General features: G+C 38.8%; 7 protein-coding genes and 2 pseudogenes across 7 annotated transcripts; all 9 read right to left on the bottom strand.

Annotated features, from left to right (window-relative positions):
- Positions 1-9729: 9729 nt before the first annotated feature.
- On the bottom strand, positions 9730-11022 carry LOC142965433 (ladderlectin-like). The gene has a single exon (XM_076106362.1). It carries the CDS (start codon positions 10229-10231, stop codon positions 9752-9754), a length of 480 nt encoding a protein of 159 aa, XP_075962477.1. The 5' UTR covers positions 10232-11022; the 3' UTR covers positions 9730-9751.
- A 3348-nt stretch (positions 11023-14370) lies between these two features.
- LOC142964902 (ladderlectin-like) lies at positions 14371-14839 on the bottom strand (annotated as a pseudogene).
- Positions 14840-19448: 4609 nt separating this feature from the next.
- LOC142965231 (ladderlectin-like) lies at positions 19449-19928 on the bottom strand. The gene has a single exon (XM_076106033.1). It carries the CDS (start codon positions 19926-19928, stop codon positions 19449-19451), a length of 480 nt encoding a protein of 159 aa, XP_075962148.1.
- Positions 19929-22253: 2325 nt separating this feature from the next.
- On the bottom strand, positions 22254-22745 carry LOC142965439 (ladderlectin-like). Its single transcript, XM_076106368.1, has one exon. The coding sequence runs from the start codon at positions 22743-22745 to the stop codon at positions 22254-22256; it is 492 nt and encodes a 163-aa protein (XP_075962483.1).
- Positions 22746-25060: 2315 nt separating this feature from the next.
- Positions 25061-25540, bottom strand: LOC142965230 (lactose-binding lectin l-2-like). The gene has a single exon (XM_076106032.1). The coding sequence runs from the start codon at positions 25538-25540 to the stop codon at positions 25061-25063; it is 480 nt and encodes a 159-aa protein (XP_075962147.1).
- A 2536-nt stretch (positions 25541-28076) lies between these two features.
- LOC142965493 (ladderlectin-like) lies at positions 28077-28578 on the bottom strand. Its single transcript, XM_076106446.1, has one exon. It carries the CDS (start codon positions 28576-28578, stop codon positions 28099-28101), a length of 480 nt encoding a protein of 159 aa, XP_075962561.1. The 3' UTR covers positions 28077-28098.
- Positions 28579-30719: 2141 nt separating this feature from the next.
- LOC142965229 (C-type mannose receptor 2-like) lies at positions 30720-34003 on the bottom strand. Its single transcript, XM_076106031.1, has 2 exons — positions 33523-34003; positions 30720-31228 (listed from the first exon to the last, which is right to left on the bottom strand). The coding sequence occupies exons 1-2, from the start codon at positions 34001-34003 to the stop codon at positions 30720-30722; spliced, it is 990 nt and encodes a 329-aa protein (XP_075962146.1).
- Positions 34004-37147: 3144 nt separating this feature from the next.
- Positions 37148-37636, bottom strand: LOC142965366 (galactose-specific lectin nattectin-like). Its single transcript, XM_076106285.1, has one exon. It carries the CDS (start codon positions 37634-37636, stop codon positions 37148-37150), a length of 489 nt encoding a protein of 162 aa, XP_075962400.1.
- Positions 37637-40728: 3092 nt separating this feature from the next.
- Positions 40729-50693, bottom strand: LOC142965228 (C-type mannose receptor 2-like; annotated as a pseudogene).
- Positions 50694-51775: the final 1082 nt, after the last annotated feature.

Genomic DNA, 51775 nt, shown 5'->3' with positions numbered 1-51775 from the left:
CTACGACCACTACTATTACTACGACTACTGATACTACTACTTCTACTACTTCTTCTTCTAATTACTAATACTTCGACTACAACTTCTACTGCTACTACAAATATCACTACTGCTACAACTAGTACTTATTCAAATGCTACTAATACTTCTACTGCTAATAATACTTCTACTACAACTACAACTTCTACTACTACTACAACAAATATCACTACCGCTGAAATTTATTAAAGCTACAGAAACCGTTCGAATATCAAAATGTTCAGCTCTTTCAGGAGAGGGGTGATATGACTTCATATTTGTAATCTTTCAACTTTTTGAATTATTAAGCTTTTTGCAATTTCTTTTAAATTGGATATCTATTTTCAGCAATGTTTTTGAGATTCATTTCAGCTTTCAGCATTCCAACGCATTTTCAGCAGGAAATGCATTTTCTAGTTCAGAATGATCTTAGCTTAGTGTTGAAATGGTGATGAATGCTTGTGAGACAAATATTACTTTATTGCACTTTACCCCCAAAAAGCCTCAGTGGGACAATATTTAAAAATGCAACAGTTTGTTTGAGTGTTCACTGCTCCAGTCCTGCTGCCTCTGTTACACACACACTACATAAAAACTTTATGCTGCTCAAACTCACAATAGTGTGATTTCTTTACGTGAGTTTGAAGTAAATGATCAGTTGTGTCTACATCATTAGATATCCTCATGCTGGACAGGCAGTGCTCTTATGTTGCAACAGCTGCTTTTCCAATATTAACTATTACACAGAGTCTGGAACAGAGATGAAAAAATCGATTCATTGACAGAACTCTGGCACATTAATTACAGCTCTAGTGTTTCATTATTTATGTTTGTCGCATCATAACAATGCTTATCAACATTATCACAGTATCAAAACAAATAGGCCTGAGCTATAACAGAGAGGCGGAAGACCAAATATTATACACTATCCCTCATTCACTATATTATGATACAGGCAACTCCACTTCTGCTATGTATTAGAAAGAAATGCCACGGACCTTTTTATACAATGTGCCCTTCTTCCTTTCACTAGATACTGAACATGAGCCAGAAAAGACCACAAGCTCACCTGGAGATGTCTAAACATCCTCTGTCTTCTGGCAACTGTGAGGTTTACATCATTAATCTGGGATGTTTCCTTTGTCATATGAAATTAGAGAAATATTTTCCAATATTTTTTACTGTCTTCTTTGAGATGTACATAACATATGCATTGGACTGAGTTCACAGGGTAATCCATTCATTTTGATAATTATATTTTTCAATCCATCCATGAATTGGGCAAACACATGTATCTAATAAGACTTTCTTGACACCTTTAAATACTGTGTTCAACTGTTGCCTGATTAGGTTTATGTTTTTTTATATGTAACGGAACAATGTGAAACAAAAGCATAAATATAAAAAGTTGACACCAGCTCAACTTTAATTAGTATTGTAAGTGTACACTGGCAATGGGTTAGTAATATATCAACTTGCTAATCATTCTAATAAAACCTTCCCTGTTACAATCAGTAATTGGTGGATAAAACACAGATACAGACTCAGAGTGTAGAGTAAATATTGCAGGAAAAAGTGCAATGAGGATAGTAAGAGGTTGAGGAGGAGGAGCGGAGGCAGATAGTAGCAGGACAGGCTGATAAGAGTGAGATTGTGGCTGGTGGAACAGCTCGGGGTTTAAAAAAATGAATAATAAAAAAACATAAAAAATAAAATTTACCGTGGCTTACTGGGTTAAGAGGGTTGTCTGGTAACGCAGGGTCAACTGTTCGATCCTTGACTGGGACGTATCACGTGTCCCTGAGCAAGACACTGAACCCCTAACGGCTCCCCGGTCGCCTGTCATTGGCAGCCCACTGCTCCCTATATACAGGGATGGGTCAAATGCAGAGACAAATTTCCCCTTCCAGGATCAATATTGTATAATAAAAAATAAATGAATTATGGTAGTTGAGGTAGGCAGGGCAGTGCGAAGGAAATTATCTGTGGAGACACAGGGAAACAGGGTAAGGTCAGGTACATCAAACATCAAGAAGAAATAACACTGATTGCACAAATCAGAGCGGCCATGAGCCATGCTCTGGTTGCAACAACGATCTGGCACAAGATGCGTGACGAGCCGGGGTTTAAAGGAGAGGTCACGACCCTATTGCTGGCAGGCGCTCAGGTGAACAGGGATCCAGGTTCACAGCAGGACAAGGGACAACACACACAAACACAGAGAGACCAACAGGGGACACGGCAGGAGAGGGACAGAGAAACACAAGAAAACCATACTGAGGCACTCCCCAAGATCAGAATGATACTAAACAAGTACTCTATTTTATCAAAGGTCTTCTCAGCATCAAGTGATATGATAAGACCTTGTGCTTTATGAATGTTTGTATGTTGAAGGCAACTCAACCTTATTTTATATGCTTAGGAGAGGATGTCTGCTCTGTTGGTGTGATATCAGTGGTCAAATGCACTTGGTCAACACTTTCAGTTGTACACAACTTACTATCTGAACATAAGCCAAAAAAACACATTAAAAATGATTATCATCAAGCAATCCATACTAATCATTGATAGAGTTATATGACAAAGTACCCCGTGACGTGAGTCATAGTTAGTTCAATATATAGTTCAATATATTCTCGCCATATCCAATTATATATTGATATCCAATCATCACAGCCATGTATTATCAGAATCAATTTGACATCCTGACAAGGAACCAAAGAACTGACTAATTGACATTAATGCTGGTCTAGATTCATGAGGACAGTAATAAACAGTAAGACATCTGCATTAAAGTCAGTGTTTTATAGAATAGATCTTATTCGGGTTCCTGCTGTGGCTCCTAATGGATTCAGTAAGCAGTTCAATAACTAGCATGAAAATCAGAAGGGATCCAGCGTCTCACAGACGGGTTGATCTCCCCAACAAGAACTGTGATGATCATATATTTTCTGATCTGGACATCACAGTGGTATTAGAATTGTAACATACAGTACATTTATGCACAAGGACCAGATGCACTGTGTTTAGTGTTTGTAGCGAAACGCTAATTAACACCTGTCCACATATGCCATTAACGAGTACGCTGGCCTTGGGTTGATAAAACATCAGCTTAATCCAGCTAATAAAACCCTCCCCAAGACCATCAGTACTACTGATCAAAGAGCTTCTCAGCATCAAGTGAAATGATCAGACCTTGCACTTTATAAATGTTTATGTTGAATGCCACCCAAGTTTCTCTGTGAGGGGTCTGATCTGCTACACGTGATCATTGACCAGACGTCATTCCAGGGCTAATTTAAGGACATTCAATTCTGTGGTAAAAAAAAAGAAAATACAGTGATTCCTAAACAAACCACTGATCTATGCTGCAGGACTCAGACATTTCTTACTGAGCGATATATAGAATCATTTGTACAGTACAATGTAGAATTATCATCTATCCAAACTAAAATAAAGTCCAATGAGAAATGCATGAGTAGTGTTCGGATAAATATGAACCTGAACACCAAAATGAAAAATAAAAGACAACAGTCACTCAATAGTTGTTGAACTCTGCACCTTCAGGAGAGCAGTTTATATTTATATAGATTTATGGAATCATAACAAATGCTTATAAAGATTATCCTAGTATCAAACAATGGGCCGGAGATAAAACAGAAACTTTATAGACTATCCCTCCATGACACAGGCACTTAGCTCAACGGGCAAGTGATTGATCATAGATCCATAAAGCAGTCGTCATTCCCTTTTATTTTTGCCCTGAGATTTACTTTGGGGAAAAGCTCTAAACTCTCTTGATACCACCAATACGTTCACCATCAAACAATCCCTTGTGTTCATGATTAGAGTTATAAGGAACTGTTGTATCCATATTGTTCACAGTTAGATTCTTATTTTGCTAAATCTATATTTTCTTTGGCTAAATAAGGAAAAAAGTATTCAAAATGTTTATAAATATTTCCTTTTACCCACAATTTAAATGACCTGTGTTAGTGTCAAACATTCATGAAAACGAAGATCAATGAAATTACTTCTGTGCACACTTTTGTATCTTTATTGTTCAGGCTTAATGCATAACAACAGAGCAACAGGTGGAAAGTCACAGTTCAATCAGACATAACCTTTTTAGTTACTAAGGACAAATTGTGCGAGATTCACAAACAAAAGTATATTCATCAGAACATGGACGATCATTCCATCTCAATTCTGGGCCAAAGTTGTTATGAACACAGTGTTCAACTCCTGCAAGGTTGTTTGGTTCCCCTCCATGCCAAAAGACAAAGTAGACGGCAGACCCATCAGACCACATCCATCTGCCTTCTTTCTGAGTGTCGCTGAGTCCGATCCAGGTCCTCCCCTCAGCAGGGTCAAAGTTCTTGATCAGGAAATTGATGAAATTCAGTTTCTCCAGACTGTGGATTGACACCAGATTGGCTCTCTCTGACACGCAGTAGAGCTCTGCATCAGCCCAGGTCATACGTGTGGCGACGTACTTGTAGCAGCGGTTGTTGAAGGTGGACCACGTTGTGGGACAGGTGCTCCGCTGTAGCGTCAATTGAGGGTCATCAGAAGGAGACACAGCACCCAGAGCCAGACTTTGGTTATCAGAAGGAGGCGCAGCACCCAGAGCCAGACTTTGGTTATCAGAAGGAGACACAGCACCCAGATTCAGACCAAACAAGAAGAGGAACAGCAGCATGTTGGTGTCTCTCTGTCACAGGAGCAGGATGAGGGTTGTTGTGTTGGTGGAGTTGATCTGCACCGTTGGATGAGATGGAGACAGGTGACAGGCTGCTTTCTTATAGAGGCTCCAGAGAGGGTGTTCTCACTGTTGGCTCAATATTATTGGTCAGCTGAAGTTGGCGAACACTTTCAGTACACGATCACACAGTAAACATTTGGCTCCAAAGACCACCAGCTCACCCAGAGATGACGCATGAAAACCATCATTTATTACAAAAACTTTCTAAAGCATAATTTATTGTTTTAATTTCCTCACAGATAAAGACCATCTGAGGTAAAAAGCTATGTGTTTTTAAAGCCAGACTAAATTAAGGGTTTTAATAAAACCTTTCTCCAAGCTTTGCCAGAGCGAGCCAGAAGAAGGTTTCTTAGTGTTGGTGATAAGTGATGAGAGTCTTTGAAAAATACTTTTTAATGCAAAGACAAGGACTCAGCTGCTCATAACAGTTTGGTTTGGTTTAAATCCTCAAGATCCTCTTTGACTTCTGTCTTGTAATGAATCAATGATGGTCTAAAATCACAGCTCTCCCCTGTTCATTTAATTCAGAATGATCTTAGCTTAGTGTTGAAATGGTGATGAATGCTTGTGAGACAAATATTACTTTATTGCATTTCACCCCCAAAAAGTTTGTTTGAGTGTTCACTGCTCCAGTCCTGCCTGCTGCCTCTGTTACACACACTACATAAAAACTTTATGCTGCTCAAACTCACAATAGTGTGATTTCTTTACGTGAGTTTGAAGTAAATGATCAGTTGTGTCTACATCATTAGATATCCTCATGCTGGACAGGCAGTGCTCTTGTGTTGCAACAGCTGCTTTTCCAATATTAACTATTGCACAGAGTCTGGAACAGAGATGAAAAAATCGATTCATTGACAGAACTCTGGCACAATAATTACAGCTCTAATGTTTCATTTATTATGTTTGTTGCATCATAACAATGCTTATCAACATTATCACAGTATCAAAACAAATAGGCCTGAGCTATAACAGAGAGGCGGAAGAACAAATATTATACACTATCCCTCATTCACTATATTATGATACAGGCAACTCCACTTCTGCTATGTATTAGAAAGAAATGCCACGGACCTTTTTATACAATGTGCCCTTCTTCCTTTCACTAGATACTGAACATGAGCCAGAAAAGACCACAAGCTCACCTGGAGATGTCTAAACATCCTCTGTCTTCTGGCAACTGTGAGGTTTACATCATTAATCTGGGATGTTTCCTTTGTCATATGAAATTAGAGAAATATTTTCCAATATGTTTTACTGTCTTCTTTGAGATGTATATAACATATGCATTGGACTGAGTTCACAGGGTAATCCATTCATTTTGATAATTATATTTTTCAATCCATCCATGAATTGGGCAAACACATGTATCTAATAAGACTTTCTTGACACCTTTAAATACTGTCTTCAACTGTTGCCTGATTAGGTTTATGTTTTTTTATACGTAACGGAACAATGTGAAACAAAAGCATAAATATAAAAAGTTGACACGAGCTCAACTTTAATTTGTAGTGTAAGTGTACACTGGCAATGGGTTCGTAATATATCAACTTGTTAAATCATTCTAATAAAACCTTCCCTGTTACAATCAGTAATTGGTGGATAAAACACAGATACAGACTCAGAGTGTAGAGTAAATATTGCAGGAAAAAGTGCAATGAGGATAGTAAGAGGTTGAGGAGGAGCAGCGGAGGCTGATAGTAGCAGGACAGGCTGATAAGAGTGAGATTGTGGCTGGTGGAACAGCTCGGGGTTTAAAAAAATAAAAAAAAATAAAAATAAAAATATACCGTGGCTTACTGGGTTAAGAGGGTTGTCTGGTAACGCAGGGTCAACGGTTCGGTCCTTGACTGGGACGTATCACGTGTCCCTGAGCAAGACACTGAACCCCTAACGGCTCCCCGGTCGCCTGTCATTGGCAGCCCACTGCTCCCTATATACAGGGATGGGTCAAATGCAGAGACAAATTTCCCCTTCCGGGATCAATATAGTATAATAAAATTTAAAAAATAAATAAATAAATGAATTATGGTAGTTGAAGTAGGCAGGGCAGTGCGAAGGAAATTATTGTGGCGACACAGGGAAACAGGGTAAGGTCAGGTACATCAAACATCAAGAAGAAATAACACTGATTGCACAAATCAGAGCGGCCATGAGCCATGCTCTGGTTGCAACAACGATCTGGCACAAGATGCGTAACGAGCCGGGGTTTAAAGGAGAGGTCACGACCCTATTGCTGGCAGGTGCTCAGGTGAACAGGGATCCAGGTTCACAGCAGGACAAGGAACAACACACACAAACACAGAGAGACCAACAGGGGACACGGCAGGAGAGGGACAGAGAAACACAAGAAAACCATACTGAGGGACTCCCCAAGATCAGAATGATACTAAACAAGTATTCTATTCCATCAAAGGTCTTCTCAGCATCAAGTGATATGATAAGACCTTGTGCTTTATGAATGTTTGTATGTTGAAGGCAACTCAACCTTATTTTATATGCTTAGGAGAGGATGTCTGCTCTGTTGGTGTGATATCAGTGGTCAAATGCACTTGGTCAACACTTTCAGTTGTACACAACTTACTATCTGAACATAAGACAACAAAAACACATTAAAAATGATTATCATCAAGCAATCCATACTAATCATTGATAGAGTTATATGACAAAGTACCCCGTGACGTGAGTCATAGTTAGTTCAATATATAGTTCAATATATTCTCGCCATATCCAATTATATATTGATATCCAATCATCACAGCCATTTATTATCAGAATCAATGTGACATCCTGACAAGGAACCAAATAACTGACTAATTGACATTAAGGCTGGTCTAGATTCATGAGGACAGTAATAAACAGTAAGACATCTGCATTAAGGTCAGTTTTTCATAGAATAGATCTTATTCGGGTTCCTGCTGTGGCTCCTAATGGATTCAGTAAGCAGTTCAATAACTAGCATGAAAATCAGAAGGGATCCAGCGTCTCACTGACGGGTTGATCTCCCCAACAAGAACTGTGATGATCATATATTTTCTGATCTGGACGTCACAGGGGCATTAGAATTGTAACATACAGTACATTTATGCACAAGGACCAGATGCACTGTGTTTAGTGTTTGTAGCGAAACGCTAATTAACACCTGTCCACAAATGCCATTAACGAGTACGCTGGCCTTGGGTTGATAAAACATCACCTTAATCCAGCTAATAAAACCCTCCCCAAGACCATCAGTACTACTGATCAAAGAGCTTCTCAGCATCAAGTGAAATGATCAGACCTTGCGCTTTATACATTTATCTAATAGACTGGATGGAAAAACAAATGCACTTGGTCAACACTTTCCCTTGTACACAACTACACAGTATCTGAACACAAGCCAAAGAAAGGCAACAAGCTCATCCAGAGGTGTCACATAAAAATGACAATTTATTAATTTCAGTCAAATGTTTACATAGTAAAACGCTGCTTTAGAAAAGACATGTGGCTTCAGCTGTCAGAAGGTTGAGGGGACACGAGGGGAGACGTATTGCTTTGTGACTGACCAATTTTTCATTTACAACCAATAAATAATAACATACCAAACATGGGCATATATTGACACATCAACAATATTACAATAGTACAAAGCCTTCAATGTGTCCTATCTTCCATTATGAACTTTGTGTCTTTCGTTTTAACCTGCAAACAGGTTTTAAACAACATTGCTTTAACACACTAAATACACCTTCCTGTTGGTTTCCTGTCCGCTACAGCATTTAACACCAGAGGAAAGAGAAGAGCGTCATCTCACCCACTTGCTCTTCTGCTGCTCTCAAGTGGCCACAAAACAGAACTACAAGTACTTTTACATTCCAGCTTCAAACCACAAACTTGTCTTCTCAAGAATGAACTGACACATTGTTGATCCTCATATTAAGTTGTGTCATCTCAAAATAGAATACACAGAATGTATGAATATTACTCTTATAATCTTGGATGGTTTGTCTAATACTGTGAACAAAAATAACTCTTGAGAAGCAAAGATCTCAACACTAACATGTATAGCTGCAAAACACATTTACCGTACAATAAACTGACTTCTATAGTCTTCAGAATTTACACTCATTTCATGTAAATTACTTAGATGGCTCAAGTAAGTTATCAGCATGGGTTGCCTTAACCGGGTCCTTAAAACTGGCTACATTTCAATTCAGGGAAGTATTGGTGACAAGAGATAAGAGTCTGTTTTAAGTGTTTTAATGCAGAGACAAGGACACAGCTGCTCATCAGATGGTTGTTTAAAATTGGGTCTTTATCACAACTCTACAGTCTATATGCTGCAGGGTCATGTAACATTCACCTGTGAAGAGTGCATGTGTCCATATTTATTATTATTATCTATTGTAACAAAAACAAAGTCAAATGAGAAAGATGTGTGAGGAATGATTTGATAAAAAATGAATCTGGAATCCAAAATGAAAAGACAAGCAATAACTTGAATGATTTAGTTTGCTCTTTGGACAAAGTCCTTTTATTTTGGCACCTATCGCTTCAATGGAACACCACTAAATTACTACAGTGAGTTAGGTTTTTCATGGATCCAGTGAAATACACATTTTCTTGTGAAGAAATGCAGCGTAGATTTATGAGAGTCTGAGGTGCCGTCTTTACATGGAAGTTAGGTAAGAACTGACTGGACCTTAACAGTTATTGCTTTAAAATTGTAGTGGTTGGTGCTGCATAGAGAGTTGAAATATGTGGCTTTGTTTTTCAATTAGGAGATTATCAAACAGGTATGGAAATATTCTGTTTGATCAACCACAGGAGTTACATGTGTGAATATCCAACATCAAAATGAAGGTTAGTGAAACAAAGTCTACCCAAACACACAAGTGAACATTTGTATCTTTATTGTAGAGGCCAAAATGCATGTCAGCAGAGCAACAAGTGAACAGTGACCAGGTTCAATCAGACATATGTAACATCTCAGTTGCGAGATCCACAAACAGAGGGAAAAGTACGTGAACATGCTGCGTCGTTCCATTTCAGCCCTTTAGGATAGTTGGTCAGGACACAGTGTTCATTTCCTCTGCCGTTGTTTGGCATTCTTTTGCTCCAACAGACAAATTTGGCTGCAGACCCATCAGACCACAGCCATGTTCCTTCTTTGTGGATGTCACTGAGTCCGATCCAGGTCTGCCCCTCAGCAAGGTCAAAGTTCTTGATCAGAAATTTGACAAATTTCTGTTCCTCCAGACTGTGGATTGACACCAGGTTGGCTCCCTGTGACACACAGTGGATCTCTGCATCAACCCAGGTCATGTCTGTGGCGACGTACTTGTAGCAGCGGTTGTTGAAGCTGTACCAGAACATGGGACAGTTGCCATCCTGTAGCAGCGCTTGATGGTCATCAGAAGGCGACACAGCACCCAGAGCCAGAACAAACAAGAAGAGGAACAGCAGCATGTTGGTGTCTCGGTCACAGGAGCAGGATGAGGGTTGTTGTGTTGGAGTTGATTGAGACAGGCTGCTTTCTTATAGAGGCTTCAGAGAGGGTGTTTTCACTGTTGGCACAATATTATTAGTAGCTGAACTTGGCGAACAATTTGAGCAAACACATTATCTCAACATAAGCCAAAATACAACCAAAAGCTCACCTGGAGATGTCACATTAAAGCTATAATTAATATAAATAATTTCTCTAAGTTTTTGTTTTTAATTTCCTCAAGACCCCCTCCAACAGTCAGGGTTTAGGCAAGAAGAGTAGCAGGGGACAGACCCAAACGCAGAGAGACACGGGAGAAGAAGAATATTTGACTGATTTCTATAAACAAACGTCCAAAACAAAACTTGCAGAGCAGGAGAGTCCAAAAATGTGTAAGAATAAAAAAAAAAAATCAAGGAAAACAAGGAACAGGCAAAACACAAAACAGGATAAGATAATTAAAAAACAAAGAGGGATACATCCATGAAAAAACAGTGCAGACAAACCAGGGAACATACCATTAAATACCTCAGCAGAGCAGGTCACACAACAGATGAACCGACACTGACACAAGGGACACACAGGGTTTAAATACACTAGGGAGGTGCAGGTGATTAGACACAGGAGGATTCAATCAGGGGCGGGGCAGACAATCACTTTCTTTCTTTCTTTTTTGAGGTTTATTGGCGGTTGGCAAACAATGAATTGCTGCATTACCGCCACCAACCGGTATGGAGTGTGGATCAGGATGTCTAGTGCTTATTGAAAAATTTAAATTCAAAGAAAAGAAAAAAGAAAATATACGGTTGGATCTCGTGGATATATGCTGCAAAAAAACTCAAAAAGTGAGTGTCATCAAGTATTATTTAAATATCTTAGATTAATTAATATTACCAAGAAAATATGAGCCTGTTGTTTTATTTTAGTTTTTAGTTTTGTTTTCTTTTGTTATGCTTTGTTTTGTTTCATTTATTAATTTCAGTCAAATGTTGACATAGTGAAACGCTGCTTTAGAAAAGACATGTGGCTTCAGCTGTCAGAGGGTTGAGGGGACACGAGGGGAGACGTATTGCTTTGTGACTGACCAATTATTCATTTACAACTGATAAATAACAACATACCAAACATGGGCATATATGTACACATCAACAATATTACAATAGTACAAAGCCTTCAATGTGTCCTATCTTGCATTGTGAACTTTGTGTCTTTTGTTTTAACATGCAAACAGGTTTTAAACAACATTGCTTTAACACACTAAATACCAGTGATGTATAGTAACGAAGTAGAAATACTTCGTTACTATACTTAAGTCGTTTTTTTGGATATCTGTACTTTACTTTACTATAAATAGTAAAGTAAAGTACTGTTCTGTTGACTTTTACTTTTACTTCACTACATTTTGCAAAGAAAACTGATACTTTTACTCCGATACATTTCCCCTGAAACCTTCGTTACTCGCTACAAAATCAAATCTATCTTTAGAAACAAAATGAATCATGAGACCAGCGTCGGGGACTGTGGTGGAACACAGACTGCAAGCAAGCAGGTTTGGCGAATCAGTGGTCCTAGCTTGCAAGTTAAATCATTGGTTAATCACGTTAATGCGCAAAACAAGTGCTCTCAAAGCCGCGGTGTTTTGCTTCCCAGTGATGCTCAGGATGCTAGCTAGCTAGCGACTACATGAGTAGAATTCCACTCTACGATGACTGATTTCCTGACGGAAGCAGAAATGGAAGCACCTGCTACTCCCGCAACGAACTACGGTGGTGACGAAGACCAACACCCGTGGATCGCTAGCGAGTTAGTGAGCTGAGGAAGTGTTGACAGTTGTGAGATTTTGTTGATTTGAGTCATCTTAGCTATAATCATTGCAGCACTAGTTGGCTAACGTTAGCTAACTTAACGTTAGCTAGCCACCACACCATAGGATTGACAGGAGCCGCGAGAGCGCAGCATTAGGGTTAGCATTATGGTTAGCATTAGGGGAATCCTTCCCAGCTGTGCGCAAGCTGTCTGTGAAGCTGAACACACCTCTACCTGCCTCAGCGGCCTGTGAAAGGCTATTTAGCATCACAGGACTAGTCTTCAGCCCAAGAAGAGCGAGACTGAATTCTCGCAATTTTGAAAACCAATTTCTTTTGAAGATGAACAGGACATGTTTCAGTTTCAAGTAATGACTGGGTTGTTACTTTAGTATTGATCATGTTTTGATATTTGAGTCATTTTGTGGATGATCAGATGGAGTCATGATGGTAGCAGTCGCCCAATTGCAGATTCAGCTTGAGCAAAACCTTTGCCTATTGTGTTCAAATCAGGCCCATAGGAGTTTACAAGGCAGGTGTCCTTTCTCACAACACTGACCTGATGCATCAAGTGGATATTTTTTGCTGAACACAATATTATGCATTTGCCCTCTACGTCCTCTAGTCGGAATGAGCATACTTATAAACACACTGTTACTACTCCTTCATGGTGTCATATTGCTTTTCAGAGAATTATGATGATAAGTTCATAGGAGATGCAAAAGTGTACTTATGTACAATATATTATGTTGAACATTGTTGCTCCTGGATGGATCACAGCCAACCCAATTATTGTCAACACAGCTCCATGTCCTTGGTCATGGTGCCACAGCACTTAAAAGAATAAACTTCATAATTCTCAAAATTCTGACCCTTTGATTTTTTATTAACAGCATTTACTTGTACTTTTACTTTCAATACTTAAGTACATTTAATATCAGAAAATTACTTTTGATACTTAAGTACAATAAATATCAGATACTTTAAGACTTTTACTCAAGTAGTATTCTAATAGGTGACTTTTACTTTTACTGGAGTCATTTTCCAGCAAGGTATCTTTACTTTTACTCAAGTATGGCTTTTGGGTACTTTATACACCACTGCTAAATACACCTTCCTGTTGGTTTCCTGTCCGCTACAGCATCTGACTCCAGAGGAAAGAGAAGAGCGACATCTCACCCACTTGCTCTTCTGCTGCTCTCAAGTGGCCACAAAACAGAACTACAAGTACTTTTACATTCCAGCTTCAAACCACAAACTTGTCTTCTCAAGAATGAACTGACACATTGTTGAACCTCATATTAAGTTGTGTCGTCTCAAAATAGAATACACAGAATGTATGAATATTACTCTTATAATCTTGGATGGTTTTGTCTAACACTATGAACAAAAATAACTCTTGAGAAGCAAAGATCTCAACACTAACATGTATAGCTGCAAAAAACATTTACCGTACAATAAACTGACTTATTTAGTCTTCAGAATTTACACTCATTTTAAATAAATTACTTAGATGGCTCAAGTAAGTTATCAGCATGGGTTGCCTTAACCGGGTCCTTAAAACTGGCTACATTTCATTTCATTTCATTTCAGGGAAGTATTGGTGACAAGAGATAAGAGTCTGTTTTAAGTGTTTTAATGCAGAGACGAGGACACAGCTGCTCAGAAGATGGTTGTTTAAAATGTGGTCTTTATCACAACTCTACAGTCTATATGCTGCAGGGTCATGTAACATTCGCCTCTGAAGAGTGCATGAGTATATTATTTATTATTATCTATTGTAACAAAAACAAAGTCCAATGAGAAAGATGTGTGAGGAGTGTTTTGATAAAAAATGAATCAGGAATCCAAAATGAAAATAAAGACAAGCAATAACTCGAAAGAAATTTAGTTTGCTCTTTGGACCAAGTCCTTTTATTTTGGCACCAAGCGTTTCATTGGAACACCACTAAATTACTCTTATTACTACAGTGAGTTAGGTTTTTCATGGATCCAGTGAAATAATACACATTTTCTTGTGAAGAAATGCAGCGTAGATTTATGAGAGTCTGAGGTGCCGTCATTAGATGACAGTTAGGCCAGAACTGACTGGACCTTAACAGTTATTCAGAAAGGTGTGGAAATATTTCGTTTGATCAACCACAGGAGTTACATGTGTGAATATACAACATTTATCAAAATGAAAGTTAGTGAAACAAAGTCTACACAAACACACATATAAGTGAAAATTTGTGTCTTTATTGTAGAGGCCAAAATGCATGTCAGCAGAGCAACAAGAGAGCAGTGACCAGGTTCAATCAGACATATGCAACATCTCAGTTGCGAGATGCACAAACAAAGGGAAAAGTATGTGAACATGTGCCGTCGTTCCATTTCAGCTCATTTGGAAAGTTGGTGACGACACAGTCTTCGTTTCCCTCGTAGTTGTCCGGCTGTCCATTGCTCCAATAGACAAATTTGACGGCAGACCCATCAGACCACATCCATGTTCCTTCTTTCTGAGTGTCGCTGAGTCCGATCCAGGTCCGCGCCTCAGCAGGGTCAAAGTTCTTGATCAGAGATTTGACAAAATTCTCTTCCTCCAGACTGTGGATTGACACCAGGTTGGCTCTCTCTGACACACAGTGGATCTCTGCATCAGCCCAGGCCATGCGTGTGGCAACGTACTTGTAGCAGCGGTTGTTGAAAATGTACCAGAACATGGGACAGTTGGCCCTCTGTAGAGTCAGTTGATGGACACACAGCACCCAGAGCCAGACCAAACAAGAAGAGGAACAGCAGCATGTTGGTGTCTCTCTGTCACAGGAGCAGGATGAGGGTTGTTGTGTTGGTTGGAGTTGATCTGCACCGTTGGATGAGATGGAGACAGGTGACAGGCTGCTTTCTTATAGAGGCTTCAGAGAGGGTGTTCTCACTGTTGGCTCAATATTATTGGTCAGCTGAAGTTGGCGAACACTTTCAGTACACGATCACACAGTAAACATTTGGCTCCAAAGACCACCAGCTCACCCAGAGATGACTCATGAATCCCGTAATTTATTCAAATACTCTCTAAAGTGTAATTTTATTGTTTTAATTTCCTCACAGATAAAGACCATCTGAGGTAAAAAGCTGTGTGTTTTTAAAGCCAGACTAAATTAAGGGTTTTAATAAAACCTTTCTCCAAGCTTTGCCAGAGCGAGCCAGAAGAAGGTTTCTTAGTGTTGGTGATAAGTGATGAGAGTCTTTGAAAAATACTTTTTAATGCAAAGACAAGGACTCAGCTGCTCATAACAGTTTGTTTTGGTTTAAATCCTCAAGATCCTCTTTGACTTCTGTCTTGTAATGAATCAATGATGGTCTAAAATCACGGCTCTCCCCTGTTCATTTAATTCAGAATGATCTTAGCTTAGTGTTGAAATGGTGATGAATGCTTGTGGGACAAATATTACTTTATTGCATTTTACCCCCCAAAGGTTTGTTTGAGTGTTCACTGCTCCAGTCCTGCCTGCTGCCTCTGTTACACACACACACTAAATAAAAACGTTCATTTAATTGTTGGAATGCTTAACAGCATTCCAACAATTAAATGAACGTGCGTCACCGTGATGTCACCGCTAGAGTGAAGAGCAGCTTGAGATTCTTGTGAAAAAAAGATTTGTGTTTTGCCACTGAGTCCACAATCTTCACTCTTCATGCATAATTTCTGGTTTTAAAAGTAGCTAATATTGTCCTTGTCGTAGACAAATGACTGTGGAATCCCACAGATTTCCACATTTGGCACAGAAGCCTGTAATTGAGAGGAAAACCAACTTTCTGGTCAATAGAGACCAATGTTAAATTTTGCTTCAAAAACATCTTCCACAGAACACAGTACCTCATTTCTAGATCGCCAGTTAAGCCACATTTTTTACACTACAGACACGATTTTTACAGGATCTGTTCTTCAACTCATCCTTCCTCTCATTTATTAATATCGGAGCAATAGGAGCTACGGTTATGGGAGTTTTGATGATTTGTTTGAGAGGTGTTTCCCTGTTTTATCTCCATGAAAAGGCTGGAGGCACACAGCTGTTCATGATTGAGCTCATTAGTGATGTTGATAAACACACAGACTCACAGACACACACATGCACTCCTCTCTCTCTATCTCTGTGTCTCTCTCTCTCTCTCTCTCTCTCTCTCTATCTCTGTCTCTCTCTCTCTCTCTCTCTCTCTCTCTCTCTCTCTTTCTCTCTCTCTCTCTCTCTGTGTCTCTCTCTCATACAGTCATTCAGGTTCTTAGAGATCTTTAGAGGAACCCCCCCCCACACACACACACCCCATTTTAAAATAAAAGCCCCACAGAATGAATTCTAACTGAAATGCTTATGATGAAGCCTGACATTTAATAACCTGTTTGTGTTTATCTAACATTATGAGTCCATCTCTTCTCCCCTTCTGCCTCCTCTCTCCCCCACCCTTTCAAAATAAAAGCCTCATGTATTAACTGTATTTAAACGCTAAGCTCAAAATTAGGCTTTTTTGTTGAAATAATGAATGCTCTTACTAATACTGCGACAACTACTACTACTGCTGCTGCTAATATTTCTAGTATCACTACTACTACTACTGCTACTACTACTACTTCTACTGCATCTTTTGCTGTTGCTACTATTACTACTACTACTACTGCTATTACTGATATCATCAATATTATTACTACCACTACTGCTATTACTACCACTACCAGTACTAATACTACTACAGCTATTAGTACGACTGCTACTAGTACTACTACTACTGCTACTTCAAAAACTGACTTTACTATTATTACTACTACTTCTTCTACTACTACTACTGTTATATTAAATACTACGACCACTACTACAGCTATTACTACGACTACTGATACTACTACTTCTACTACTTCTTCTTCTAATTACTAATACTTCGACTACAACTTCTACTGCTACTACAAATATCACTACTGCTACAACTAGTACTTATTCAAATGCTACTAATACTTCTACTGCTAATAATACTTCTACTACAACTACAACTTCTACTACTACTACAACAAATATCACTACCGCTGAAATTTATTGAAGCTACAGAAACCGTTCGAATATCAAAATGTTCAGCTCTTTCAGGAGAGGGGTGATATGACTTCATATTTGTAATCTTTCAACTTTTTGAATTATTAAGCTTTTTGCAATTTCTTTTAAATTGGATATCTATTTTCAGCAATGTTTTTGAGATTCATTTCAGCTTTCAGCATTCCAACGCATTTTCAGCAGGAAATGCATTTTCTAGTTCAGAATAATCTTAGCTTAGTGTTGAAATGGTGATGAATGCTTGTGAGACAAATATTACTTTATTGCACTTTACCCCCCAAAAAGCCTCAGTGGGACAATATTTAAAAATGCAACAGTTTGTTTGAGTGTTCACTGCTCCAGTCCTGCCTGCTGCCTCTGTTACACACACACTACATAAAAACTTTATGCTGCTCAAACTCACAATAGTGTGATTTTTTTACCTGAGTGTGAAGTAAATGATCAGTTGTGTCTACATCATTAGATATCCTCATGCTGGACAGGCAGTGCTCTTGTGTTGCAACAGCTGCTTTTCCAATATTAATTATTGCACAGAGTCTGGAACAGAGATGGAAATAACGATTCATTGACAGAACTCTGGCACAATAATTACAGCTCTAATGTTTCATTTATTATGTTTGTTGCATCATAACAATGCTTATCAACATTATCACAGTATCAAAACAAATAGGCCTGAGCTATAACAGAGAGGCGGAAGAACAAATATAATAGACTATCCCTCATTCACTATATCATGATACAGGCAACTTCACTTCTGCTATGTATTAGAAAGAAATGCCACGGACCTTTTTATACAATGTGCCCTTCTTCCTTTCACTAGATACTGAACATGAGCCAGAAAAGACCACAAGCTCACCTGGAGATGTCTAAACATCCTCTGTCTTCTGGCAACTGTGAGGTTTACATCATTAATCTGGGATGTTTCCTTTGGCATATGAAATTAGAGAAATATTTTCCAATATTTTTTACTGTCTTCTTTGAGATGTACATAACATATGCATTGGACTGAGTTCACAGGGTAATCCATTCATTTTTATAATTATATTTTTCAATCCATCCATGAATTGGGCAAACACATGTATCTAATAAGACTTTCTTGACACCTTTAAATACTGTCTTCAACTGTTGCCTGATTAGGTTCATGTTTTTTTTATGTAACAGAACAATGTGAAACAAAAACAAATATGAAAAGTTGACACCAGCTCAACTTTAATTAGTGTAAGTGTACACTGGCAATGGGTTAGTAATATATCAACTTGCTAATCATTCTAATAAAACCTTCCCTGTTACAATCAGTAATTGGTGGATAAAACACAGATACAGACTCAGAGTGTAGAGTAAATATTGCAGGGACAGAGTGCAATGAGGATAGTAAGAGGTTGAGGTCAGTAACGACACAAACAGAGAGAGACCAACAGGGGACACGGCAGGAGAAGGACAGAGAAACACAAGAAAACCATACTGAGAACCACTGTCCTACATGAGCGCAGAAAACATAATTTCCTGAATATAAGCTTCTGCATTTTCCAAATGCTCTAGCATTATTCAAATGTATTGTAAGCCTCGTACCGAACGGGTTAAGTGTTTTAATGCAGAGACAAGGACACAGCTGCTCATGAGATGGTTATTGTTTAAAATTGAGTCTTTATCACAACTCTAGTCTATATGCTGCAGGGTCATGTAACATTCACCTCTGAAGAGTGCATGTGTCTATATTATTTACAGTAAAATGTAGTATTATCTATTGTAACAAAGTCCAATGAGAAAGATGTGCGAGGAGTGTTCTGATAAATAAATGAATCTGGAATCTAAAACGAAAATAAAGAAGCCATAACACGAATGATTTAGTTTGCTCTTTGGACCAAGTCCTATTATTTTGACACCTAGAACTTCATTGGAAAACCTCTAAATTACTACAGTGAGTTAGATTTTTCATGGACCCAATGAAATACACATTTTCTTGTGAAGAAATGCAGCGTAGATTTATGAGAGTCTGATGTGCCGTCATTAGATGAGTTAGTAAGAACTTATTAAGCAATAACTTAATAGTTATTGCTTTAAAATAGTAGTTGGTGATGCATAGAGAGTTGAAATATGTGGCTTTGTTATTATAATGAGATTATCAAAAAGGTGTGGAAATATTCTCTTTGATCAACCACAGGAGTTACACGTGTGAATATACAACATCAAAATGAAGGTTAGTGAAACAAAGTCTACCAAAACACACAAGTGAACATTTGTGTCTTTATTGTAGAGGCCAAAATGCATGTCAGCAACAAGAGAGCAGTGACCAGGTTCAATCAGACATATGTAACATCTCAGTTGCGAGATGCACAAACAGAGGGAAAAGTATGTGAACATACTGAGTCGTTCCATTTCAGCCCTTTAGGATAGTTGGTGGCGACACAGTCTTCGTTTCCCTTGTAGTTGTCCGGCTGTCCATTGCTCCAATAGACAAAGCTGACAGCAGACCCATCAGACCACATCCATGCTCCTTCTTTCTGAGTGTCACTGAGTCCGATCCAGGTCCGCGCCTCAGCAAGGTCAAAGTTCTTGATCAGAAATTTGACAAAGTTCTGTTCCTCCAGACTGTGGATTGACACCAGGTTGGCTCCCTGTGACACACAGTGGATCTCTGCATCAGCCCAGGTCATGTCTGTGGCGACGTACTTGTAGCAGCGGTTGTTGAAGCTGTACCAGAACATGGGACAGTTGGCCCTCTGTAGAGTCATTCTATGGTCATCAGAAGGAGACACAGCACCCAGAGCCAGACCAAACAAGAAGAGGAACAGCAGCATGTTGGTGTCTCGGTCACAGGAGCAGGATGAGGGTTGTTGTGTTGGAGTTGATTGAGACAGGCTGCTTTCTTATAGAGGCTCCAGAGAGGGTGTTTTCACTGTTGGCACAATATTATTAGTAGCTGAACTTGGCGAACACTTTGAGCAAACACACATTATCTCAACATAAGCCGAAATACGACCAAAAGCTCACCTGGAGATGTCACATTAAAGCTATAATTAATATAAATCATTTCTCTAAGTTTTTGTTTTTAATTTCCTCAAGACCCCCTCCAACAGTCAGGGTTTAGGCAAGAAGAGTAGCAGGGGACGGACCCAAACGCAGAGAGACACGGAAGAAGAAGAATATTTGACTGATTTTAATTAAACAAAAATTGTCCAAAATAAAACTTGCAGAGCCCAAAAATGTTTAACAATAAAAAAAAAAATCCAAGGAAAACAAGGAACAGGCAAAACACAAAACAGGATAAGATAATTAAAAAACAAACAAGAGGGATACATCCATGAAAAAAACAGTGCAGATAGGAGCAAACCAGGGAACATACCATTAAATACCTCAGCAGAGCAGGTCACACAACAGATGAACCGACACTGACACAAGGGACACACAGGGTTTAAATACACTAGGGAGGTGCAGGTGATTAGACACAGGAGGATTCAATCAGGGGCGGGGCAGACAATCACTTTCTTTCTTTCTTTTTCGAGGTTTATTGGCGGTTGGCAAACAATGAATTGCTGCATTACCGCCACCAACCGGTATGGAGTGTGGATCAGGATGTCTAGTGCTGATTGAAAAATTAAAATTCAAAGAAAAGAAAAAAGAAAATATACGGTTGGATCTCGTGGATATATGCTGCAAAAGAACTCAAAAAGTGAGTGTCATCAAGTATTATTTAAATATCTTAGATTCATTAATATTACCAAGAAAATATGAGCCCGTCGTTTTTTTTTAGTTTTTAGTTTTTAGTTTAGTTTAGTTTTATTTATTAATTTCAGTCAAATGTTGACATAGTAAAACGCTGCTTTAGAAAAGACATGTGGCTTCAGCTGTCAGAAGGTTGAGGGGACACGAGGGGAGACGTATTGCTTTGAGACTGACCAATTATTCATTTACAACTGATAAATAATAACATACCAAACATGGGCATATATGTACACATCAACAATATTACAATAGTACAAAGCCTTCAATGTGTCCTATCTTGCATTGTGAACTTTGTGTTTTTTGTTTTAACATGCAAACAGGTTTTAAACAACATTGCTTTAAAAAAAATGTAACTTTGCAGTCGTGACTACGGCTGATAAAACACTAAATACACCTTCCTGTTGGTTTCCTGTCCGCTACAGCATTTAACACCAGAGGAAAGAGAAGAGCGTCATCTCACCCACTTGCTCTTCTGCTGCTCTCAAGTGGCCACAAAACAGAACTACAAGTACTTTTACATTCCAGCTTCAAACCACAAACTTGTCTTCTCAAGAATGAACTGACACATTGTTGACCCTCATATTAAGTTGTGTCATCTCAAAATAGAATACACAGAATGTATGAATATTACTCTTATAATATTGGATGGTTTGTCTAATACTGTGAACAAAAATAACTCTTGAGAAGCAAAGATCTCAACACTAACATGTACAGCTGCAAAACACATTTACCGTACAATAAACTGACTTCTTTAGTCTTCAGAATTTACACTCATTTCATATAAATTACTTAGATGGCTCAAGTAAGTTATCAGCATGGGTTGCCTTAACCGGGTCCTTAAAACTGGATACATTTAGATTCAGGGAAGTATTGGTGACAAGAGATAAGAGTCTGTTTTAAGTGTTTTAATGCAGAGACAAGGACACAGCTGCTCATGAGATGGTTATTGTTTAAAATTGGGTCTTTATCACAACTCTAGTCTATATGCTGCAGGGTCATGTAACATTCACCTCTGAAGAGTGAATGTGTCTACATTATTTATTATTATCTATTGTAACAAAAACAAAGTCAAATGAGAAAGATGTGTGAGGAATGATTTGATAAAAAATGAATCAGGAATCCAAAATGAAAACAAGAAAAACAAAGACAAGCAATAACTCGAAAGAAAGATTAAGTTCGCTCTTTGGACCAAGTCCTTTTATTTTGGCTCCTAGCGCTTCATTGGAAAACCACAGGAGTTACATGTGTTAATATCCAACATCAAAATGAAGGTTAGTGAAACAAAGTCTACACAAACACACACGTGTAAGTGAACATTTGTGTCTTTATTGTAGAGGCCAAAATGCATGTCAGCAGAGCAACAAGTGACCAGGTTCAATCAGACATATGTAACATCTCAGTTACTGAGGACAGTTTGTGCGAAATGCACAAACAAAGGGAAAAGTACGTGAACATGTGCCGTCGTTCCATTTCAGCTCTCTAAGATAGTTGGTGTGGAGACAGTCTTCGTTTCCGTTGTCGTTGTCTGGCATTCCACTGCTCCAAAAGACAAAGTTGACAGCAGACCCATCAGACCACATCCATGTTCCTTCTTTGTGGATGTCACTCAGTCCATACCAGGTCACTCCCTCAGCAGGGTCAAAGTTCTTGATCAGGGATTTGACAAAATTCTGTTCCTTCAGACTGTGGATTGACACCAGGTTGGCTCTCTGTGACACACAGTGGATCTCTGCATCAGCCCAGGTCATGCGTGTGGCAACGTACTTGTAGCAGCGGTTGTTGAAGCTGTACCACAACGTGGGACAGTTGGCCCTCTGTAGAGTCATTCTATGGTCATCAGAAGGAGACACAGCACCCAGAGCCAGAACAAACAAGAAGAGGAACAGAAGCATGTTGGTGTCTCTCTGTCACAGGAGCAGGATGAGGGTTGTTGTGTTGGAGTTGATTGAGACAGGCTGCTTTCTTATAGAGGCTCCAGAGAGGGTGTTTTCACTGTTGGCATGATATTATTGGTCAGCTGAACTTTGCGAACACTTTCAGCAACTATCTGAAGATAAGCCGAAATAAGACCACAAGGACACCTGGAGATGTCACGTACAAATCATAATTTATTCAAATGATTTCTCAAGGTTTTTGTTTTTAATTTCCTCCCCGATAAAGACCATCTGAGGTAAAGAGCTGTACGTGGGTTTAATTAATGGAATGATGACAAACACTTCTTTTATACTCTTTTGCACTTTACGCTCCACAGAGCTTCAGTGGGACAATATTTAAAAGGTGAATACATGTTTGAGTGTTTACTGCTCCTGTCCTTCCAGCTGCCTCTGTTACCCATAAACTTAATATAAACATTATGCTGCTCTATCTCACAACAGTGTGAATTCATTAGTGTGGAGAAAATGTTGAGTTTTGTCGACATGATTAGATTTTCACACTGTTGTTGTGATTGCAACAGTTGTGCTGTTCCCACATTTATCTAATAGACTGGATGGAAAAACAAATGCACTTGGTCAACACTTTCCCTTGTACACATCTACACAGTATCTGAACACAAGCCGAAGAAAGACAACAAGCTCATCCAGAGGTGTCACATAAAAATTGATAATTTATTAATTTCAGTCAAATGTTTACATAGTAAAACGTTGCTTTAGAAAAGACATGTGGCTTCAGCTGTCAGAAGGTTGAGGGGACACGAGGGGAGACGTATTGCTTTGTGACTGACCAATTATTCATTTACAACTGATAAATAACAACATACCAAACATGGGCATATATGTACACATCAACAATATTACAATAGTACAAAGCCTTCAATGTGTCCTATCTTGCATTGTGAACTTTGTGTTTTTTATTTTAACCTGCAAACAGGTTTTAAACAACATTGCTTTAAAAAAAAGTAACTTTACAGTCATGACTACGGCCGATAAAACACTAAATACACCTTCCTGTTGGTTTCCTGTCCGCTACAGCATTTAACACCAGAGGAAAGAGAAGAGCGTCATCTCACCCACTTGCTCTTCTGCTGCTCTCAAGTGGCCAGAAAACAGAACTACAAGTACTTTTACATTCCAGCTTCAAACCACAAACTTGTCTTCTCAAGAATGAACTGACACATTGTTGAACCTCATATTAACTTGTGTTGTCTCAAAATAGAATACACAGAATTCATGAATATTACTCTTATAATCTTGGATGGTTTGTCTAATACTGTGAACAAAAATAACTCTTGAGAAGCAAAGATCTCAACACTAACATGTATAGCTGCAAAAAACATTTACCGTACAATAAACTGACTTCTATAGTCAGAATTTACACTCATTTTAAATAAATTACTTAGATGGCTCAAGTAAGTTATCAGCATGGGTTGCCTTAACCGGGTCCTTAAAACTGGCTACATTTAGATTCAGAGAAGTATTGGTGACAAGAGATAAGAGTCTGTTTTAAGTGTTTTAATGCAGAGACGAGGACACAGCTGCTCATCAGATGGTTATTGTTTAAAATTGGGTCTTTATCACAACTCTACAGTCTATATGCTGCAGGGTCATGTAACATTCGCCTCTGAAGAGTGAATGTATCTATTATTTATTATTATCTATTGTAACAAAAACAGTCAAATGAGAAAGACGTGTGAGGAATGATTTGATAAAAAATTAATCTGGAATCCAAAATGAAAAGACAAGCAATAACTTGAATGATTTTGTTTGCTCTTTGGACAGTCCTTTTATTTTGGCACCTATCGCTTCATTGGAACACCCCAAAATTACTACAGTGAGTTATGTTTTTCATGGATCCAGTGAAATAATTCACATTTTCTTGTGAAGAAATGCAGCGTAGATTTATGAGAGTCTGAGGTGCCGTCATTAGATGGCAGATATGTAAAAACTGACTGGACCTTAACAATTATTGTATTGGTTGGTGATTCATAGAGAGTTGAAATATGTGGATTAAGATGTAATTTTTACTGTATGTGGCTTTGTTTTTTAATTATAACTAGGAGATTATCAAAAAGGTGTGGAAATATTCTGCTTGATCAACCACAGGAGTTACATGTGTGAATATCCAACATCAAAATTAAGGTTAGTGAAACAAAGTCTACACAAACACACACATAAGTGAACATTTGTATCTTTATTGTAGAGGCCAAAATGCATGTCAGCAGAGCAACAAGAGAGCAGTGACCAGGTTCAATCAGACATTATGCAACATCTCAGTTGCGAGATCCACAAACGGAGGGAAAAGTACGTGAACATGGGGCGTCGTTCCATTTCTTCTCTCCGGGATAGTTGGTCTGGACACAGTGTTCGACTCCGTTGTTGTTGTCTGGCTGTCCATTGCTCCAATAAACAAAGTTGGATCTAGACCCATCAGACCACATCCATGTTCCTTCTTTGTGGATGTCACTGAGTCCGATCCAGGTCCACGCCTCAGCAGAGTCAAAGTTCTTGATCAGGGATTTGACAAAATTATTTTCCTCCAGACTGTGGATTGACACCAGGTTGGCTCTCTGTGACACACAGTACATCTCTGCATCAGCCCAGGTCATGTCTGTGGCGACGTACTTGTAGCAGCGGTCGTTGAAGGTGGACCACGTTGTGGGACAGTTGCCATCCTGTAGTATCAATTGAGGGTCATCAGAAGGAGACACAGCACCCAGAGCCAGACCAAACAAGAAGAGGAACAGAAGCATGTTGGTGTCTCGGTCACAGGAGCAGGATGAGGGTTGTTGTGTTGGAGTTGATTGAGACAGGCTGCTTTCTTATAGAGGCTCCAGAGAGGGTGTTTTCACTGTTGGCACAATATTATTATTAGTCAGCTGAACTTGGCGAACACTTTGAGCAAACACACATTATCTCAACATAAGCCGAAATACGACTAAAAGCTCACCTGGAGATGTCACATTAAAGCTATAATTAATATGAATCATTTATCGAAGTTTTTGATTTTAATTTCCTCAAGACCCCCTCCAACAGTCAGGGTTTAGGCAAGAAGAGTAGCAGGGGACAGACCCAAACACAGAGAGACACGGGAGAATAATATTTGACTGATTTTTATAAACAAACATCCAAAACAAAACTTGCAGAGTAGGAGAGTCCAAAAATGTGTAAGAACAAAAAAAAAAAACAAGGAAAACAAGGAACAGGCAAAACACAAAACAGGATAAGATAATTAAAAAACAAACAAGAGGGATACATCCATGAAAAAACAGTGCAGATAGGAGCAAACCAGGGAACATACCATTAAATACCTCAGCAGAGCAGGTCACACAACAGATGAACCGACACTGACACAAGGGACACACAGGGTTTAAATACACTAGGGAGGTGCAGGTGATTAGACACAGGAGGATTCAATCAGGGGCGGGGCAGACAATCACTTTCTTTCTTTCTTTTTTGAGGTTTATTGGCGGTTGGCAAACAATGAATTGCTGCATTACCGCCACCAACCGGTATGGAGTGTGGATCAGGATGTCTAGTACTTATTGAAAAATTAAAATTCAAAGAAAAGAAAAAAGAAAATATACGATATAGTGGATATATGCTGCAAAAAAACTCAAAAAGTGAGTGTCATCAAGTATTATTTAAATATCTTAGATTAATTAATATTACCAAGAAAATATGAGCCCGTCATTTTATTTTAGTTTCTAGTTTTGTTTTCTTTTGTTATGCTTTGTTTTGTTTCATTTATTAATTTCAGTCAAATGTTGACATAGTAAAACGCTGCTTTAGAAAAGACATGTGGCTTCAGCTGTCAGAAGGTTGAGGGGACACGAGGGGAGACGTATTGCTTTGAGACTGACCAATTATTCATTTACAACTGATAAATAATAACAACATACCAAACATGGGCATATATTGACACATCAACAATATTACAATAGTACAAAGCCTTCAATGTGTCCTATCTTCCATTGTGAACTTTGTGTTTTAACATGCAAACAGGTTTTAAACATTGCTTTAAAAAAACGTAACTTTACAGTCATGACTACGGCCGATAAAACACTAAATACACCTTCCTGTTGGTTTCCTGTCCGCTACAGCATTTAACACCAGAGGAAAGAGAAGAGCGTCATCTCACCCACTTGCTCTTCTGCTGCTCTCAAGTGGCCACAAAACAGAACTACAAGTACTTTTACATTCCAGCTTCAAACCACAAACTTGTCTTCTCAAGAATGAACTGACACATTGTTGAACCTCATATTAAGTTGTGTCATCTCAAAATAGAATACACAGAATGTATGAATATTACTCTTATAATCTTGGATGGTTTGTCTAATACTGTGAACAAAATAACTCTTGAGAAGCAAAGATCTCAACACTAACATGTATAGCTGCAAAAAACATTTACCGTACAATAAACTGACTTCTATAGTCTTCAGAATTTACACTCATTTCATATAAATTACTTAGATGGCTCAAGTAAGTTATCAGCATGGGTTGCCTTAACCGGGTCCTTAAAACTGGCTACATTTCAATTCAGGGAAGTATTGGTGACAAGAGATAAGAGTCTGTTTTAAGTGTTTTAATGCAGAGACGACACAGCTGCTCATGAGATGGTTTCTGTTTAAAATTGGGTCTTTATCACAACTCTACAGTCTATATGCTGCAGGGTCATGTAACATTCACCTGTGAAGAGTGCATGTGTCCATATTTATTATTATTATCTATTGTAACAAAAACAAAGTCAAATGAGAAAGATGTGTGAGGAATGATTTGATAAAAAATGAATCTGGAATCCAAAATGAAAAGACAAGCAATAACTTGAATGATTTTGTTTGCTCTTTGGACAAAGTCCTTTTATTTTGGCACCTATCGCTTCAATGGAACACCCCTAAATTACTACAGTGAGTTAGGTTTTTCATGGATCCAGTGAAATACACATTTTCTTGTGAAGAAATGCAGCGTAGATTTATGAGAGTCTGAGGTGCCGTCATTAGATGGAAATTAAGAACTGACTGGACCTTAACAGTTATTGCTTTAAAATTGTAGTGGTTGGTGATGCATAGAGAGTTGAAATATGTGGCTTTGTTTTTCAATTAGGAGATTATCAAAAAGGTATGGAAATATTCTGTTTGACCAACCACAGGAGTTACATGTGTGAATATCCAACATCAAAATGAAGGTTAGTGAAACAAAGTCTACCCAAACACACAAGTGAACATTTGTATCTTCATTCTAGAGGCCAAAATGCATGTCAGCAGAGCAACAAGTGAACAGTGACCAGGTTCAATCAGACATATGTAACATCTCAGTTGCGAGATCCACAAACAGAGGGAAAAGTACGTGAACATGCTGCGTCGTTCCATTTCAGCCCTTTAGGATAGTTGGTCAGGACACAGTGTTCATTTCCTCTGCCGTTGTTTGGCATTCTTTTGCTCCAACAGACAAATTTGGCTGCAGACCCATCAGACCACAGCCATGTTCCTTCTTTGTGGATGTCACTGAGTCCGATCCAGGTCTGCCCCTCAGCAAGGTCAAAGTTCTTGATCAGAAATTTGACAAATTTCTGTTCCTCCAGACTGTGGATTGACACCAGGTTGGCTCCCTGTGACACACAGTGGATCTCTGCATCAACCCAGGTCATGTCTGTGGCGACGTACTTGTAGCAGCGGTTGTTGAAGCTGTACCAGAACATGGGACAGTTGCCATCCTGTAGCAGCGCTTGATGGTCATCAGAAGGAGACACAGCACCCAGAGCCAGAACAAACAAGAAGAGGAACAGCAGCATGTTGGTGTCTCTGTCACAGGAGCAGGATGAGGGTTGTTGTGTTGGAGTTGATTGAGACAGGCTGCTTTCTTATAGAGGCTCCACAGAGGGCGTTTTCACTGTTGGCACAATATTATTATTAGTCAGCTGAACTTGGCGAACAATTTCAGCAACCACATTATCTAAACATAAGCCGAAATACGACCAAAAGCTCACCTGGAGATTATTATGCCAAGTGTATGGACATTGTTATGAGCGACAATGGATCGTTTTGTAACTCGACCAAAAAAATCCACAAGCACAAGAGAGATACCCTCCACCTCAGGAAACACCGGTGAAAATGCAAGTGGCGAGGCGACACCTGCTGCTGCTGATGTAGCAGCAGATAAGGGTAAGCGCAAACGAGAGAAGACCCGAAAATATACAGATACTTATCTGAAGTTTGGATTTACCTTCAAGGAGACAGATGACATTGAATTACCAATATGTGTAATTTGCTCTGCTGTGTTGTCAAACGAATGTATGAAGCCATCAAAGCTGCAGCGTCACTTGGCGACAACCCACAGCCACTTAAAAGACAAACCTGTTGAATACTTCCAAACTAGTCTCCAATCCCTCCAAGGTCAACAGACATTGATGAGAAAATCAGGCAAAGTTGATGAGCTAGCTTTGAAATGCTCTTATCAAGTTGCTCTTACAAAGTACAAAGCCTTCAATGTGTCCTATCTTGCATTGTGAACTTTCTGTCTTCTGTTTTAACCTGCAAACAGGTTTTAAACATTGCTTTAAAAAAAAGTAACTTTACAGTCATGACTACGGCCGATAAAACACTAAATACACCTTCCTGTTGGTTTCCTGTCCGCTACAGCATTTAACACCAGAGGAAAGAGAAGAGCGTCATCTCACCCACTTGCTCTTCTGCTGCTCTCAAGTGGCCACAAAACAGAACTACAAGTACTTTTACATTCCAGCTTCAAACCACAAACTTGTCTTCTCAAGAATGAACTGACACATTGTTGAACCTCATATTAAGTTGTGTCGTCTCAAAATAGAATACACAGAATGTATGAATATTACTCTTATAATCTTGGATGGTTTGTCTAATACTGTGAACAAAAATAACTCTTGAGAAGCAAAGATCTCAACACTAACATGTATAGCTGCAAAAAACATTTACCGTACAATAAACTGACTTCTTTAGTCTTCAGAATTTACACTCATTTTAAATAAATTACTTAGATGGCTCAAGTAAGTTATCAGCATGGGTTGCCTTAACCGGGTCCTTAAAACTGGCTACATTTAGATTCAGAGAAGTATTGGTGACAAGAGATAAGAGTCTGTTTTAAGTGTTTTAATGCAGAGACGAGGACACAGCTGCTCATCAGATGGTTATTGTTTAAAATTGGGTCTTTATCACAACTCTACAGTCTACATGCTGCAGGGTCATGTAACATTCGCCTCTGAAGAGTGAATGAGTCTATATTATTTACAGTAAAATTATCTATTGTAACAAAAACAAAGTCCAATGAGAAAGATGTGTGAGGAATGATTTGATAAATTAATCTGGAATCTAAAATGAAAACAAGAAAAATAAAGACAAGTAATAACTCGAAAGAAAGATTTAGTTTGCTCTTTGGACCAAGTCCTTTTATTTCGGCACCTAGCGTTTCATTGGAACACCACTAAATTACTCTCATTACTACAGTGAGTTAGGTTTTTCATGGATCCAGTGAAATAATTCATATTTTCTTGAGAAGAAATGTAGCGTAGATTTATGAGAGTCTGAGGTGCCGTCATTAGATGACAGTTAGGTCAGAACTGACTGGACCTTAACAATAATTGCTTTAAAATTGTATTGGTTGGTGATGCATAGAGAGTTGAAATATGTGGATTAAGATGTCATTTTTACTATATGTGGCTTTGTTTTTTAATTATAACTAGGAGATTATCAGAAAGGTGTGGAAATATTTCATTTGATCAACCACAGGAGTTACATGTGTGAATATACAACATCAAAATGAAGGTTAGTGAAACAAAGTCTACACAAACACACACATATAAGTGAACATTTGTGTCTTTATTGTAGAGGCCAAAATGCATGTCAGCAGAGCAACAAGAGAGCAGTGACCAGGTTCAATCAGACATATGTAACATCTCAGTTACTAAGCACAGTCTATGCGAGATGCACAAACAAAGGGATAAGTACGTGAACATGGGTTGTCGTTCCATTTCAGCTCTTTAGGATAGTTGGTCTGGACACAGTGTTCGACTCGTTTGTAGTTGTCTGGCTGTCTACTGCTCCAATAAACAAAGTTGACAGCAGATCCATCAGACCACATCCATCTGCCTTCTTTGTGGATGTCACTCAGTCCGAACCAGGTCACTCCCTCAGCAGGGTCAAAGTTCTTGATCAGGGATTTGACAAAATTCTGTTCCACCCGACTGTGGATTGACACCAGGTTGGCTCTCTGTGACACACAGTAGAGCTCTGCATCAGCCCAGGTCACACGTGTGGAAACGTACTTGTAGCAGCGGCCATTGAAGCTGTACCAGAACGCGGGACAGTTGGCCCTCTGTAGCTTCACTTGATGGTCATCAGAAGGAGACACAGCACCCAGAGCCAGACCAAACAAGAAGAGGAACAGCAGCATGTTGGTGTCAGAGTCTCCGTCTATAACGTGATGTGAACTGTTGCGCCTTATCAAGAATCTTGCAGAGACAGTTGAAAGGCCACTTTCTTTTATATGCTTCAGAGAGGGTGTCTGCAATGTTGGTGTGATACCATTGGTCAAATGCACTTGGCAACTTACTATCTGAACATAAGCCAACAAAAACACATTAAAAATTATTATCATCAAGCAATCTCTACTAATCATTGATAGAGTTATATGACAAAGTACCCCGTGACGTGAGTCATATTCTGCCTGACCTTGAACGAGATATGAAGCATTAACTTGTCTCATTTAGAATAGGATTTATTTTTGCTTAAAGTTCCCTCAGTGACACAACAAGAGTGCATCCTCTCCACTCAAGAAGATGATCTCTTCCATTTCAACAGCGCTGAACCCAAACACAGTATAGGTGAGTCTACTACGACAGGCCCGTTTGGATATATTATACCTCCTCCGTCTTTTAGCAGCTGTGAGGTTTATGTAACAATTCAGGGTTGTTTCCTTTATCATATGAACTGTCAGAAATATTTCCACTATTTCTTTATGTTTTCTTTGAGATGTATATCACATACGTTGGACAGACCTGTCTGGGTAATACATTACATTTTATAAATGTTTTCACCCATCCATGAAATGGGCAGACCAATTAATCTAATAAGACTTTCTTGACATCTTTAAGTATTCTGTGTAAATTGAGCCTTTATAGCTTTCTAATATTACAGTTATCCATAAGTACAAACATCCAGAGGTACAGTAGACCAAGACAAATGAAGTCAGGATAGTTCAATATATTCTCGCCATATCCAATTATATATCGATATCCAATCATCACAGCCATTTATTATCAGAATCAATGTGACATCCTGACAAGGAACCAAATAACTGACTAATTGACATTAATGCTGGTCTAGATTCATGAGGACAGTAATAAACAGTAAGACATCTGCATTAAGCTCAGTTTTTCATAGAATAGATCTTATTCGGGTTCCTGCTGTGGCTCCTAATGGATTCAGTAAGCAGTTCAATAACTAGCATGAAAATCAGAAGGGATCCAGCGTCTCACTGACGGGTTGATCTCCCCAACAAGAACTGTGATGGTCATATTGTTCTGATCTGGACATCACAGGGGCATTAGAATTGTAACATCCATTTATGCACAAGGACCAGATGCACTATGTTTAGCTTTTGTAGCGAAACGCTAATTAACACCTGTCCACATATGCCATTAACGAGTACGCTGGCCTTGGGTTGATAAAACATCAGCTTAATCCAGCTAATAAAACCCTCCCCAAGACCATCAGTACTACTGATCAAAGAGCTTCTCAGCATCAAGTGAAATGATCAGACCTTGCACTTTATACATGTTAATTTTGAATGCCACCCAAGTTTCTCTGTGAGGGGTCTGATCTGCTACACGTGAACGTTGAACAGACGTCATTCCAGGGCTAATTTAAGGACATTCAATTCTGTGGTAAAAAAAGAAAATACAGTGATCCCTAAACAAACCACTGATCTATGCTGCAGGACTCAGACATTTCTTACTGAGCGATATATAGAATCATATTTACAGTACAATGTAGAATTATCATCTATCCAAACTAAAATAAAGTCCAATGAGAATTGCATGAGTAGTGTTCGGATAAATATGAACCTGAACACCAAAATGAAAAATAAAAGACAACAGTCACTCAATAGTTGTTGAACTCTGCACCTTCAGGAGAGCAGTTTATATTTATATAGATTTATGGAATCATAACAAATGCTTATAAAGATTATCCTAGTATCAAACAATGGGCCGGAGATAAAACAGAAACTTTATAGACTATCCCTCCATGACACAGGCACTTAGCTCAACGGGCAAGTGATTGATCATAGATCCATAAAGCAGTCGTCATTCCCTTTTATTTTTGCCCTGAGATTTACTTTGGGGAAAAGCTCTAAACTCTCTTGATACCACCAATACGTTCACCATCAAACAATCCCTTGTGTTCATGATTAGAGTTATAAGGAACTGTTGTATCCATATTGTTAACAGTTAGATTCTTATTTTGCTAAATCTATATTTTCTTTGGCTAAATAAGGAAAAAAGTATTCAAAATGTTTATAAATATTTCCTTTTACCCACAATTTAAATGACCTGTGTTAGTGTCAAACATTCATGAAAATGAAGATTAATGAAATTACTTCTGTGCACACTTTTGTATCTTTATTGTTCAGGCTCAATGCATAACAACAGAGCAACAGGCGGAAAGTCACAGTTCAATCAGACATAACCTTTTTAGTTTCTAAGGACAAATTGTGCGAGATTCACAAACAAAAGTATGTTCATCAGAACATAGTATATCATTCCATCTCAATTCTGGGCCATGGTTGTTATGAACACAGTGTTCAACTCCTGCAACGTTGTTTGGTTCCCCTCCATGCCAAAAGACAAATTTGACGGCAGACCCATCAGACCACATCCATCTGCCTTCTTTTTGAGTGTCGCTGAGTCCGATCCAGGTCCTCCCCTGAGCAGGGTCAAAGTTCTTGATCAGGAAATTGATGAAATTCTGTTCCTCCAGACTGTGGATTGACACCAGGTTGGCTCCCTCTGACACACAGTAGAGCTCTGCATCAGCCCAGGTCATACGTGTGGAAACGTACTTGTAGCAGCGGCCGTTGAAGCTGTACCAGAACATGGGACACTTGGCCCTCTGTAGCTTCACTTGATGGTCATCAGAAGGAGACACAGCACCCAGAGCCAGACCAAACAAGAAGAGGAACAGCAGCATGTTGGTGTCAGAGTCTCCGTCTATAACGTGATGTGAACTGTTGCACGTTATCAAGAATCTTGCAGAGACAGTTGAAAGGCCACTTTCTTTTATATGCTTCAGAGAGGGTGTCTGCAATGTTGGTGTGATACCATTGGCCAAATGCACTTGGCAACTTACTATCTGAACATAAGCCAAAAAAAACACATCAAACATTATTATCATCAAGCAATCTCTACTAATCATTGATAGAGTTATATGACAAAGTACCCCGTGACGTGAGTCATATTCTGCCTGACCTTGAACGAGATATGAAGCATTAACTTGTCTCATTTAGAATAGGATTTATTTTTGCTTAAAGTTCCCTCAGTGACACAACAAGAGTGCATCCTCTCCACTCAAGAAGATGATCTCTTCCATTTCAACAGCGCTGAACCCAAACACAGTATAGGTGAGTCTACTACGACAGGCCCGTTTGGATATATTATACCTCCTCCGTCTTTTAGCAGCTGTGAGGTTTATGTAACAATTCAGGGTTGTTTCCTTTATCATATGAACTGTCAGAAATATTTCCACTATTTCTTTATGTTTTCTTTGAGATGTATATCACATACGTTGGACAGACCTGTCTGGGTAATACATTACATTTTATAAATGTTTTCACCCATCCATGAAATGGGCAGACCAATTAATCTAATAAGACTTTCTTGACATCTTGAAGTATTCTGTATAAATTGAGCCTTTATAGCTTTCTAATATTACAGTTATCCATAAGTACAAACATCCAGAGGTACAGTAGACCAAGACAAATGAAGTCAGGATAGTTCAATATATTCTCGCCATATCCAATTATATATCGATATCCAATCATCACAGCCATTTATTATCAGAATCAATGTGACATCCCGACAAGGAACCAACGAACTGACTAATTGACATTAAGGCTGGTCTAGATTCATGAGGACAGTAATAAACAGTAAGACATCTGCATTGATCTCAGTTTTTTATAGAATAGGTGTTATTCGGGTTCCTGCTGTGGCTCCTAATGGATTCAGTAAGCAGTTCAATAACTAGCATGAAAATCAGAAGGGATCCAGCGTCTCACAGACGGGTTGATCTCCCCAACAAGAACTGTGATGATCATATATTTTCTGATCTGGACATCACAGGGGCATTAGAATTGTAACATACAGTACATTTATGCACAAGGACCAGATGCACTGTGTTTAGTGTTTGTAGCGAAACGCTAATTAACACCTGTCCACATATGCCATTAACGAGTACGCTGGCCTTGGGTTGATAAAACATCAGCTTAATCCAGCTAATAAAACCCTCCCCAAGACCATCAGTACTACTGATCAAAGAGCTTCTCAGCATCAAGTGAAATGATCAGACCTTGCGCTTTATACATTTATCTAATAGACTGGATGGAAAAACAAATGCACTTGGTCAACACTTCCCCTTGTACACAACTACACAGTATCTGAACACAAGCCAAAGAAAGGCAACAAGCTCATCAGATGTCACATAAAAATGACAATTTATTAATTTCAGTCAAATGTTGACATAGTAAAACGCTGCTTTAGAAAAGACATGTGGCTTCAGCTGTCAGAAGGTTGAGGGGACACGAGGGGAGACGTATTGCTTTGTGACTGACCAATTTTTCATTTACAATCAATAAATAATAACATACCAAACATGGGCATATATTGACACATCAACAATATTACAATAGTACAAAGCCTTCAATGTGTCCTATCTTCCATTATGAACTTTGTGTCTTTCGTTTTAACCTGCAAACAGGTTTTAAACAACATTGCTTTAAAAAAACGTAACTTTACAGTCATGACTACGGCCGATAAAACACTAAATACACCTTCCTGTTGGTTTCCTGTCCGCTACAGCATTTAACACCAGAGGAAAGAGAAGAGCGTCATCTCACCCACTTGCTCTTCTGCTGCTCTCAAGTGGCCACAAAACAGAACTACAACTACTTTTACATTCCAGCTTCAAACCACAAACTTGTCTTCTCAAGAATGAACTGACACATTGTTGAACCTCATATTAAGTTGTGTCATCTCAAAATAGAATACACAGAATTCATGAATACTTATAATCTTGGATGGTTTGTCTAATACTGTGAACAAAAATAACTCTTGAGAAGCAAAGATCTCAACACTAACATGTATAGCTGCAAAACACATTTACCGTACAATAAACTGACTTCTTTAGTCTTCAGAATTTACACTCATTTAAAATAAATTACTTAGATGGCTCAAGTAAGTTATCAGCATGGGTTGCCTTAACCGGGTCCTTAAAACTGGATACATTTCAATTCAGGGAAGTATTGGTGACAAGAGATAAGAGTCTGTTTTAAGTGTTTTAATGCAGAGACGAGGACACAGCTGCTCAGAAGATGTTTGTTTAAAATGTGGTCTTTATCACAACTCTAGTCTATATGCTGCAGGGTCATGTAACATTCGCCTCTGAAGAGTGCATGTGTCTATATTATTTATTATTATCTATTGTAACAAAAACAAAGTCAAATGAGAAAGATGTGAGGAATGATTTGATAAAAAATTAATCAGGAATCCAAAATGAAAAGACAAGCAATAACTCAAAAGATTAAGTTTACTCTTTACCAAGTCCTATTATTTTGGCACCAATCTTTTCATTTGAAAACCCTTAAATTACTCTCATTACTACAGTGAGTTAGGTTTTTCATGGCTCCAGTGAAATAATTCACATTTTCTTGTAAAGAAATGCAGCGTAGATTTATGAGAGTCTGAGGTGCCGTCATTAGATGACAGTTAGGTCAGAACTGACTGGACCTTAACAATAATTGCTTTAAAATTGTAGTGGTTGGTGATGCATAGAGAGTTGAAATATGTGGATTAAGATGTCATTTTTACTATATGTGGCTTTGTTTTTTAATTATAACTAGGAGATTATCAGAAAGGTGTGGAAATATTTCATTTGATCAACCACAGGAGTTACATGTGTGAATATACAACATTAAAATGAAGGTTAGTGAAACAAAGTCTACACAAACACACACATATAAGTGAACATTTGTGTCTTTATTGTAGAGGCCAAAATGCATGTCAGCAGAGCAACAAGTGACCAGTGACCAGGTTCAATCAGACATATGTAACATCTCAGTTACTAAGCACAGTCTATGCGAGATGCACAAACAAAGGGATAAGTATGTGAACATGGGTTGTCGTTCCATTTCAGCTCATTAGGAAAGTTGGTCTGGACACAGTGTTCAATTCCTTTGTAGTTGTCTGGCATTCCACTGCTCCAAAAGACAAAGTTGACAGCAGACCCATCAGACCACATCCATGTTCCTTCTTTGTGGATGTCACTCAGTCCGAACCAGGTCACTCCCTCAGCAGGGTCAAAGTTCTTGATCAGGGATTTGACAAAATTCTGTTCCCCCCGACTGTGGATTGACACCAGGTTGGCTCCCTCTGACACACAGTAGAGCTCTGCATCAGCCCAGGTCATACGTGTGGAAACGTACTTGTAGCAGCGGCCGTTGAAGCTGTACCAGAACATGGGACAGTTGGCCCTCTGTAGCTTCACTTGATGGTCATCAGAAGGAGACACAGCACCCAGAGCCAGACCAAACAAGAAGAGGAACAGCAGCATGTTGGTGTCAGAGTCTCCGTCTATAACGTGATGTGAACTGTTGCACGTTATCAAGAATCTTAAGGAGACAGTTGAACGGCCACTTTCTTTTATATGCTTCAGAGAGGGTGTCTGCAATGTTGGTGTGATACCATTGGTCAAATGCACTTGGCAACTTACTATCTGAACATAAGCCAACAAAAACACATTAAAAATTATTATCATCAAGCAATCTCTACTAATCATTGATAGAGTTATATGACAAAGTACCCCGTGACGTGAGTCATATTCTGCCTGACCTTGAACGAGATATGAAGCATTAACTTGTCTCATTTAGAATAGGATTTATTTTTGCTTAAAGTTCCCTCAGTGACACAACAAGAGTGCATCCTCTCCACTCAAGAAGATGATCTCTTCCATTTCAACAGCGCTGAACCCAAACACAGTATAGGTGAGTCTACTACGACAGGCCCGTTTGGATATATTATACCTCCTCCGTCTTTTAGCAGCTGTGAGGTTTATGTAACAATTCAGGGTTGTTTCCTTTATCATATGAACTTTCAGAAATATTTCCACTATTTCTTTATGTTTTCTTTGAGATGTATATCACATACGTTGGACAGACCTGTCTGGGTAATACATTACATTTTATAAATGTTTTCACCCATCCATGAAATGGGCAGACCAATTAATCTAATAAGACTTTCTTGACATCTTGAAGTATTCTGTGTAAATTGAGCCTTTATAGCTTTCTAATATTACAGTTATCCATAAGTACAAACATCCAGAGGTACAGTAGACCAAGACAAATGAAGTCAGGATAGTTCAATATATTCTCGCCATATCCAATTATATATCGATATCCAATCATCACAGCCATGTATTATCAGAATCAATGTGACATCCTGACAAGGAACCAAATAACTGACTAATTGACATTAATGCTGGTCTAGATTCATGAGGACAGTAATAAACAGTAAGACATCTGCATTAAGCTCAGTTTTTCATAGAATAGATCTTATTTGGGTTCCTGCTGTGGCTCCTAATGGATTCAGGAAGCAGTTCAATAACTAGCATGAAAATCAGAAGGGAAACAGCGTCTCACAGACGGGTTGATCTCCCCAACAAGAACTGTGATGGTCATATTGTTCTGATCTGGACATCACAGGGGTATTAGAATTGTAACATCCATTTATGCACAAGGACCAGATGCACTGTGTTTAGTGTTTGTAGCGAAACGCTAATTAACACCTGTCCACATATGCCATTAACGAGTACGCTGGCCTTGGGTTGATAAAACATCAGCTTAATCCAGCTAATAAAACCCTCCCCAAGACCATCAGTACTACTGATCAAAGAGCTTCTCAGCATCAAGTGAAATGATCAGACCTTGCGCTTTATACATTTATCTAATAGACTGGATGGAAAAACAAATGCACTTGGTCAACACTTTCCCTTGTACACAACTACACAGTATCGGAACACAAGCCAAAGAAAGGCAACAAGCTCATCCAGAGGTGTCACATAAAAATGACAAGTTATTAATTTCAGTCAAATGTTGACATAGTAAAACGCTGCTTTAGAAAAGACATGTGGCTTCAGCTGTCAAACGGTTGAGGGGACACGAGGGGAGACGTATTGCTTTGTGACTGACCAATTTTTCATTTACAACCAATAAATAACATACCAAACATGGGCATATATTGACACATCAACAATATTACAATAGTACAAAGCCTTCAATGTGTCCTATCTTCCATTGTGAACTTTGTGTTTTAACATGCAAACAGGTTTTAAACAACATTGCTTTAAAAAAACTTAACTTTGCAGTCATGACTACGGCCGATAAAACACTAAATACACCTTCCTGTTGGTTTCCTGTCCGCTACAGCATCTGACTCCAGAGGAAAGAGAAGAGCGTCATCTCACCCACTTGCTCTTCTGCTGCTCTCAAGTGGCCACAAAACAGAACTACAAGTACTTTTACATTCCAGCTTCAAACCACAAACTTGTCTTCTCAAGAATGAACTGACACATTGTTGACCCTCATATTAAGTTGTGTCATCTCAAAATAGAATACACAGAATGTATGAATATTACTCTTATAATCTTGGATGGTTTGTCTAATACTGTGAACAAAATAACTCTTGAGAAGCAAAGATCTCAACACTAACATGTACAGCTGCAAAACACATTTACCGTACAATAAACTGACTTCTATAGTCTTCAGAATTTACACTCATTTCATATAAATTACTTAGATGGCTCAAGTAAGTTATCAGCATGGGTTGCCTTAACCGGGTCGCCTTAACCGGGTCCTTAAAACTGGCTACATTTCAATTCAGGGAAGTATTGGTGACAAGAGATAAGAGTCTGTTTTAAGTCTTTTAATGCAGAGACGACACAGCTGCTCATGAGATGGTTTCTGTTTAAAATTGGGTCTTTATCACAACTCTACAGTCTATATGCTGCAGGGTCATGTAACATTCACCTGTGAAGAGTGCATGTGTCCATATTTATTATTATTATCTATTGTAACAAAAACAAAGTCAAATGAGAAAGATGTGTGAGGAATGATTTGATAAAAAATGAATCTGGAATCCAAAATGAAAAGACAAGCAATAACTTGAATGATTTTGTTTGCTCTTTGGACAAAGTCCTTTTATTTTGGCACCTATCGCTTCAATGGAACACCCCTAAATTACTACAGTGAGTTAGGTTTTTCATGGATCCAGTGAAATACACATTTTCTTGTGAAGAAATGCAGCGTAGATTTATGAGAGTCTGAGGTGCCGTCATTAGATGGAAGTTAAGAACTGACTGGACCTTAACAGTTATTGCTTTAAAATTGTAGTGGTTGGTGATGCATAGAGAGTTGAAATATGTGGCTTTGTTTTTCAATTTGGAGATTATCAAAAAGGTATGGAAATATTCTGTTTGACCAACCACAGGAGTTACATGTGTGAATATCCAACATCAAAATGAAGGTTAGTGAAACAAAGTCTACCCAAACACACAAGTGAACATTTGTATCTTTATTCTAGAGGCCAAAATGCATGTCAGCAGAGCAACAAGTGAACAGTGACCAGGTTCAATCAGACATATGTAACATCTCAGTTGCGAGATCCACAAACAGAGGGAAAAGTACGTGAACATGCTGCGTCGTTCCATTTCAGCCCTTTAGGATAGTTGGTCAGGACACAGTGTTCATTTCCTCTGCCGTTGTTTGGCATTCTTTTGCTCCAACAGACAAATTTGGCTGCAGACCCATCAGACCACAGCCATGTTCCTTCTTTGTGGATGTCACTGAGTCCGATCCAGGTCTGCCCCTCAGCAAGGTCAAAGTTCTTGATCAGAAATTTGACAAATTTCTGTTCCTCCAGACTGTGGATTGACACCAGGTTGGCTCCCTGTGACACACAGTGGATCTCTGCATCAACCCAGGTCATGTCTGTGGCGACGTACTTGTAGCAGCGGTTGTTGAAGCTGTACCAGAACATGGGACAGTTGCCATCCTGTAGCAGCGCTTGATGGTCATCAGAAGGCGACACAGCACCCAGAGCCAGAACAAACAAGAAGAGGAACAGCAGCATGTTGGTGTCTCGGTCACAGGAGCAGGATGAGGGTTGTTGTGTTGGAGTTGATTGAGACAGGCTGCTTTCTTATAGAGGCTTCAGAGAGGGTGTTTTCACTGTTGGCACAATATTATTAGTAGCTGAACTTGGCGAACAATTTGAGCAAACACATTATCTCAACATAAGCCAAAATACAACCAAAAGCTCACCTGGAGATGTCACATTAAAGCTATAATTAATATAAATAATTTCTCTAAGTTTTTGTTTTTAATTTCCTCAAGACCCCCTCCAACAGTCAGGGTTTAGGCAAGAAGAGTAGCAGGGGACGGACCCAAACGCAGAGAGACACGGGAGAAGAAGAATATTTGACTGATTTCTATAAACAAACGTCCAAAACAAAACTTGCAGAGCAGGAGAGTCCAAAAATGTGTAAGAATAAAAAATAAAAAAATCAAGGAAAACAAGGAACAGGCAAAACACAAAACAGGATAAGATAATTAAAAAACAAAGAGGGATACATCCATGAAAAAACAGTGCAGACAAACCAGGGAACATACCATTAAATACCTCAGCAGAGCAGGTCACACAACAGATGAACCGACACTGACACAAGGGACACACAGGGTTTAAATACACTAGGGAGGTGCAGGTGATTAGACACAGGAGGATTCAATCAGGGGCGGGGCAGACAATCACTTTCTTTCTTTCTTTTTTGAGGTTTATTGGCGGTTGGCAAACAATGAATTGCTGCATTACCACCACCAACCGGTATGGAGTGTGGATCAGGATGTCTAGTGCTTATTGAAAAATTTAAATTCAAAGAAAAGAAAAAAGAAAATATACGGTTGGATCTCGTGGATATATGCTGCAAAAAAACTCAAAAAGTGAGTGTCATCAAGTATTATTTAAATATCTTAGATTAATTAATATTACCAAGAAAATATGAGCCTGTTGTTTTATTTTAGTTTTTAGTTTTGTTTTCTTTTGTTATGCTTTGTTTTGTTTCATTTATTAATTTCAGTCAAATGTTGACATAGTGAAACGCTGCTTTAGAAAAGACATGTGGCTTCAGCTGTCAGAGGGTTGAGGGGACACGAGGGGAGACGTATTGCTTTGTGACTGACCAATTATTCATTTACAACTGATAAATAACAACATACCAAACATGGGCATATATGTACACATCAACAATATTACAATAGTACAAAGCCTTCAATGTGTCCTATCTTGCATTGTGAACTTTGTGTCTTTTGTTTTAACATGCAAACAGGTTTTAAACAACATTGCTTTAACACACTAAATACCAGTGATGTATAGTAACGAAGTAGAAATACTTCGTTACTATACTTAAGTCGTTTTTTTGGATATCTGTACTTTACTTTACTATAAATAGTAAAGTAAAGTACTGTTCTGTTGACTTTTACTTTTACTTCACTACATTTTGCAAAGAAAACTGATACTTTTACTCCGATACATTTCCCCTGAAACCTTCGTTACTCGCTACAAAATCAAATCTATCTTTAGAAACAAAATGAATCATGAGACCAGCGTCGGGGACTGTGGTGGAACACACACTGCAAGCAAGCAGGTTTGGCGAATCAGTGGTCCTAGCTTGCAAGTTAAATCATTGGTTAATCACGTTAATGCGCAAAACAAGTGCTCTCAAAGCCGCGGTGTTTTGCTTCCCAGTGATGCTCAGGATGCTAGCTAGCTAGCGACTACATGAGTAGAATTCCACTCTACGATGACTGATTTCATGACGGAAGCAGAAATGGAAGCACCTGCTACTCCCGCAACGAACTACGGTGGTGACGAAGACCAACACCCGTGGATCGCTAGCGAGTTAGTGAGCTGAGGAAGTGTTGACAGTTGTGAGATTTTGTTGATTTGAGTCATCTTAGCTATAATCATTGCAGCACTAGTTGGCTAACGTTAGCTAACTTAACGTTAGCTAGCCACCACACCATAGGATTGACAGGAGCCGCGAGAGCGCAGCATTAGGGTTAGCATTAGGGTTAGCATTATGGTCCCAGCTGTGCGCAAGCTGTCTGTGAAGCTGAACACACCTCTACCTGCCTCAGCGGCCTGTGAAAGGCTATTTAGCATCGCAGGACTAGTCTTCAGCCCAAGAAGAGCGAGACTGAATTCTCGCAATTTTGAAAACCAATTTCTTTTGAAGATGAACAGGACATGTTTCAGTTTCAAGTAATGACTGGGTTGTTACTTTAGTATTGATCATGTTTTGATATTTGAGTCATTTTGTGGATGATCAGATGGAGTTATGATGGTAGCAGTCGCCCAATTGCAGATTCAGCTTGAGCAAAACCTTTGCCTATTGTGTTCAAATCAGGCCCATAGGAGTTTACAAGGCAGGTGTCCTTTCTCACAACACTGACCTGATGCATCAAGTGGATATTTTTTGCTGAACACAATATTATGCATTTGCCCTCTACGTCCTCTAGTCGGAATGAGCATACTTATAAACGCACTGTTACTACTCCTTCATGGTGTCATATTGCTTTTCAGAGAATTATGATGATAAGTTCATAGTAGATGCAAAAGTGTACTTATGTACAATATATTATGTTGAACATTGTTGCTCCTGGATGGATCACAGCCAACCCAATTATTGTCAACACAGCTCCATGTCCTTGGTCATGGTGCCACAGCACTTAAAAGAATAAACTTCATAATTCTCAAAATTCTGACCCTTTGATTTTTTATTAACAGCATTTACTTGTACTTTTACTTTCAATACTTAAGTACATTTAATATCAGAAAATTACTTTTGATACTTAAGTACAATAAATATCAGATACTTTAAGACTTTTACTCAAGTAGTATTCTAATAGGTGACTTTTACTTTTACTGGAGTCATTTTCCAGCAAGGTATCTTTACTTTTACTCAAGTATGGCTTTTGGGTACTTTATACACCACTGATAAATACACCTTCCTGTTGGTTTCCTGTCCGCTACAGCATCTGACTCCAGAGGAAAGAGAAGAGCGACATCTCACCCACTTGCTCTTCTGCTGCTCTCAAGTGGCCAGAAAACAGAACTACAAGTACTTTTACATTCCAGCTTCAAACCACAAACTTGTCTTCTCAAGAATGAACTGACACATTGTTGAACCTCATATTAAGTTGTGTCGTCTCAAAATAGAATACACAGAATGTATGAATATTACTCTTATAATCTTGGATGGTTTTGTCTAACACTATGAACAAAAATAACTCTTGAGAAGCAAAGATCTCAACACTAACATGTATAGCTGCAAAAAACATTTACCGTACAATAAACTGACTTATTTAGTCTTCAGAATTTACACTCATTTCATATAAATTACTTAGATGGCTCAAGTAAGTTATCAGCATGGGTTGCCTTAACCGGGTCCTTAAAACTGGATACATTTCAATTCAGGGAAGTATTGGTGACAAGAGATAAGAGTCTGTTTTAAGTGTTTTAATGCAGAGACAAGGACACAGCTGCTCAGAAGATGGTTGTTTAAAATTGGGTCTTTATCACAACTCTACAGTCTATATGCTGCAGGGTCATGTAACATTCGCCTCTGAAGAGTGCATGAGTATATTATTTATTATTATCTATTGTAACAAAAACAAAGTCCAATGAGAAAGATGTGTGAGGAGTGTTTTGATAAAAAATGAATCAGGAATCCAAAATGAAAATAAAGACAAGCAATAACTCGAAAGAAATTTAGTTTGCTCTTTGGACCAAGTCCTTTTATTTTGGCACCAAGCGTTTCATTGGAACACCACTAAATTACTCTCATTACTACAGTGAGTTAGGTTTTTCATGGATCCAGTGAAATAATTCATATTTTCTTGTGAAGAAATGCAGCGTAGATTTATGAGAGTCTGAGGTGCCGTCATTAGATGACAGTTAGGTCAGAACTGACTGGACCTTAACAGTTATTCAGAAAGGTGTGGAAATATTTCGTTTGATCAACCACAGGAGTTACATGTGTGAATATACAACATTTATCAAAATGAAAGTTAGTGAAACAAAGTCTACACAAACACACATATAAGTGAACATTTGTGTCTTTATTGTAGAGGCCAAAATGCATGTCAGCAGAGCAACAAGAGAGCAGTGACCAGGTTCAATCAGACATTATGCAACATCTCAGTTGCGAGATGCACAAACAAAGGGAAAAGTATGTGAACATGTGCCGTCGTTCCATTTCAGCTCATTTGGAAAGTTGGTGACGACACAGTCTTCGTTTCCCTCGTAGTTGTCCGGCTGTCCATTGCTCCAATAGACAAATTTGATGGCAGACCCATCAGACCACATCCATGTTCCTTCTTTCTGAGTGTCGCTGAGTCCGATCCAGGTCCGCGCCTCAGCAGGGTCAAAGTTCTTGATCAGAGATTTGACAAAATTCTGTTCCTCCAGACTGTGGATTGACACCAGGTTGGCTCTCTCTGACACACAGTGGATCTCTGCATCAGCCCAGGTCATGCGTGTGGCAACGTACTTGTAGCAGCGGTTGTTGAAAATGTACCAGAACATGGGACAGTTGGCCCTCTGTAGAGACACTTGATGGACACACAGCACCCAGAGCCAGACCAAACAAGAAGAGGAACAGCAGCATGTTGGTGTCTCTCTGTCACAGGTGCAGGATGAGGGTTGTTGTGTTGGTGGAGTTGATCTGCACCGTTGGATGAGATGGAGACAGGTGACAGGCTGCTTTCTTATAGAGGCTTCAGAGAGGGTGTTCTCACTGTTGGCTCAATTTTATTGGTCAGCTGAACTTGGCGAACACTTTCAGTAAACGATCACACAGTAAACATTCGGCTCCAAAGACCACCAGCTCACCCAGAGATGACGCATGAAAACCATAATTTATTACAAAAACTTTCTAAAGCATATTTTATTGTTTTAATTTCCTCACAGATAAAGACCATCTGAGGTAAAAAGCTGTGTGTTTTTAAAGCCAGACTAAATTAAGGGTTTTAATAAAACCTTTCTCCAAGCTTTGCCAGAGCGAGCCAGAAGAAGGTTTCTTAGTGTTGGTGATAAGTGATGAGAGTCTTTGAAAAATACTTTTTAATGCAAAGACAAGGACTCAGCTGCTCATAACAGTTTGTTTTGGTTTAAATCCTCAAGATCCTCTTTGACTTCTGTCTTGTAATGAATCAATGATGGTCTAAAATCACGGCTCTCCCCTGTTCATTTAATTGTTGGAATGCTGTTAAGCATTCCAACAATTAAATGAACGTGCGTCACCGTGATGTCACCGCTAGAGTGAAGAGCAGCTTGAGATTCTTGTGAAAAAAAGATTTGTGTTTTGCCACCGAGTCCACAATCTTCACTCTTCATGCATAATTTCTGGTTTTAAAAGTAACTAATCTTGTCCTTGTCGTAGACAAATGACTGTGGAATCCCACAGATTTCCACATTTGGCACAGAAGCCTGTAATTGAGAGGAAAACCAACTTTCTGGTCAATAGAGACCAATGTTAAATTTTGCTTCAAAAACATCTTCCACAGAACACAGTACCTCATTTCTAGATCGCCAGTTAAGCCACATTTTTTACACTACAGACACAATTTTTACAGGATCTGTTCTTCAACTCATCCTTCCTCTCATTTATTAATATCGGAGCAATAGGAGCTACGGTTATGGGAGTTTTGATGATTTGTTTGAGAGGTGTTTCCCTGTTTTATCTCCATGAAAAGGCTGGAGGCACACAGCTGTTCATGATTGAGCTCATTAGTGATGTTGATAAACACACAGACTCACAGACACACACATGCACTCCTCTCTCTCTATCTCTGTCTCTCTCTCTCTCTCTCTCTCTCTCTCTCTCTATCGCTGTCTCTCTCTCTCTCTCTTTCTCTCTCTCTCTGTGTCTCTCTCTCATACAGTCATTCAGGTTCTTAGAGATCTTTAGAGGATCCCCCCCCCCACACACACACCCCATTTTAAAATAAAAGCCCCACAGAATGAATTCTAACTGAAATGCTTATGATGAAGCCTGACATTTAATAACCTGTTTGTGTTTATCTAACATTATGAGTCCATCTCTTCTCCCCTTCTGCCTCCTCTCTCCCCCACCCTTTCAAAATAAAGCCTCATGTATTAACTGTATTTAAACGTTAAGCTCAAAATTAGGCTTTTTTGTTGAAATAATGAATGCTCTTACTAATACTGCGACAACTACTACTACTGCTGCTGCTAATATTTCTAGTATCACTACTACTACTACTGCTACTACTACTACTTCTACTGCATCTTTTGCTGTTGCTACTATTACTCCTACTACTACTGCGATTACTGATATCATCAATATTATTACTACCACTACTGCTATTACTACCACTACCAGTACTAATACTACTACAGCTATTAGTACGACTGCTACTAGTACTACTACTACTGCTACTTCAAAAACTGACTTTACTATTATTACTACTACTTCTTCTACTACTACTACTGTTATATTAAATACTACGACCACTACTACAGCTATTACTACGACTACTGATACTACTACTTCTACTACTTCTTCTTCTAATTACTAATACTTCGACTACAACTTCTACTGCTACTACAAATATCACTACTGCTACAACTAGTACTTATTCAAATGCTACTAATACTTCTACTGCTAATAATACTTCTACTACAACTACAACTTCTACTACTACTACAACAAATATCACTACCGCTGAAATGTATTGAAGCTACAGAAACCGTTCGAATATCAAAATGTTCAGCTCTTTCAGGAGAGGGGTGATATGACTTCATATTTGTAATCTTTCAACTTTTTGAATTATTAAGCTTTTTGCAATTTTTTTTAAATTGGATATCTATTTTCAGCAATGTTTTTGAGATTCATTTCAGCTTTCAGCATTCCAACGCATTTTCAGCAGGAAATGCATTTTCTAGTTCAGAATGATCTTAGCTTAGTGTTGAAATGGTGATGAATGCTTGTGAGACAAATATTACTTTATTGCACTTTACCCCCCAAAAAGCCTCAGTGGGACAATATTTAAAAATGCAACAGTTTGTTTGAGTGTTCACTGCTCCAGTCCTGCTGCCTCTGTTACACACACTACATAAAAACTTTATGCTGCTCAAACTCACAATAGTGTGATTTTTTTACCTGAGTGTGAAGTAAATGATCAGTTGTGTCTACATCATTAGATATCCTCATGCTGGACAGGAAGTGCTCTTGTGTTGCAACAGCTGCTTTTCCAATATTAACTATTGCACAGAGTCTGGAACAGAGATGGAAATAACGACTCATTGACAGAACTCTGGCACAATAATTACAGCTCTAATGTTTCATTTATTATGTTTGTTGCATCATAACAATGCTTATCAACATTATCACAGTATCAAAACAAATAGGCCTGAGCTATAACAGAGGCGGAAGAACAAATATATTACACTATCCCTCATTCACTATATTATGATACAGGCAACTCCACTTCTGCTATGTATTAGAAAGAAATGCCACGGACCTTTTTATACAATGTGCCCTTCTTCCTTTCACTAGATACTGAACATGAGCCAGAAAAGACCACAAGCTCACCTGGAGATGTCTAAACATCCTCTGTCTTCTGGCAACTGTGAGGTTTACATCATTAATCTGGGATGTTTCCTTTGGCATATGAAATTAGAGAAATATTTTCCAATATTTTTTACTGTCTTCTTTGAGATGTACATAACATATGCATTGGACTGAGTTCACAGGGTAATCCATTCATTTTTATAATTATATTTTTCAATCCATCCATGAATTGGGCAAACACATGTATCTAATAAGACATTATTGACACCTTTAAATACTGTGTTCAACTGTTGCCTGATTAGGTTCATGTTTTTTTTATGTAACAGAACAATGTGAAACAAAAACAAATATGAAAAGTTGACACCAGCTCAACTTTAATTAGTGTAAGTGTACACTGGCAATGGGTTAGTAATATATCAACTTGCTAATCATTCTAATAAAACCTTCCCTGTTACAATCAGTAATTGGTGGATAAAACACAGATACAGACTCAGAGTGTAGAGTAAATATTGCAGGGACAGAGTGCAATGAGGATAGTAAGAGGTTGAGGTCAGTAACGACACAAACAGAGAGAGACCAACAGGGGACACGGCAGGAGAAGGACAGAGAAACACAAGAAAACCATACTGAGAACCACTGTCCTACATGAGCGCAGAAAACATAATTTCCTGAATATAAGCTTCTGCATTTTCCAAATGCTCTAGCATTATTCAAATGTATTGTAAGCCTCGTACCGAACGGGTTAAGTGTTTTAATGCAGAGACAAGGACACAGCTGCTCATGAGATGGTTATTGTTTAAAATTGAGTCTTTATCACAACTCTAGTCTATATGCTGCAGGGTCATGTAACATTCACCTCTGAAGAGTGCATGTGTCTATATTATTTACAGTAAAATGTAGTATTATCTATTGTAACAAAGTCCAATGAGAAAGATGTGCGAGGAGTGTTCTGACAAATAAATGAATCTGGAATCTAAAACGAAAATAAAGAAGCCATAACACGAATGATTTAGTTTGCTCTTTGGACCAAGTCCTATTATTTTGACACCTAGAACTTCATTGGAAAACCTCTAAATTACTACAGTGAGTTAGATTTTTCATGGACCCAATGAAATACACATTTTCTTGTGAAGAAATGCAGCATAGATTTATGAGAGTCTGATGTGCCGTCATTAGATGAGTTAGTAAGAACTTATTAAGCAATAACTTAATAGTTATTGCTTTAAAATAGTAGTTGGTGATGCATAGAGAGTTGAAATATGTGGCTTTGTTATTATAATGAGATTATCAAAAAGGTGTGGAAATATTCTCTTTGATCAACCACAGGAGTTACACGTGTGAATATACAACATCAAAATGAAGGTTAGTGAAACAAAGTCTACCCAAACACACAAGTGAACATTTGTGTCTTTATTGTAGAGGCCAAAATGCATGTCAGCAACAAGAGAGCAGTGACCAGGTTCAATCAGACATATGTAACATCTCAGTTGCGAGATGCACAAACAGAGGGAAAAGTATGTGAACATACTGAGTCGTTCCATTTCAGCCCTTTAGGATAGTTGGTGGCGACACAGTCTTCGTTTCCCTTGTAGTTGTCCGGCTGTCCATTGCTCCAATAGACAAAGTTGACAGCAGACCCATCAGACCACATCCATGCTCCTTCTTTCTGAGTGTCACTGAGTCCGATCCAGGTCCGCGCCTCAGCAAGGTCAAAGTTCTTGATCAGAAATTTGACAAAGTTCTGTTCCTCCAGACTGTGGATTGACACCAGGTTGGCTCCCTGTGACACACAGTGGATCTCTGCATCAGCCCAGGTCATGTCTGTGGCGACGTACTTGTAGCAGCGGTTGTTGAAGCTGTACCAGAACGTGGGACAGTTGGCCCCCTGTAGAGTCATTCTATGGTCATCAGAAGGAGACACAGCACCCAGAGCCAGACCAAACAAGAAGAGGAACAGCAGCATGTTGGTGTCTCGGTCACAGGAGCAGGATGAGGGTTGTTGTGTTGGAGTTGATTGAGACAGGCTGCTTTCTTATAGAGGCTCCAGAGAGGGTGTTTTCACTGTTGGCACAATATTATTAGTAGCTGAACTTGGCGAACACTTTGAGCAAACACACATTATCTCAACATAAGCCGAAATACGACCAAAAGCTCACCTGGAGATGTCACATTAAAGCTATAATTAATATAAATCATTTCTCTAAGTTTTTGTTTTTAATTTCCTCAAGACCCCCTCCAACAGTCAGGGTTTAGGCAAGAAGAGTAGCAGGGGACGGACCCAAACGCAGAGAGACACGGGAGAAGAATAATATTTGACTGATTTTAATTAAACAAAAATTGTCCAAAATAAAACTTGCAGAGCCCAAAAATGTTTAACAATAAAAAAAAAAATCCAAGGAAAACAAGGAACAGGCAAAACACAAAACAGGATAAGATAATTAAAAAACAAACAAGAGGGATACATACATGAAAAAACAGTGCAGATAGGAGCAAACCAGGGAACATACCATTAAATACCTCAGCAGAGCAGGTCACACAACAGATGAACCGACACTGACACAAGGGACACACAGGGTTTAAATACACTAGGGAGGTGCAGGTGATTAGACACAGGAGGATTCAATCAGGGGCGGGGCAGACAATCACTTTCTTTCTTTCTTTTTTGAGGTTTATTGGCGGTTGGCAAACAATGAATTGCTGCATTACCGCCACCAACCGGTATGGAGTGTGGATCAGGATGTCTAGTGCTTATTGAAAAATTTAAATTCAAAGAAAAGAAAAAAGAAAATATACGGTTGGATCTCGTGGATATATGCTGCAAAAGAACTCAAAAAGTGAGTGTCATCAAGTATTATTTAAATATCTTAGATTCATTAATATTACCAAGAAAATATGAGCCCGTCGTTTTATTTTAGTTTCTAGTTTTTAGTTTAGTTTAGTTTTATTCATTAAGTTCAGTCAAATGTTGACATAGTAAAACGCTGCTTTAGAAAAGACATGTGGCTTCAGCTGTCAGAAGGTTGAGGGGACACGAGGGGAGACGTA

The sequence above is a fragment of the Anarhichas minor genome, unplaced genomic scaffold, assembly GCF_050575085.1.
Source record: "Anarhichas minor isolate MPS153535 unplaced genomic scaffold, ASM5057508v1 ptg000033l, whole genome shotgun sequence".
Lineage (NCBI taxonomy): Eukaryota > Metazoa > Chordata > Actinopteri > Perciformes > Anarhichadidae > Anarhichas > Anarhichas minor.
Note: the sequence above shows the minus strand (reverse complement) of the source record. Positions and strands in the feature narration are given on the sequence as shown.

What these genes read in the sequence shown, in the direction of transcription:
- LOC142965433 (XM_076106362.1), bottom strand. Translation starts at nt 10,231, where the DNA reads ATGCTGCTGTTCCTCTTCTTGTTTGTTCTGGCTCTGGGTGCTGTGTCG.
- LOC142965493 (XM_076106446.1), bottom strand. Translation starts at nt 28,578, where the DNA reads ATGCTGCTGTTCCTCTTCTTGTTTGTTCTGGCTCTGGGTGCTGTGTCT.
- LOC142965366 (XM_076106285.1), bottom strand. Translation starts at nt 37,636, where the DNA reads ATGCTGCTGTTCCTCTTCTTGTTTGGTCTGGCTCTGGGTGCTGTGTCT.
- LOC142965229 (XM_076106031.1), bottom strand. Translation starts at nt 34,003, where the DNA reads ATGCTGCTGTTCCTCTTCTTGTTTGGTCTGGCTCTGGGTGCTGTGTCT. An exon ending in TTGTGAATCTCGCACAATTT is followed by an intron (nt 31,229 to 33,522) that starts GTCCTTAGAAAC and finishes ATCACGTTATAG; the next exon opens with ACGGAGACTCTGACACCAAC.
- LOC142965439 (XM_076106368.1), bottom strand. Translation starts at nt 22,745, where the DNA reads ATGCTTCTGTTCCTCTTCTTGTTTGTTCTGGCTCTGGGTGCTGTGTCT.
- LOC142965231 (XM_076106033.1), bottom strand. Translation starts at nt 19,928, where the DNA reads ATGCTGCTGTTCCTCTTCTTGTTTGGTCTGGCTCTGGGTGCTGTGTCT.
- LOC142965230 (XM_076106032.1), bottom strand. Translation starts at nt 25,540, where the DNA reads ATGCTTCTGTTCCTCTTCTTGTTTGGTCTGGCTCTGGGTGCTGTGTCT.